Source organism: Vicia villosa, unplaced genomic scaffold, assembly GCF_029867415.1.
Source record: "Vicia villosa cultivar HV-30 ecotype Madison, WI unplaced genomic scaffold, Vvil1.0 ctg.000048F_1_1, whole genome shotgun sequence".
Taxonomy (NCBI): Eukaryota; Viridiplantae; Streptophyta; class Magnoliopsida; order Fabales; family Fabaceae; genus Vicia; species Vicia villosa.
Window position 1 is genome coordinate 1,713,324 of NW_026704980.1, and position 72,089 is coordinate 1,785,412.

The following is a 72,089-nucleotide window of genomic DNA, read 5'->3' on the forward strand; positions in this document are numbered from 1 at the left end:
ACTTGCAAACGATACCCTTTTTCCCCACGGTGGATGCCACTTGTTTTGAATAACGACAAGGTTCAATTCAATCAATAATTTATTATGTGAGGGAAAGAACAGTAGAAACGAAAATAAATGGCCTTCAACAATAATAACCAATAAGCATAAATTATAATAGAATAAAGCGATAAAAGACGAAAGGTTTGTTTATCCAGTTCGACCAAAAGATCTAATATAGGGGAGAAAGCATATCCTCAATTAACTATACTCAGAAAGTTGATACAAGAGATTACATATGAGTTACAAGAAAACAGTCTTCATCTTAAGAGTTCTCAAGAACCACCCTGAAGGCTCCAAAGAACAAACTCTTATTTTCTACCTAAGTGTTTCACAACCTCTCTAACCCTCAATATATGAATCACTCAAACCCAAGGTATCAAGAAGTATAGTCTAACTCTTTAACCCTAAACCTCTTTTCTCCCTTTTGCTCTAAAGCTCTATAGTTATCACCCTTTAAAACACTGAACAAATACATATTTATAATGACTAAAACCCAACATAAAAAGCGCAAAACACAACCCATTAATTATTAGAATAAAATATTAAACATAACATATAATATATTTATATTAATTTATACTATATATATATATATATATATATATATATATATATATATATATATATATATATATATATATATATATATATATATATATATATATATATATATATATATATCCAATATTCTAACACTTAATAATGAATGCGTAAATCGAACCAGTCAAACTCAAAATTTGTTAATCGCCAAATCAAACATTCTTGCTGTTTTTCGACTTTCTGATTTTTGGCAATCTCGAAATATATTTTATTTCTCTTCATCAACAAAGGTTTTAAGACATACTTCAATAATGTAAGAGAGGTGTAATTCATGGTCAACTGATAAATTACAAGATAGCAATTGCCTATTTATAGGCTCAAGTCACCAACCTCTCAATGGTGGTGAATGTTTTTACATTACATTAGTTCTTTCTAGAGTTTTCATGATATGTTATTATCATGATAAATCTAGATTCTTCTTTCTTTGCCATACACTTATATATATATATATATAGATTATTCTACCATATTCATACAACTTATAGTTCTAGGATGTTCTATATTTTCATACATATTATAACCTGGTGTGTCCCTTTTGCTTCCATGAAGAAGAATCAACTTTACATGTCTTTCTGCATTGCATAATTTCAGCTCTTATTTGGTTTGCAACATTGAAGATAGTTGTTAACAATGTTTTGTCTATGGTTAAGTCATTATCGTGGGTCTGCTTTGGAATTAGTTGTTCGAGTAATGTTGAGATTACTTTTGAAGATTAGTATTTAAATCTTATTATTTGTATTCAGCGGGTTGGAGCGGACGAAGTCTAACACTATGTTGTATCTTATTCTCTTTTGTATCGGGTTGAGTATCTCTAGTTTTCTTTTCAATATAATTAGCCAGATACCTGTGTGGTTGAACAAGTAAATTGATTTTATACGGTATACAATGTATTTAGATACGTATCTAAATTTGAAATTAGCTATTAATTTTAAAATGAAGAATGATTATGTAAACTCAAATGTATTAAAATATAAATAGAAAAAAATGAACTTGTGAGATGGAAAAAAAGAATATTTAATATTTGAAAATAAGAATTTTATCTTTAAATTAAAGTAATTATTGAAAATAAAATAAAATATGTATTGGTCTGATAGTGACCCGTGAAATAGAAAATTTATTTGATACTACCTCTGTCCCTAATTATAAGATCCTCTTGAGTTTTTTTTCTTGCCCTTTTTTATAAGATACTCTTCAACTTTCAAAGTGCATTAATTATTTTTTCTAAACACACCCCTAATTATATCACATCTTTTTCTGTAATCAATAATAAACACACATGAATGCAAATCAATTAATTATCTCTTCTAAGGATAAATTTGTAAAATTGTACAAATAGTCAATAAATTTAATACTCTAACCAACTTTCTTAATTAGCGTAATTTTATAAGGTTTTATATTTAAGGACGAAGATAGTACAATATAAAATTGATTAATATACAGATGTAAATTTGAAATGAGTTACTTAATTGTCAAATGAAAAATAATTATATAAACTTAATTGTATTAAATGATCATGCAAAAAAAAAAGACTCATGAGATGAAGAAGAACAAATTGAAATGATATTTTGAAATTAAGATTTTGTCTTTCAAATCAAGGCAAATTGTTGACTAAAATAAAATAAAAATTATGCTGACAAATGACTTGTGAGATAAAAAGTTATTTTATGTGATATACAATGTATTTAAATACAAATATAAAATATAAAATAATTTATTTAATAGTAAAATAAACAATAATCATATAAAAAAAAAACTGTGAAATGGAGAGAGAAAATAATTAATACTTAAAAATAATGATTTTTTTCTCTCAAATTAAGATAATCATTAATTAAAATAAAATAGATATTGTGCTGTTAGTGACACATAAGATAAATAAATTTGTAATTTTATTAAAGTTAAAAAATAAATTATTAGTGATAATAAATAATTAGAGAGGAAAAAATTAAAATGAAAGTAAGAAAGTATGGAAAAAATAAATGTGAGAGAGATTTGAAATTTTAATCGAGAGAGAATGAGTTTATATAATATTTAATTGTGATTTAATTGGTGAAAGTTGAAAAATGAATGCCACATCTCATGTTGGAAGATGAAAATGAAAAAAGTAAACATTATTTGATTACTTAAATACAATTTTCTTAGTGTAAATAATTTGTGGTGTGCAAAATATTCGGTTGTGAGGTACAAATTCATAACCAAATCTAAATCCATTTTAAATATCCGGATATAATTAAATGGTTATTAACCGGTTTAGTTATTACTGATTGATTATCCATCCATATAATTCAGATATAATAAAATGGTTATTAACCATTAAATTATTTTTGGATTTGGTTATAATTCAAAATTAATTCAAATATAAATTTTTAATTTTCAAAATAAAAAATATTTTAAAATTGAATTAAAAAAATCGTTTATATAATCATAACCAAATTTATAATCGGTTTTGTAATAAGTTTTGATTGAAATGTGGTTATGGCTATAAATCCAAACCGTTTAAATGGTTTGAAAATATTTATGAGTTGATTTCTAAAAACAACCAACTATTCACACCCTTAAAATCATAATTTAGGAAATTCATGAAATTGATTTGTAAATAGATAGAATGGTAATTTTTTTTTGTTTATAAGAAAATTATACACTTCAAGAATTAATTATAAGTGTTTAAGTCATAAAAACAAACTTAAAAAAAAATAGTGATTTGTACCTTTTGAGTGTTGCTAAAAATGGATTTAAAAGATATTTTTGAAAATTTATACTTCAAGAATTAGTTATAAGTGTTTAAATCATAAAAACAAACTTAAAAATAAAATAAAATAGTGATTTGTAACTTTTGAGTGTTGCTAAAAATGGATTTAAAAGATATTTTTCAAAATTTAATAAGGATGATAACATATAAGATAACCCAACGCCAATCAAGACTTTCTGAGGCCACAAAGAAGCCAAAACACATAAACACCATAGCATAACAATCACTCATGCATAAACTACACTTCCTCTGTTTCACTCTCCATTCCATTCCCACAACAACCTTCATCTCATATCCATTTTCAAAATCCAAAACCCTATAAACTCCAAAATTCTATCAAAATGCGACTCCTCTCAACACCTTCACTCTCTTCTTTCCCTTCTCTCATCCCTCCAACAAACCACTCCATCTCCTCGCTTCAATTTCCACCTCACAAGATTCAAAACCAATTCTCTTCCCGTCGCTGCTCCGTCCGATGTGCCGCCGGCTCCGATAACGGAGACTCCTTTACGGCGAAGTCAGGTTACTTGTTTGAACTAAGCGCGACGGAAGCTGACTCTTTAGCAGACTATAGTATATCGAAAATTGCGTCGATTTATTTCCGTAAGCCTCTTGTTGTTGCTAGACGATTGTTTCAGACTGGAACTGCTTTTGGCAAGTGGTTTGGTTTGCGCTATCTCGATGCTCGTTTTGATCGTGCCGATGACATGTTTCAGGTATTGCTTTTGTAGTTTCGCGGTGGAATTCCGCGTCGGAGTTTTTGAACTTCTTTTCTTTTCGTAGCATGGTGGCTTATGTAAAACGGTATAAGCTATTATCTTCATATAATCTTTAAATATGTGACACTGTTGCTATACTCACTACTATTACTAGTTTACTATACTTCCTGAATTTATCAAATTTGTAGGAACTTCCTCAAATTTGTATTTTGTTAGTGAGTTTGAACTTTGAAGTTTTTGAACTTGCTTTTCCTTTTAATTAATTTAACCATGGTGTTTTCTTTCGTTTTGGTCAGTTTGGTCCATGGAATTACTCCAACAAGAAAGCTTTGGAATGTTTTTGTAATGTTGATGCATTTAGAGACCAAGAAAACTTAGGACTATAGTGACATAGTATTAGAGTATCACAAATTTAGAGACCAAAATAACTGTTTCTTCTAAGCGCTAGAAACTTATGTTCACACTTCTATCTTTTTACATTAATAACTACAAGACTTTGGTTGATACAGTGAAAAGTGTAATTCAATGTCTCTCGAAGTGTAAATTAGCTTTTTCTTTTTCTTTTTAAACATTTAAACACCAAGAGTAAAAGTGATAGTGAAAAAAATGATTTCACAAGGAAGTGGAATTTTAAAAGGAGATGATTGTTATTTGAAACATTTGAAGGAAATGTTATTGCTGTTAGCATGACGAGTACCTTTAGAACCTATGAATGAAATGATTTGTTAATATTAGAGAGACGGGCCTTTAGACTTTTGATTTGCAGTTTGAATGAAAAGAAAACAAATTTTTTAAAATTATTTTATCGTTCGGTTTTGCAGGTTAGAGCTGCAGAGCTAAGGAAGATATTGGTGGAACTTGGGCCGGTATGTCATGTTGGTTATTTTATAATATTGTCGAAACTCTATTTCTTAACGCACTGTGGCCTTGAACTAGGTGTTTTTATGATTGAGTAATGGTAATTGGTAGGGTCATTGATGTTATTCCATCTTAGATAAGATATGTCACATAATGGATTGATAAATTTTGTGACTACATATTTAAAGTTGTTGCTAGCTTGTTGGGGTTCGTCCTGACTCATGTCATAGTATTTTTGTTCTAATGAATTTCTTGGGTTTGCTTCCAGTACAGATTAGGTTCACATGAGTTGTAATATACTAACATCTAAATGGGAGCCAAAATTTCATTAATGAGTTTAGATTTTAAAGTAGCAAACCAGCTTAAAATTTTTTCACGCGCAGTTTTAAAGAGATAACAAATTGAATCTCACCATAGTTCCTTCCCTTTTACATTCTTCTATCTTTATTTTTTTTTGGTCTCGTTATAGTTGTATCTTCTTTCTAGCTTGTTGAATAGCTGGGGGGAGCATGGATCATTGTTTTAATTTGCTAGATATTGGTCCTCTACACTAGAAGGCCTTTTGGATCATGTCATTTAAACTATGTTTAGTTAAAGCTGATCAATTTGATTTTTTTCTACTCTGGAGCTATCTATTACAAGTCCACATAAGTTACCTTCCTTCCCTGTTCCATTGCCTTCGGTACAAGCCTACAAGTTATTTTCTCTATCCTTGGTTGGATTGGGGGGATTTTGACGTTTCAAATTCAAGAGTCTTAACATTAGGAAGGACATTATAGATACTGGATTGTGTATATATTAGTTTACTTTCTTAGTGGTTTTTGTTAAATCATCATGCCCATCGACTAAAGTATCTTTTTTTTAATTACTGTTGCAAACTACTTTGTTGCAGGCATATATCAAAATTGCTCAGGCTATATCATCTCGTTCAGTAAGTTCAACTTTATCTGTAACAATATTCAATATTATCTCTATCTTCTTTTGTTTTATTATGGTTTTCCTTTCAGCATATGTGAGCCCCTCCGTAGGAATCCCATTATGAGACATCGGCAACCAAATCTAATTCCATTTGATAAGAACCTATTCACATGGGGAACCCTCCCTAAAATATAGCTATGAAGAGGGAAAAACCAACTACTTTTTGAATGACAAATGTTAGTCTAGTTAGTATTATTCTGGGGGCGGCGATCAAACCCTGAACCTCCTTCCTCCTTCAACCCAACCACCGAACCAACCTCATCGAGCGTCACATACTACTCGATGTGGGACTTAGGCTCCCCATAATACACAAGTGCCCAGCATTATCAGTTTTCCTTTAGAACACACCATAAGAAGGATAACAGGATAAAAAAGAAAAGCTGAAAGTTGATTTTGAATATTTAGAGTTAGACTGCAGTATTTCAAACCTTCTATGCCTTGGATCAAATGTCCTTAATACCTAAAAATATTTATACTTATTTGCATCTAATCTGGTTGTTAATTGAGTGAGTTTATTTTTCAATCAGTTTTTCCTTTTTGTCATTTGTTTGGATATGAAATTCCAAATCTTTTCCCAATTGTGGTTTAGATGTTCTATGTTGTTTTTGGCCAGCATATGGTTGGGCATACCTGAATATGTTATGCTCAAATGTAAGTATACTAATACTAATTTTCTGTTAAGGCCATGCAACTTTAATTTTCTGCCACAGTAATTCAGATATACAATTCCAAAAAAAATTTCTTGTAGGATTTGATACCACCATCTTATCTAGATGAGCTCTCACTGCTACAAGATCGAATAAGTCCATTCTCCACTGAAGTTGCTTTCAACATGATTGAACAAGAACTTGGTTTACCCTTGGTTGAAATTTTCTCAGAGATTTCACCTGAGCCTGTTGCTGCTGCTTCCCTTGGGCAGGTTCACGCTTTCAGCCTTATATTGGTGTATTTCTATAGCTGATGTTTGCAGAGTTTTGATATGACATGATTCTATCTTCAATTTAAATTTAATTAATCAAAATTAGAACTTCTGTCTCTGGAGAATAGGTTTATCAAGCTAGGCTTCGCAGAACAGGGCAGGTTGTTGCTGTTAAAGTGCAAAGACCAGGAGTTCAAGCTGCGATTTCCCTTGACATATTAATCTTGCGCTTTATGGCAGGGCTGGCTAGAAGAGCAGGCAAATTGAATACTGATCTTCAGGTGATGCTGCAACTTGCAATGGAATAAGATTGCTTTTAGACTTAAGAACATGTTAACTCTAAAATGGTTAGGGTTTCTGTTGAATTCATGTGTTTTCGGATAAAAAAAGGAGAAGAATAAGAAATAAATTATAGCAAAATATTATTTGATAATTAATTTGAATCAAAAGGCTAAACCCTAACCCCTATTTATAGGTATATAAGACTCCTAATTCTAAATAAATAGGAAAAGCAAGAAACCGATCATGATAATAAAAGTAATTTGGAAGCTAATCCTACAAGATAATCTGAGATAATCTTATATTAGTAACTTATCCTAGGAATTAACTAAGATATTCACATGTAATATCAAAGATACTATATTTTCTTATATTCTAATAGTTACCACCTACTGGAAGACTGGTTGATGTTAATTTTAATCATTAAAGAAATTAGGGGGCATAGTTTATGGATTTAATTTGTATGCATTGTCAATGTATATCTTTTTTACGCATGCATTCAACTGCAACTCATCATGTAGATTATTTTTTGGTCTTAAAAATATCTAATATTATCATATAGATATTGTGAATATGTTTTAGGAACTAAAGTAACAAAGTGACATTATTGTGCGATTTAACTGAATGCATGTATAAAAAAAATTACATTGTTTGTACACAAAATTAATCTCTTATTTATATTGTCTATATCATTAGCACTCTTATCACATCCATAATTATCTTCTTATCTATCTGTATGTATGCATGTGTATTTATATTCTACAGTTTCCTATCACTTCTTTTTGTTGAGTGTAGCGTTGTGTTTATGCAGGCAGTTGTTGATGAGTGGGCATCAAGCCTTTTCCGGGTATGCATTGGTTTTCTTATATTTTCATAAAAATTAAGCTCTAGAATTACGTGAATGCATGGTGCAATTATTGCGCTGTGATGCTTCTGCATCCTACTCTAATTTATCAAAAACAAAGTGATTACATGGTGCGATATTATGCAAACCATGTGTTTGTTTTCTTGGTATGCATTGTTTTTTTTTTTTATCATAACTGTTTCTATATTATGTGTGATTGCATGGCTCAGATGTTATTAAGGGAGTAGATTCATCCTAACTCTCAAAGACTATGCTATACTCCCCACATATGTAACTAACCTCCCTCTCCTCGTAACTAACAAAAAAAATTAATTGGGAATTTCCTCATCCACTAGAAAGTAAGAAACGTAATGTAACAAGGTCAAAATTTGGCTTGAGTAATGGCTACCTGAGAACTTATTTGGCTCGAGTAATTACTTTAGGAAGTTAGATTTGGGGAGGTTACACAAATGCATCGATTTGTGATAATCAAACTACACTACATTTTACCCATTTTGCCTGAGATCTAATATTTCATGAGAGGACTAAGTACGTTGTTTGGTTCACAGTTTGTGATTATCCAATCAAACTCATGGTTTTGGATCAATTAAAATTTCTCCATCCACTTAGAGTTTCTGGGGGAATATTGGAGTAATTGTGTGATACTGCATGGTTCGTTATGAATCTCATGCTGAATCGGCATTATAGTTGCAAAGTTTGTTTGTTATTAGCCTAGCGATTAACATACATGTGATTAACTGATGCAAATTAGTCTGTTAATTGATTCAGAAATAACAGAGTCCATTTTTATTCAGAGAGTGTCCCCTCTCTTATTCTTACTCAATTTCTTACTTCTCCACTACTAAATTCTTTAAAAAATTGTTTACTTATTTTTGAGAAAATAGGATCTTCAACCAATTAGTTTTATACATGATCTTTCAGAATTAAATATCTTAGAAATTCAAATTGAATACAGGCTTGAATGCAGGAGATGGACTACAATAATGAAGCAAGCAATGGTATCAAGTTCAGGTAAGTGCATGCTATCAATGTTTTGAATTTGAGGTTCTGTGCTTGAACAGTTGAACCTATATATAACTATTTACCCTTAATTCATTTAGTGCTAATAAAATTATTTAATGCACGCTTTTGGTTTTTGTAAAGATACAAATGAGAAAGCATGCTTAATTATATCTTCGTTTCCTAAAACATTCATAGTTTGGAGACAAAAATACAAAGCCAAAAAGACTAAGTATTGGGAGGGAGGGAGTAACTAGTAATAGAATTTAGAACATATTTACTACAAGTTTTATTAGTACTGAGACTGACTGGAATTGCCATGGCAGCAACTACTCTTGTATTCCCTCTTTTAATTTCTCTTTCCTATGAAATTAATGAAGGATATTATTGTAAAGTCATACATAATTTGTCTTTCTCATACAAAATTAATTAGGTTTCTTAATTCGTGTGAAATACCCAAAATGTCTTATAATTTGGGACGGAGGGAGTACAATTGAGAATGTGAAAGATGTCTTATAAAAAGAGAGAAAATGCACACGAGTGTTATATTTTAAGACAAAAGTAGTAATTCATAAGAGCCCTTTCCTAGAGATTCATGTTTGGTTTATCATACTTTCATTTAGCATGAAATAACATGTTGTGAATGCATTATTATTTGTTATATGTGGGCAGGAACTTATATGGCTCTATACAAGATGTGGTGGTTCCTTTGATGTACACTGAGTACACAACTCGCAAGGTCCTTGTTATGGAATGGATTGAGGTATTATACCATTTACTGTTTGATTAGTGTATTTTTGGAAGGATGGTTCAATGCATGTATAGAATAGATTCAATACCCTAGATAAGTTTTATGCATATCCCAGTGTCAGTATTGAGATGGACAACTCTGGAATTGTTAGAAAATATCCCAAATATCCTCTTCTGTAATGATCTGAGCTAGAATACTTTTTACTTCCTACATAGGACCATTATATCTTACATTTTTTTTTGTTGCCTGTTAAAAAATTATGACTTCTGCTGACACTAGTTTGCTACTGTTGCTATTGTAGGGGAGAAAATTGTCAGAAGTGAAGGATCTCTACCTGATTGAGGTCATCTACAAATTACTCACTCCTTTTGAAAATGACTGTTATTTAATGTTTTTGCATACAGATTAGGGAATATAATAATATTGTCATAAGACATTGCACTTTTACTAAATTAACCTTATAAATGTATTGGAAGTAGTGTACAACGTAATAATGACAATTGAAAAAATAACAATTATTACTATATTGAAAAGCGGAAATGACATTCATTTTAAAAAAATTTTATTTGCTAAAACGACAGCCATTGTGAAACAGAGGGAGTAGTTGCAAACAAGTTATTCTAAATTTTAATCTGTACAATTCTTAGTTTTTGCATAATGGGGCCTGATCTTATTTTGTATTTCCTGATGCTGACTAGGTGGGGGTTTACTGCTCATTCAATCAACTTCTTGAGTGTGGGTTCTATCATGCAGACCCACACCCTGGAAATCTTCTTCGGACATCTGATGGCAAATTAGCGTATTTAGGTAATTGAAGAGTGAAAATTTGATATTCCAAGTTCTTTATGTTCGCAAACATGTTTTATCCTAGTATCCTTGGCATCTATCCTTTTGGCTTTAATTTGATGTTTTCTCAAATTTGCCTTGTTTTGAGGATTTAATGATTGAGATTAAGTTGAACTCTAGGAATAGCTTGATCATTTCTTGGTATGTGGTGGTACTTGATAGCATTAATACAGATGAACGTTGATAATTTTTTGAAGTCTTCACAATTATTTTTTCTCTTGATTTTTATAATTAATATTATGCGTTGCTCTAGTTTGGACACAAATAAACGTGTGTTTGTACCCTATAGTGCGGCAATTTTCTTATCGAACAACTATTTAGGGGTTTTAATGTGCACTGGGAGGTAATGATATTTGTAAAAATAAATTAAGTGTAATTGAAATGTTTTATGATCCTTTGTCATGTTATTCTATCATATTTTTTAAAATCTTAAATATATACCAACATATAGACTTAGCCCTCCAAAGTCCTCCCCTAAAAAACACACACCCTTAACTAATACCTATTTTAAAAGAGCATTTGATTTGATATGTGGAGAGATTGGGAAGCTATGTTAATGCAGTAGGGAAATGAAAAATGTGCATGCAGGGAAGAATTATGTTACTATCTAGCTTTGATATTGGGTACTCAATATGTTAAAATATATTTGGTAGCCTAATTTATGTCTGATTTGTTTTATTTTAATTTTATTTACTCTGTTTCATTTTAGTTTTATTTACTGATAATATGTATGTCTAGACTCTAGAAGATCTATCTAAGGAGCTAAAAATATATCAATAACATATATATATTTTAAAATTCCTCTTACTTTTGGGCCAGATTTTGGCATGACTGGTGAATTCAAACAAGAATTGCGTGATGGATTCATTGAAGCTTGTCTACATCTTGTTAATCGTGATTTTGATGCATTGGCTACGGACTTTGTTACTCTAGGGTATTTATGTTTATTTTTGTTCAATTTTAAGTTATCAAATTCAAATGTTTTTATAAGATTTGGCTGCTTGTATTTTTATCAGACTACTTCCACCAACTGCAGAGAAAGAAGCTGTTACAAAGGCTTTGACAGGTTTTTATTTTTTGCTGTTTAGGTGAATTCCAAAATACAGTTTTGAAATGCATACTCCCGTTTAGTAGTTAGAATTATATGCTGCAGTTAAGATTCCTTTGTTCTTGAGGTTATTTCTTAATTCTTTGGCCTACAATCCTCCATGTAGGTGTCTTCCAAAATGCTGTTTCCAAAGGAGTTCGTAATATCAGCTTTGGAGACCTTCTGGGAAACTTAGGAATAACAATGTAAGCTCTTCTCTGATGCATTAAATATATAACTGTAGAACCTACAAAATATTTGAAAGTTCTTTCAACAAGGTCAGTTTATCCTACATAGCAGTCCAACCTCTTTGCTCATTAGAGAAACTAATTCTGGAAAAAGCCATAGGCAACACAATCATTTCTTATTTATTATATTTATATTCATACATTGACAACAGATCTCCTGCTATATATCAGATGTTTGTCAGTGAGATAGGGGAAATCACTGTTTGTATGAATAACAGTAAATTCATTGCTAATCTAGAATAATCATGGCCAAACTGCATTTTGGATAACTAAGGTCAAAATTTATATGGGATAACAATACCAAAATTACATTTGGGATAGCCAGATCCATATCTCATACGAGATTATATGAAGCAGTTAAAGGACACAACATTGAGATGAATTGACTCAGCTTGCGGAAGTTGTAAATTAAAAAAAAATTAAACAATGAGAAAACCTGGGAGACAAGATAGGGCATAGAGGATGGTAATACTTTGGTTCCACGTCGAAAAAAGTTTTTAGATGAGGATCAAGGGAACAGAAACTATAAAAACATCAAATTGTGATCTCAGTTTAATATTATATACAAAGGACTAAATGCCAACTCTTATTTATACTAATAATTGATTCATATTAATTAAAATAAGGAAGCTGATCATGAGATATAAAGAAATATGGAACATCCTAAGAGAAATTTTAAGGTGTTCTAAATTACTCTAAGATACAGCACAAGTATTATGAGATATTTTTCATATATTTAACATGCATCAAACTTTGACGATGAACTTGATGATTTCAACAAAATATTCAATGTATCAATTTTTTTTTGACATGCACCAAAAGACCAACAATGTGTTTAATGAAACCGAGTTGTAATTGAGCAGGTTTTTCCACCTGTACCCTTACAAAAACCAAACGCATGCATTGAATGAATTTCAGTTTTATTAAATGAATTACGGTTAAGTAGGTCTATACTTGTCTAAATTTATTTTATTTTAATATGTCCGCCGAAACCTTAAAGGACAAAAGATCAAGGACAGAGGAAGTAGCATATTCTTTATTCTCTGCTTTTTTGTCTTCCAAATGTTAGCCATCTCATTGTTTGTATTTTGCTTTGGCATAATATGTATAATCTTTTTCTTATATTTTTTAGGTACAAATTCAAATTTAGGATACCTTCATACTTCTCACTTGTCATCCGAAGGTAGAGCTTTCCATACAAGGCTTAAATTTGCGTCTTCTATAAAATCCTGAACAAAATATTATGTGTGTAGCCTTGCTGTACTGGAGGGAATTGCAATTGGATTTAACCCAGACTACAAAGTCTTGGGTAGTACTTATCCTTGGATTGCCAGAAAAGTGCTTACTGACAGCTCCCCTCAGCTTAAATCTTCTCTGATGAATCTTCTTTATAAGGTAAACATAGGAGACCCTGGATTTGTAATCTTTACCAGTGCATGCAATCTTGATTCTTGTAGCTATTTTTCTTTTCTATCTACTTTTTTCTTATTGTCACATAATTATGTTGCAACACTTTTTAAATGTTTTTCACTTAATTTTGATGACGTACCTCTTTGTTAGGATGGTGTTTTCGAAATAGATCGACTTGAGTCTTTGCTGACAGAGGTAAAATTTTATGATTTTCTCTTTCTTCATTTACTTCTTTTCAAAATAGACCGACTATACTATTTTCTTCTTTTTACTAAATTTTCTCTCTCTCTTCTTTTTTCTTTTTACTATTTGAAAAAATCAATAATTTATCAACCTACCATGGGTTTCATTCTCTAGCTGGAATTTAATTTATTTACTGGGATATCTAAACAAAATACTCGGTTGGTGCTGTTGGTATTTTGATTGAAATCTGCTAAACTAAACACTATGCCAATTGTAGAATCACTCTTCATGAAAAATATAGGGGGATATTAAGTCCAAAAGAATCATTGAAATGCTTTAAGCTACCTGTGCAATATGGCATGAATTAATCTTTTTAATTTCCTTCCCACTAAATTCAGTTTTTTGCAAAGTTTCTTTAAAATCCTGTCCTAATTAGGTTTCATGATAGTCTCTCCGTGCCAAAACAGATAAGACTCTAGTAAAGCTACCATCTGAAGGCGCCGATTCAAAAATGGTTATGAAGGAAATCCTTTCTTTCACACTAACAGAAAAGGTACATATTGTTTGCCATTACCAATTTACATGTTATTTTGCAACTGTTTTTAACTTTTCCTTCCTAACATGTGATAATCTTTGCAGGGTGAATTTGTGAGGAAAATAATTGTTCAAGAATTTGCCAAGGTATGTATTTTCATAGTTGCTTATTAAATTTACAATAGTAGTGAGGAATATGAAAAATGGATTTTTTGATGTTTTTATTATAAAAATTGATAGGCTATATTTAATTATACTCTCAGCATGACCTTTTCTAGTTCCGAAATCTTGCATTGCATTAGTTATTATAGATACATAATATTAATACACTACTAATAATGTCCCTATCACGGCGGCACTTTGTATGTTCATGAATGGACATGATAAAATTTAGCTACAGCATTGAACTTTTTTTTTTTTTTTGTGACTATTGTCGTATTTCTCTGCAATTGCTTTGCTGTTAGTCTATATCAGTGTTGTCATAAATTTACTACTATCCCAAAAGCTTAAGATTTTAGGCGAAGGCCCATAAATAATTTTAAATTGTTTTTCTAACACATAAGAGCTCTTCGGGCCAGAAAGTATTGAACATTAAACCACCGGTAGTAGAGGCTCTAATACCTTGTCATCAAACAACTATGTCAATAGCTTAAGTTGTTGTATAAAGACACATGAATTATTTTTAATAGTATTCTAAGAGTATCTTTTCTAAATTATAGAAAGGAGAGAATCATAATGACTTGATGCAATGAGGTTTTGCACAAGCACTTCTAGTAAAAGCAAATTTGAAATCATCTTACACTGACTGCAAGTGCTCTTAAATGGTAGTTTCTCATCTAAGTGATTTTCAATTGTATATCTAACCTAAGCCCCCTTACATATGAGCTCTCCGGGCTTTAAGTCTGAACAATGCACAAGTCGACCTGTCACATGCTGAAATTCAGTTTTCTTATTAGAAGAATGGGGCTAGTTAGGATTGAACTCTATACCACTCTAGTCGTAGAGGCTCTAGTGTCAAGAACATCTATGCCCGTAGACAACAACAACCAAGCTTTATTCCACTAAGTGGGATTGACAACATGGATCAACCCACACCATAATATTCAATTAAAAATCATGTTTCTATCCAACTCGTTAATCTCAAGGTCTTTTCTAATAGATTCTCTTATAGTTTTTCTAGATCTTCCTCTACTTCCAGTTGTTTGACTACCCCTCATCTGATATACTCTCCTAACTACAGAATCCACACAGGTCTTCTCTCTACATGCCCAAACCACCTAAGCCCATTTTCTATCATCTTTTCTACAAAGGGTGCTACCCCAACACTCTCTCCAATGTTGTTTCTAATCTTATCATATGTCTAGTCTTACCACACATTCAACACTCCATTCTCATCTATGTCCATAGACACATGAATGATTTTTAATTATATTTCTATCAAGTATCTTGTCTTAGTTATTGATAGAAAACAATAATAATGACCTGGTCAGTAAAAATCAGTATGGATTAACTTTTCAACAAGCACTTTTAGAAAGAAAAACTAAGTTGAAATGATATTTTTAATTGCTTTAGTTTCTTGCATAAGCCAAAATCAGTATCTAAACCTTAATATTTTCCTCAGATCCCTAGCCTAACTTAACTACAAGTATAAACCAATATCAACTTTCTGAAGTTTAGAAAAAAAATATTTTACTCAGTTGAGTAAAGCTAATCCATATTGGGTCTTTGTCTTGTTTTTGACTCCTCGTGCATTCTAGTCCTAAGTAATCTATTAGTTCTATCTTTATTTTATGTTTTAGAAGATATTAGTTCAATCTTTTTCCTTCATTAGATCCTTCTTCATTTCTAGTTTTGCCCCCTCTGTCTGTTAAAATTTTGTTTCAATCCAAATGTAGGGTTTAGATGCATTTGGGCTAGCTACCTTAGAAACAGCTGCTGCAAGAGTTCCTTTCAGTACTTTGTTTTTTCCGTCTTTATTGAGTGAAGAAGATTTAGTCAACTTAAGGACCTTCCAACGTCTTATGCTGTTACTTTCGGGGGCCCGAAGAAAAGAAGACTTCAATACAGTAAGATTTGTAGTTTACTTATATTTTTGTATCATTATGCATTTTTCTTTTTTAAGGCCACTATAAATCGTGATCTGATGTACTTTAACCTATAAAACAAGAACATCAGTGTTTCTCACTGAGCTTCATACAGTATACTGAAGCTAAAGAATAATGTACCCAAACAAAGTACAAAGCCAAAAACTGCTTCAAATTAAAATTTTGAACACACATGTCCACTATACTGTTTCAAGGAGAATTACAGTAAAAAATTCAGGGAAGTCATGTTTATTGTTGATGAATGAGTTCATAGTGACCACTTTCCAGAACTATCTGGAAATCAATAGATTTCACTATATATGTCTTGTGTAGCGTAGAGGTGCTACGCTTAACCCCACTGGACTGTGTTTTCAAGTGGCAGATATAATGGCCAAATAGTGGCTGCTATAGTGCAGCTTCTGAAAAACCTAAATACGCCCTCAACTATAATCACCCCCTTTGTTTTTATGAACTTTTTGGTCATTTTACCTTCAAATTTAGTTGTTTTATATTAGGTTAAAAAATCATTCATTTAACATTCATTAGATCAATTGAAAAGTATGTTCAAAAGACTACTTAGTAAGCATTTCTCATGTTTGAAACTACATGTCACTTCCTTCTTTTAGAATGAAGTAAATCCCCCTATGGCATGAAAAAAAAGAACTTCTAAAATATTGTATATAAAATGTCTTACCTTGTACTCTGTCAAAACACTTGAGAAAAATCTGTTTATGTTATCATATTATGTGGAAGGAGTGTACATATATATACACACGAGTCTCCTAGTCTATCCCAATCGTTAGGGAAAGAATCAACTAAGAAGGAAAACTAAATAGAAATATAACCAAGACATCATAAGCGTTTAACTTATCTTTTTACATGGACAACTGGACTGAGAAGGTTGGGAAAAGGAAACTAATTACACTGCAACAATCCTCCTATTAAGAAACATTATACCCTCTTTCACTACCAATATTCAGAACGCTTAGAAGTGATGCCTATTACACATTTTCTTTTTGGATTCTCCATTGCAGTATGTGGAAAGTTTATACCCTTATATTCAAGTCAGCATTCCAATAATAAATAATAAATATATGAAACTTTGAAATGATAAATGATCAATGATTTTAATTTGCTTATCACTAATTAGAAGTACTTCTTGTCAATGTCATATAGATGGAGAGAAAGGCTAGTCCTGACCAGAATCAAATACTGTACACAGAGGACCTGTCGCTAGTTTTAAACCAATTTGGTTCCATTCAAGACATTCTTCCTGTTCTTTCCATCATTAGTGAGGTAAATATAACCATTTGTATAATATTTACAATATGTAGCCACTGAACCATTATCAGTAACGCAGAGTTCTAACTCAAGCAATTTCACATCTTGATATTCTTTATTACTGCTGATGGATAATATGTAAATTTCAGCTCCCACCAGAATCCCAGCAGCAATTACTTCAATTGCCAGCCAACTTGATTCGACAGTTAATATCCCGCGCTTCTGCAAGAACTATTAGGAAAGTGTTTTTGTGATATGGATTATGGAAGTACAGGAGCAGGTGATATTATTTTTTGCTTCTCACCTAGGTGATTGCAAAAACATTGCGGAATTGTGACATGAATTTGCATGGCATATGCCATAATGATTGATTTATGATTTCCCTTCAATTTCATATTTTCTTAAATTAATTTAGCTGTAAGTTATTGTACCTCTGCTTTTTCAGTTGGTTTCATGTGGTTAGGATTCTATAAAACAGTAAATATAATAAAACTATGCCCCGTTTCTACGAAAAAGTAATAAACATTTAATATAGTTCAGTTTTGTATAATATGTTAATATTAAGATTTTTTGAATAATGCCACACTCTGTTAGGGTTTTACGCAGCCTCTTCCATGACGGGCTTTCCTACCATGGAAACTTGGAGTTTCGTAGCCAACTCCTGACCTTCTCCTTCTTTTGTTGCTTCCCCTTCGCCGACACCTAATCAAACTCTGCAGAGAAAAGTCCTTCAAACAAGCACTGAGTAACGCACTATAGCCAATTACCTCAGCCGTAGCCTTGTATGAAGGGGAATTTCCATCAAGATCCCTGAGGAAGAATACTAGGCATGTCTTGAGACGTGTAAGAACCATCTTCATGGCATTTAAGTCAAAGGGAGATGTTCCCATTAAGGCTGTTGACTACAAGTTTTCTTCTTTATGAAAACTCCTAGGTTAGTGGAGTTTGATCCCTTTAGGGAAGGGTTATTACAATTTTCATTTGTCTCTGTTGATTGAAGGATTGAAAGGCGAATGTGCTATTGGATCTTGGAGTGTCTCAAACCAAATTTATTGCCTCTCTTTGCTAGGTACCACATAAACCAAGACAACATAAACACACGAATGTACAAGTTTGGATATGGTTACATAATCTTCCTTAAGAATGTTGCGGAACAAGAATAATTTTTGCAATTGCAGGAAAGCCTTGGTATTCCTATTAGTATTGATGAAGCCACACCCAACATAACATTTGGCCACTTTGCTCGTGTGTTGATTCACATCAATCTTTTGGGTGTTTTGCAGGATCACCTATTGATTGAAAAATTAAGGTTTAGAATTTATGTGGAATATGGAAAACTGCCTTCATTTTGTTCTTGTCACAATATTGATCATATGACCTCTGAATGTAGGAGAAAACAACCTGATAAAGCAGACGATGAATCTAATGATCTGACGTAGGGGAGAGTGGGGGTTCATAGAAATCATGACGTAGCGTATCATGAGTTCAATTTAACAAAGTTACTTCAAGAAATATCATGAGTTTAATATCATCATGAGTTCAATTAAGTGTCTGTAATATGACATTTCACATTAAAAATATAACATGCAGTTAAAAATATAACATTAGTTGGAGTTAACTGAATGAACAATTATTATAAAAGAAAATTTTAAAAAAAATGATTATTCGAAGATAAATTATTAAAAGATTAAAATTGAAAAATTAAGATATTTAGAGGGATTAATGACATATTTAAGGATTTAAAAAATTATTAGTCAAAATGTCAACGGTCACGGTGCATTAGCAACCATGCACAAGCTTTTTAAATCACACCATATGTAGGATACGCCCTTTACACCATATCATCTCCCTCCTTCTCCTGACAAAGGATCGTCCAGATGGTTGTATCACCACCACCTCACCAACTCCCGGCCACATATGGTTGTGTCACCACCGTCATTTTTCTCCTCTCGTTGAGCATGTTCTCCTACATCCAAAGATTTCCGATGGAGCTTCTAAAAAGGAATAGCGACATAGCGATACCCGTTTGTCTTTTATTTGTATATAAATTTTACTCCGGTATTTGATTGAGTATTAGTACCTTCCTCAAATCATATAATTTATAAAAATATTCAACGCCATATCATTTTTAATATTATTAAATTTTAAATCAATTAATATTAAAGTACCTGCATCTAACTAAACTAATGAGTACCAAAAATTTTCCTAAATTTTATAATATTGAATTTATAATGATTTATGTTTTACAAATCACAAGAAAAAAGACGGACAAAAAAGTCAAAAGATAGAAATACATACAAAAGTGAAAATGAACATGATGACTAAAGAAACACGACTAATTAGGTGACGAGTATGTTCTGAGACCGAGTCATCTTTCTCTTTTGAGAGTGAAGCATGTTTGTTGAAGATTTCATGGCAAACACTTCAATGATGTAGTAGGCTCACAAGAAGTCAAGGTTTTGGTAAGATTTCATGGCATCAATATCCTCATCTTCCTTTACTTATGCATGGAAATATGATGTGTTTCTAAGCTTCAGAGGCCAAGATACTCGGCACGGTTTTACTGGTTATCTGTACAAAGCACTGATTGATAGCGGAATTCACACCTTCATTGATGATGATGAACTTCAAAGAGGGGAACAGATTATGCCATCACTTGTCAAGGCAATTGCAGAGACAAGAATTGCTATTATTGTGTTCTCTAAGAACTATGCTTTTTCGTCCTTTTGTTTAGACGAACTCGTTAACATCCTCGCCTTAATTAAGGACAAGGGTCGGTTGGTTTTGCCGGTTTTCTATGACGTGGATCCTTCCGATGTTCGACATCAGAGAAGGAGTTATAAAGAAGCACTGGCTAAACATGAGGAAAGATTCCAAAATGACAAGGAGAAGGTGCAACAATGGAGGATAGCTTTGTGTCAAGCAGCTGATTTGTCTGGCTATCATTTCAAACATGGGTGATGCTCTAACTTTGTATATTTTATTTCATTGACTTTCATTTGTCTGTCAATTCAATTCTGATTTCAATTTTTTTGTGTGTGATGAAGGAATGAGAATGAATATGAGTTTATAGAGAAGATTATTAAAGGGGTTTCCAGCATTATTAATCGCATTCCTTTACATATCGCGGATTATCCTGTTGGATTGAACTCTCGTGTGCTAAAAGTAACCTCGCTTTTAAATGTCGGATCAGACGAAGTCCACATGGTAGGGATTCACGGTATTGGTGGAATTGGTAAAACAACAATTGCTCGAGCTCTTTATAATATGATTGCCGATCAATTTGAAGGTTTGTGTTTTCTTGATAATGTAAGGGAGAATTCAGTTAAACACGGATTAGTACATCTCCAAGAAACACTTCTTTATGATATTATTGGGAAGAAGTATATGAAGTTGGGAAGTGTCAATGAAGGAATTCCAATAATAAAGCATAGGCTTCACCTAAAGAAGGTTCTTTTGGTTCTTGATGATGTCGACAAACCAGAGCAGTTGAGGGCAATAGTTGGAGAGACTAGTTGGTTTGGTCCTGGCAGCAGAGTAATCATTACCACTCGGGACAAGCATTTGTTAACGAGTCACGGGGTTGAAAAAACATATGAGGTAGATGGGTTGAATATGAAAGAAGCACTTGAATTGATTTGTTGGAATGCTTTTAAAACAGAAAAATTTGATTCAAGTTATAACAACGTTTTAAAACGTGCATTGAGCTATGCTTCTGGTCTTCCATTGGCTTTGGAGGTAATGGGTTCTTACTGTAGCGGGGAAAATCTGATGTCGAAGCCATGAGACTGACTCGAATCAATATTCCGTTTTGAAATCGCCACCGCGCTTTTATTATTTCCAAAGGAAAAGGGAAAAGAACGAAAAAAAACCAAAGTTTGTTTTTAAAACAAAAAGAAGAGATCTTAGGTACGGGTGTTGTTTATACAAGGGGAAGGTTTTAAGCACCCCTCATATCTGTGGTACTCCACAGGAACCTTTTTGAAAATCTGTGTCGTGTGTGCTAAAAAAAGGGTTTGTTTTATTTTTAAAATAAGCTCGGCAAGACATTAAGCCTTGGGCCTACATACCTCCTCGGTGCAATGGAGAAGTCAGAGCTAATGTAGTTCCGCTTTTGGAAAAAACGTTTTAAAACGAATAAACACTTTGTTGTCGTTAGAGAGAAATACTCAGCCATTGATCTTGAGCATGAGAACAAACAAGTTCTTTGCATCGCAAATGAAAGAAGGGCGCCAACTCGGATAAAATCAACGAGTATGCCACTAGCTCTCTCACGCGGAAAAGATCTCGTTATTATCAATCAATTTCAAAATCGTGGGGTATAACCACTCGTTTCGACAATTAACGGTGTCTAAACTTTTGAAGAAAAGCCACTAAGGGCGAAAGATATTTTAAAAGAAAAGATTTTGAAAAGATTGCAAACATAGGAATATTTTGGAAAAAGGGAGAAGATTTTGAAAATTTAAGAATGGGAGGAGATGAAGAGGCTAACCTAATGCATAAAATAAAAGCTAAGGAAAGAAATGGTCTGACCGAAATAAGAAGCCAACACTTGACATTAAAAGTCAATGTAGTTTTCCCATCCTTTGGATTTATCAATACCAATACATTAACACTTGGGGATCCAGATGAACTTATTGTCTTAGCACCACTTTTTATTAAGCACATTAAGATTCTGACGAAAATCGGGCAGAGTAACGGCTGTTTTCGGGTAAAATCCTTATATCAATGCCTTGGAATTAACCATCAAGGGCTTTCAAGGAAGTACCTGCACACATAAACATACAACAAAACAATGCCAGACAAACAGAACAATCACTGGGTAGTAATAGAATGAGTCCAGAGGTACTAGGTCCATAAGTCCGAATCTCCAAAATGCTAGGGATAGTAACCGATAGTCCAAAGAGAGCCTTATGTATTTTTTAGATTTTTCGATTGTTTATTAGTGTTTTAGCCAAAAAGGTAAAGTATGGTCCAAGTGGACAAAAGAAAAATAACGGAAGCATAAACATATGTCCAAGTGGACAAAGAAAAAACGGCGGAAAGTAAATATGATGAAATGATAAAATAAAGCGATAAAGCTAGAAATATAAAGAGCGGTATAGTAAAGGTGCGGAAATTAAAGTTAGTTGTTAAATGTTAAAGATAACCATATTGAAACTTGTCAAGTATGTTATCAAAGTTAGTAGGAGATCGATGGTGAGTGAATGATGTACTCGGATTTAAATTCAATGGGGTTTATCAGAAGCTTGATAAAATCATAGCGACTACACGATAAAAACTTCCACAAGTCTTAAATCAACCGCATACAATTCTCTTCCATATTTGATCTTTTTTATTCGGGACACGAAATATTGCGCTATGTTAAGCAGATCGCCAAGTGATTTATGTAGAAATCACCCTACAACGAGGCCGGTCAAAACTTTATGTGCTAATGCATGCGAGAAGAACGATATGTAGATCGTTTTCCGAAAGCAATACCGCACGAAAAGAAAAATGGTGAGTGATCTAGTCTTTACCAAGAATCCATAAGAATTCTCAAGGTATTAAGACTTTCATCGATCAAAATAAAGAGAAGTAAAAGATGGAACCACATTAAAAGCTCCTTTCATCCATAATTTCAATCACATAATTTTGCGGATTTGGATTCTCATCCTATCGACGCCCTAAGTCCATTGAAATTAGAGAGAAATTAGGCCTCTAACTTGTGATTCAAAGAAAATATCAAAAGAATGGAGTAGAAGATGAGTTAGAACCAAGAACAAGTCAAAAACCACAAAAATCAGCATTCTGCCCAGTGTAAATCGATTTGCACAGAGTGTAAATCGATTTGCATAACTCTGTTTTCAAAATCTGCGCAGTTTTCAGTTATGTAAATCGATTTGCACAAGATGTAAATCGATTTGCACAACACAGTTTTCAAAAAAAACAGCAAATAAAGAGAAGAAACTTGTTTAAACATAAAACCAAACACCTTGTGATCTTGGATCAATTTGTGCACGAAAATGTATCAAGTAAGCAAGCAAATCTCATCAATATAGCACCAAAGGTGCATCAAGCATAAACAACAATGGATCACATCTTGAATTATGGAATGGATCTAGAATTTTACCAAATCTTTCACAAACTTTGAATCTTCTTCAAGAACACACAACCACAAGCCTTGATCTTGTTAGAACAAGATTTGTTCTGATCAATTATCTTAGTTTTGATGATAACAATAATATGAATTTTGCTTAAGATAATATGGTACTCTAATCCAATGCAATTTCCTTTTCAGGAAATATATAAAGAGTATGCATAATTCAGCGCTCAGAAGCTTTGTCTCAAGGGTTCAGCATGCAACATCAGAACATGGTCTGGCAAGACATCAGAAGATGGTCGAAGCAGAATCAGAACATGGGTCTATGGAAGCATCAGAAGAACATGAGATCAGAAGCACTGAAGTTCTGATGGTATCACGCTCAGAAGCACTTCAAGGTCAGAAGATCAGAAGATGCTTTGCACCAAGCTGTTTGACTCTGATGATATTCAAACGTTGTATTCACAAACATCAGATCAGAAGGAAGTACAAGTGGCAAGCTACGCTGACTGACAAAAGGAACGTTAAAAGCTATTAAAGGCAACGTCAGTAGACACAGCGTGAACAAGGCTCGAGGTAGTTGACAAAAGCGTATAACATTAAATGCGATGCTGTACGGAACACGCAAAGCATTAAATGCACTCAACGGTCATCTTCTCCAACGCCTATAAATATGAAGTTCTGATGAGAAGCAAGGAAAACGATTCTGAACAAAACAACTCATATTAACTTGCTGAAACTCTGTTCTATTCAAAGCTCAGAATCTTCATCTTCATCAAAGCTCACTACATTGCTGTTGTAATATATTAGTGAGATTAAGCTTAAACGTTAAGAGAAATATCACAGTTTGTGATTATAGCTTTTAAGAAGCAATTGTAATACTCTTAGAATTGATTACATTAAGTTGTAAGGAACTAGAGTGATCGTGTGGATCAGAATACTCTAGGAAGTCTTAGAGGGTATCTAAGCAGGTTGTAACTAGAGTGATCGTGTGGATCAGAAGACTCTAGAAAAGTCTTAGAGGGTATCTAAGCAGTTGTTCCTGGAGTGATCAGTGTGTGATCAGAAGACTCTGGAAGACTTAGTTGCTGACTAAGTGGAGAACCATTGTAATCCGTGCGATTAGTGGATTAAATCCTCAGTTGAGGTAAATCATCTCTGCGGGGGTGGACTGGAGTAGTTTAGTTAACAACGAACCAGGATAAAAATAACTGTGCAATTTATTTTTTATCTGTCAAGTTTTTAAAGCTACACTTATTCAAACCCCCCCTTTCTAAGTGTTTTTCTATCCTTCAATTGGCATCAGAGCGCCGGTTCTAAGGTGCAAGCACTTAACCGTGTTTAGAAAAGATTCAGGAAGAGAAAAACGCTTCAGTAAAAGATGGCTGATGAAACTGCAAAGTCTACATCTACATCTGGCTCTGCTGAGCAACACAACGGTAACAATGGTTATACTAGACCGCCGGTATTTGATGGTGAAAACTTTGAATACTGGAAAGATAAACTGGAAAGTTACTTTCTTGGTCTAGATGGTGATCTATGGGATCTTCTGATGGATGGTTACAAACATCCAGTAAATGCCAGTGGCGTAAAGCTGACAAGGCAAGAAATGAGTGATGATCAGAAGAAGCTTTTCAGGAATCATCATAAATGCAGAACTGTTTTGCTGAATGTTATCTCTCATGCTGAGTATGAGAAGATATCTAACAGGGAAACGGCCTATGACATATATGAGTCCTTGAAAATGACTCATGAAGGAAATGCTCAAGTCAAGGAGACTAAAGCTCTCGCTTTAATCCAGAAGTATGAAGCCTTCAAGATGGAGGATGATGAAGACATTGAAAAGATGTTTTCAAGATTTCAAACTCTTACTGCTGGATTGAGAGTTCTTGACAAGGGATACACCAAGGCTGATCACGTAAAGAAGATCATCAGAAGCTTACCCAGAAGATGGGGTCCTATGGTAACTGCATTTAAGATTGCGAAGAATCTAAATGAAGTCTCTTTGGAAGAGCTGATCAGTGCCCTGAGGAGTCATGAAATTGAACTGGATGCAAACGAGCCTCAAAAGAAAGGTAAGTCTATTGCATTAAAATCCAATATCATGAAATGCACTAACGCTTTTCAGGCTAGAGAAGAAGATCCTGAAGAATCAGAATCTGAAGAAGAAGATGAACTGTCCTTGATCTCCAGAAGGCTAAATCAACTCTGGAAGAACAAGCAAAGGAAGTTCAGAGGCGTCAGAAGTTCAAAGAAATTTGAACGTGGAGAATCTTCTGATGACAGAAGATTTGACAAGAAGAAGGTCATGTGCTATGAATGCAATGAGCCTGGACACTTCAAGAATGAATGTCCAAAACTTCAGAAGGAAAATCCCAAGAAGAAGTTTCATAAGAAGAAAGGTCTTATGGCAACCTGGGATGAGTCAGAAGATGATTCAGACTCTGAAGATGAGCAGGCTAACTGTGCGCTGATGGCGACAGAAGATGACGGATCAGAATCTACATCAGAATCAGATTCTGAAGAGGTATTCTCTGAACTTACTAGAGATGAGTTAGTTTCCGGTCTAACAGAACTTCTGGAATTCAAGTCTCAGATTAGTCTCAAATACAAAAAGCTGAAAAAGCTATTTGAATCTGAAACAAAGAAGCTTGAGTTGGAGAATTCTGAATTAAAAGAAAAACTTCTAAAATTATCCAATAATGTTGGATCTCCTTCTGATTCAGAAAAATCCACTCCTAGTCTAAACCATATTCTGAAAGAATATGATTTAAGTTTCAGGAAGTTCTTATCTAGAAGTATTTGCAGAAGTCAGCTAGCTTCTATGATATATGCTGTGTCTGGAAACAAAAGAGTTGGCATTGGTTTTAAGGGTGAAACCCCATACAAACTTGAACCTGTTGATGAAATGAAATTCACATACAAGCCATTGTATGATCAGTTCAAGTATGGCCACTCCCATGATATTAGGCACACTTCACATGCTCAAAGTTTTCACATAACACACACCAAAAAGCATGTGACACAACCTAGGAAATATCATGAAACTCACATTAAAAATTATCATGCTGTTCCTCCTATTGCTTACAATGTTAAACCCAAGTTCAATCAGAACTTGAGAAAATCTAACAAAAAAGGACCCAAGAAAATGTGGGTACCTAAGGATAAGATTATTCCTATTGCAGATATCCTTGGCTGCAAAAAGGACAAAGCACAACATGTCGTGGTACCTGGACTCTGGATGCTCACGACACATGACAGGAAGAAGGTCTATGTTCCAAGACCTGGTGCTTAAGTCTGGAGGAGAAGTCAAGTTTGGAGGAGATCAGAAGGGCAAGATAATTGGCTCTGGAACTATAAAGTCTGGTAACTCTCCTTCCATTTCTAATGTACTTCTTGTAGAAGGATTAACACATAACCTCTTATCTATCAGTCAATTGAGTGAAAATGGTTATGATATAATCTTTAATCAAAAGTCTTGCAAGGCTGTAAATCAGAAGGATGGCTCAATCCTATTTACAGGCAAGAGGAAGAACAACATTTATAAGACAGATCTGCAAGATCTTATGAGTCAGAAGGTGACCTGTCTTATGTCTGTTTCTGAAGAGCAGTGGGTCTGGCACAGAAGATTAGGTCATGCTAGTTTGAGAAAGATTTCTCAGATTAACAAACTGGATCTTGTCAGAGGACTCCCTAATCTGAAATTCAAATCAGATGCTCTTTGTGAAGCATGTCAGAAGGGCAAGTTCTCCAAACCTGCATTCAAGTCCAAGAATGTTGTTTCTACCTCAAGGCCATTAGAACTCTTGCACATTGATCTGTTTGGCCCAGTCAAAACAGCATCTGTCAGAGGGAAGAAATATGGATTAGTCATCGTAGATGATTATAGCCGCCGGACGTGGGTAAAATTCTTGAAACACAAGGATGAGTCTCATTCAATGTTCTTTGATTTCTGCATTCAGATTCAATCTGAAAAAGAGTGTAAAATCATAAAGGTCAGAAGTGATCATGGTGGTGAATTTGAGAACAGATTCTTTGAAGAGTTCTTCAAAGAAAATGGTATTGCCCATGATTTCTCTTGTCCTAGAACTCCACAGCAAAATGGAGTTGTAGAACGAAAGAATAGGACTCTGCAAGAAATGGCCAGAACCATGATCAATGAAACCAATATGGCTAAGCATTTCTGGGCAGAAGCAATAAACACTGCATGCTATATTCAGAATAGAATCTCTATCAGACCTATTCTAAATAAGACTCCTTATGAATTGTGGAAGAATAAAAAGCCCAACATTTCATATTTCCATCCTTTTGGATGTGTATGCTTTATTCTGAACACTAAAGATCATCTTGGTAAGTTTGATTCCAAAGCACAAAAATGTTTCCTTCTTGGATATTCTGAACGCTCAAAAGGCTACAGAGTATACAATACTGAAACATTGATTGTGGAAGAATCAATCAATATCAGTTTTGATTAGGGGTGTTCGCGGTGCGGTTTGGTTCGGTTTTGAGCATAAAAGTCATCCTAACCGCGAGATAAAAATGCATGCGGTTCGGTTTGGTTCGGTTGATTTTTAATAAGTCATCCAAACCAAACCAAACCAAACCAATGCGGTTAGGATCGGTTCGGTTGACTGCGGTTTACACTATAAAATAAAAATGTACTGAAATAAAAGGAAAAAGGAAATTAATTCAATGCCAATATAATATATGATATTATACCATACAAAAGAAATTATATTATAAGAACAGTAGAGAACTAAAAATACATTATAAATGAAATACATATTTAGACAATAGACAATTACATATACATGTAGCTCAATAAAATACAAAAACTAAGTTGATTATGCCAAAACTTTAGTTAATAAATTAATTATTAAAATTGAAAATGTGAGGTGTGGCTTTATGCAATTGGATTTGGAAAGATAATAAATTAACTATTAAAATTCAAAACTTAAGTTAAACATGCGGTTTGTTTCGGTTTGGTTCGGTTTTGTGAAATACAAATCGCAAACCAAACCGAACCGCGCGGTTCACTCCAAAAATCATCCAAAATCATCCAAACCAAACGCGGTTTTTTGCGGTTTCGGTTTGGATTGGTTCGATTTGCGGTTTTGCTTTTGGATTGGTTCGGATACGATCACCCCTAGTTTTGATGATAAGCTTGGTTCTGAAAAACCAAAGCAGTCTGATAATTTTGCAGATTGTGATATTGATATATCAGAAGTTGTTGAGCCAAGAAGCAACGCATCAGAAGCAGAGCTTTTCAGAAGCAAAGAATCTGAAGATCAAGTATCAGCTTCTCTGGAGAATCTAAGCATTTCTGAAGAACCATCTGTCAGAAGATCATCCAGACTCATCTCTGGTCATTCAGAAGATGTCATTCTTGGAAAGAAGGATGATCCAATCAGAACAAGAGCATTCCTTAAGAACAATGATAAATCTTTCCTTTTGTCTCTTGCTTTGCATCTGAATCTCTTATGCTTTTTGATGTTATGACAAAAAGGGGGAGAAAATAAATGATAAATGATTTGATTAATCTATCAGTTGCTGGGTAAAGCTCCCACACATTTACTAACAAGAACTGCAAGTTCTATATGGTTTAAGTGTTTTGCAGGTATAAAGAAGTGAAGAGAATCTTCAAAGCAAACACAAGAAGCAAAACCATAAGAAGTGTTATTCTGTAAAAAGAATAAGCTCAAGGAAACTGAAGCAAGCTAAGTGCTGTCAAGCTTCAGAAATCAGAAGCAAGAAAGAAGAATGAATCAGAAGCACTGATAATAGAATTTGATCCATATTTGTCTATTTACTCTGACAAAATTCTATTTGCTCTGATACATTATTTTAGCCTATATGGCTCTGATACATATCATGTGTTCTAATATACATTTTATGTTCTGACTCGTTCATGCTGACTTTTGTCGTTTAGTTTTTGTTCTGTAACATTTCAGGATGTAGAGATGCTCTGATGATGCTCTGGTACATTCAACAATGTTCTGATACAAATCTAGCATGAAGTGATGTTGGTAGAAATTCAAAGCTCTGAAGCTATCCGAGGGAAGCAGAAATCAGAAGCTGTGAATGTTCTAAAGATCCAGAAAACTCAAGTTCTGAAGCTGTCCTAAATGGAAGCAGAAATCAGAAGCTGTGAATGTTCTGAAGATCAAAGAAATTCAAGTTCTGAAGCTGTCCTAGATGGAAGCAGGAATCAGAAGCTGTGAGTGTTCTAGGGATCTAAAGAAATTCTAGTTCTGAAGCTGTCCAATGGAAGCAGAAGTCAGAAGCTATGAATTCTCTGAAGACAGAAGCTTATGTGATCGTCTCTACCGAAATAATCAGGGAAGTCTTTTATTAAAGTTCTTCGAGTATTTATTTCAGGGGGAGATTATTTATCTCAGGGGGAGATTGTTAATCTCAGGGGGAGACATATTCATATGCTTATGCTATAGCTGTGTAATTTGTCTTTTGCCGTCTGCTCTTTCTGATCGCAAATTCATATCATTTATATATGTTTTTGTCATCATCAAAAAGGGGGAGATTGTTAGAACAAGATTTGTTCTGATCAATTATCTTAGTTTTGATGATAACAATAATATGAATTTTGCTTAAGATAATATGGTACTCTAATCCAATGCAATTTCCTTTTCAGGAAATATATAAAGAGTATGCATAATTCAGCGCTCAGAAGCTTTGTCTCAAGGGTTCAGCATGCAACATCAGAACATGGTCTGGAAAGACATCAGAAGATGGTCGAAGCAGAATCAGAACATGGGTCTATGGAAGCATCAGAAGAACATGAGATCAGAAGCACTGAAGTTCTGATGGTATCACGCTCAGAAGCACTTCAAGGTCAGAAGATCAGAAGATGCTTTGCACCAAGCTGTTTGACTCTGATGATATTCAAACGTTGTATTCACAAACATCAGATCAGAAGGAAGTACAAGTGGCAAGCTACGCTGACTGACAAAAGGAACGTTAAAAGCTATTAAAGGCAACGTCAGTAGACACAGCGTGAACAAGGCTCGAGGTAGTTGACAAAAGCGTATAACATTAAATGCGATGCTGTACGGAACACGCAAAGCATTAAATGCACTCAACGGTCATCTTCTCCAACGCCTATAAATATGAAGTTCTGATGAGAAGCAAGGAAAACGATTTTGAACAAAACAACTCATATTAACTTGCTGAAACTCTGTTCTATTCAAAGCTCAGAATCTTCATCTTCATCAAAGCTCACTACATTGCTGTTGTAATATATTAGTGAGATTAAGCTTAAACGTTAAGAGAAATATCACAGTTTGTGATTATAGCTTTTAAGAAGCAATTGTAATACTCTTAGAATTGATTACATTAAGTTGTAAGGAACTAGAGTGATCGTGTGGATCAGAATACTCTAGGAAGTCTTAGAGGGTATCTAAGCAGGTTGTAACTAGAGTGATCGTGTGGATCAGAATACTCTAGAAAGTCTTAGAGGGTATCTAAGCAGTTGTTCCTGGAGTGATCAGTGTGTGATCAGAAGACTCTGGAAGACTTAGTTGCTGACTAAGTGGAGAACCATTGTAATCCGTGCGATTAGTGGATTAAATCCTCAGTTGAGGTAAATCATCTCTGCGGGGGTGGACTGGAGTAGTTTAGTTAACAACGAACCAGGATAAAAATACCTGTGCAATTTATTTTTTATCTGTCAAGTTTTTAAAGCTACACTTATTCAAACCCCCCCCCTTTCTAAGTGTTTTTCTATCCTTCAGATCTCTCACAATTGATGAAGAAACTAGTGTTTATGTTGAGGTTTAGCTCTAAATTAGTGAGGTTCAAGATGTGACTCACTAATTTGTGTGGAAGAGAAAGAGCTTTGAGTGATGGGTTTGGAAGAGGTGAGGAGAGAATTTGCAATAAGTTTCTTGGCTATCAAAGCTTCGAGAAATGAATTTGCAATAAGTTTTTTGGCTATCAAAACTTGAAAAATGAAGAGGGGAATGCCTCAATTTATAGGAGCTAGGCTTGGGAATTTTTGTGGCTTGGAGTTAGGATTGGAAAATAGAATTAGGCTTGGAAAAGTGATTTGGAGCCAAAAATGAAATCCAATGGTCTTGATGCAATCACATGAGGGTACATGATTAGATGATGTAGGAAATCAAATGTAAGAACCAAGTCATGCTTCCCATGCTTGCAAATGATGTCAACACTTCAAAAAGCTGAAATTTGCCTTCATTTTTCCAAATTCGTGCTGGTGCAATCGATTTGCACTTTATGCAAATCTATTTACATTGCTGAAAAAGGCAAAATTTGGGGCAAAAACAGTTATGTAAATCGATTTGCACATTATGCAAATCGATTTGCACTGATGGCAGAAGCAAAATCTGGGCAAAATCAGTTGTGTAAATCGATTTACACCTTATGCAAATCGATTTGCATAGTGAAAATGTTGAAAAATGCTCCTTTTGATGGATGTTTTGACTTGGTACCTACAAAACACAAACATACAAAAGCACAAGGCAATATTTTTGGTATTTTGGTTAGTAAAACAATATATACAAAACTAAAACATTGGTGCTTGATGATCCCTCTTACAGATGAAGTGAGCATAACACCGAGAGCAGAGCTTTAAGATGAAACTCTTGCTTGATGATTGGAATGCAAATGATGTATGACCTTAGGGTCAAAAATTGGGGTATGACACTTACTTGGTTGGAAAAAGTATAAAAGAATGGGAATCGGCAATAGATTAGTTTGAAAGAATTGCGGATGAAAAGATTCACAACATACTTAAAGTAAGTTTCGATAGTTTGGAGGAAGATCAGCAGAAAATATTTCTTGATATTGCTTGTTGCTTCAAAGGATGTAATGTGTCAGACATTAAAAAAACACTTCAGGTCCATCACGGTTTCTGCCCAGAATATGGGATTGGAGTGCTGATGGAAAAATCTCTCATAAAGATAAATTTGAATGGTTGTGTAATATTGCACGATTTGATAGAGGACATGGGTAAAGAAATTGTCCGACAAGAATCGCCTGAGGAGCCTGGGAAACGTAGTAGGTTATGGTTTCCTGATGATATAATTCATGTTTTCGAAGAAAATACTGTAAGTAAGACTGATATAAAAGGTTTTGGTTTTATAAATTTTAACCTTCATGTCTTTTTTGTCAGCGTTCCGATGCTTTGTTGATTGTGTTAAGTTATTGCCGTTTTCCTTATCGATTAAGAGATACTCTCTAAATATGCACGTCGAATTGCAAAAATACATACATTTATTATGGTTGATTTGTGCTTTTGTTTTTGAAGGGAACTAGTAGTATTCAAGTCATAATTCTGGATTTCCCCAATTTTGAAGAAGTGGTAGAATGGGATGGAAAGGCATTCAAGGAGATGAAAAACCTCAAAACTCTTATCATTAGAGTTGGTAGTTTTTCCAAAGGTCCCGAGCATCTTCCAAATAGTTTAAGAGTATTGGAATGGCGGGGATATCCTTCACCATCTTTACCTTCCAACTTTCATCCAAAGAAACTTGCTATACTGAAGTTACCGCAAAGTCACTTAATGTCCCTCAACTTGCTTATACCAAAGAAGGTAAGTACAATAAGCTCTTTTCTATAGTTTACTAATATTTTAACAAATCCGTTTGAACATTATTCATTTGATTTTCATTTTTATAGCAGAAGTTTGTGAACATGAGAGTTTTGAATTTTGATGATTGTGAGCGTATAACAAAGATACCTGATGTGTCTGGTGCTCCAAATTTAGAAGAATTATCATTTGGTGATTGCGCTAATTTAATTAAAATTCATGAATCAGTTGGATTCTTGAATAAGCTTAAAATTTTGAATGCTGATGGCTGTAGCCAGCTCAGGACTTTTCCACCCATCAAGTTGAGCTCCCTTGAAAAACTCAAGCTTTCATCTTGTTACTGTCTGAAGAGTTTTCCAGAAATATTAGGAAAGATGGAAAAGATTACGGTGCTTGATTTACAAGACACTCCGGTAAAAGAACTTCCATTTTCCATTCACAATTGAAAGAGTAGTACTAATTGGCTGTGGAGTTGTTCGGTTACCAAGTAGTATTTTGGTGATGCAGGAACTTCACGAGTTGATTGCTGGGGAATGTACATTGTTATTACCAAAACCGAACGATTTTGAACCTCGAGCTAGCTCAATGGTCTTCAATCTAGGTCTTTCTGGCTGCCACGTTTCGGACGATTTCCTTCGAATTGGTATCCCTTTGTTTTCTAATGTGAAAGAGTTGTACCTGTCGCAGAATAATTTTACAATTCTTCCAGCATGCATCAAAGAATGTTACTTTCTAACTAAAATTCATTTGGATGATTGCAAGAATCTCAAAGAAATTTGCGGGGTTCCACTAAACTTGGAAACATTATCTGCAAAATGGTGCACATCCTTGATAATTTTAGACCTCGAACTTCTTCCTGAATGTGCCAAAGTGTGCCGCTTTTTGAGGACACTTATATTGGATGACTGTAAAAATCTTCAAACTATTAGAGGGGTTCCACCCAACATAAGGACTTTGTCTGCAAAAGACTGCCCTTCCTTGACTTCCGGGTGTAGAATCATGTTACAGAGTGAGGTCTGTATTTTCTTATTATTCATATATTTGATTTGATAAAACTCTACATATACATGTTTCTAAATATATGAAACAATTACTATTATCAGAAACTGCATGCAGAGGGCGGGGACAAGAAGTTTCACTTACCAGGAAGATGTATTCCAGTGTGGTTCGAGCACTACGTCCATGATCATAATGCATCTATTACTTTCTGGTTTCGTAAAAAGATCCCTGCAATATCTCTATGTCTTGTTGTTCGACCCGGTTCATATGAAGAAATTATTCAGCCCAGATTTATCATCAATGGAAAAAGAAAAACAGATGGATTCGAGCTAAGTTTCGACGATGGTGACCATGGGCACAGTGGACTAGCAGATCATATAATAATTTTTGATATAAAACAGATAACATTCAAATTAACAGATGCTGTTCTTGAAAACGAATGGAATTGCGTGGTGTGTATGTCTAAGTAAATGTGAATGATGAATGAATGCCAAGAAACTCCATTGATGGAGAAGAATGAAGCTCTGTGAATGCAGAGAAGAAACAAAGAAGAACGAAAGAGAAAATCAATATTGCATTCATTAGTTTGTTACAAAGTCGTTACATGGTTTATATACAAGTGTAACTAACTAACTGTGCATAACAAACTTTCAGTTAGGGCATAACCAATCTCAGCCAATCAATCCTCCACGTCAGTCATCTCATGCACGTGCTTTGTCACCCCCCCACAAGCTTGAGGTTGATAGATGTTCATCAAACCAAGCTTGGACAGACAAGAATGAAATGGACGTGGTCCAAGAGCCTTAGTAAAGACATCTGCAGCTTGATCTTGAGAGGAAACCGGCAACAAGCGCATCACTCCAGCTTGCAACTTCTCACGGACCAAATGACAGTCGATGTCCAGATGTTTAGTACGCTCATGAAAAACAGGATTTGCAGAAATGTGTAGGGCACTCTGACTATCGCAATAAAGCACTGGTAATCGAGAGGGATGTTGATGCTGTGAGATATTGGATCGAACTCTAGTATTGTCGAAGGGTAGCTTCTTGGTTCGACAGTTCGACAGAGTTAAGCATGAAGTCGAAGGATTGTTCACATGCTGGTGTCGAAGTGTGCATGCTGTAGTCGAAGATGGGTCTAGCATGCAGATGTCGAAGATGCTAGGGTTGTTAGCATGTTAAATTAGGTTTTAGTGTTTAAACCCTAATTTGTTAAGTTAGCTTGTTTATTAAGTTGGCTTGTGTAATGGGCCTTGCTGAAAAAGCCCATTAGTTAGTATGTTAGGTTTTATTATAAATAGCATACTAGTCTCTCATCATTGCTAAGCTGCAAATCCTAATTTAGGGTGAGAGAGGTTATTTGTTATTCTTGTAAACTTGTAATCTTGTTCTAAGAGAAAGTGAAAGAATAGCAGTTATAACCAATTCTTGTGTTCTTATTCTCTTCCATAATTCCCTATTATACTTTGTTATTAGTATCGTTTTTCACAACAAATTGGTGCGGTGAGCGTGGAGAAGATGCCTTCAACAAAGTATGAGATTGAAAAGTTCATCGGAGTGAATGATTTCGGTCTGTGGCGCTTGAAGATGAAAGCTCTACTGGTTCAGCAGGGTTGTTTGGAAGCGTTGAAGGGAGAGGCAGCCATGAATGCAGAATTGACGGCAGCGGAGAAGACGAATATGATCGAGAAAGCACACAGCGCAATTTTGTTGAGCCTTGGTGATAAGGTTCTCCGGCAGGTATCAAAGGAGACGACGGCATCAGGGTTATGGGTGAAACTTGAAAGTTTGTATATGACCAAATCGCTGGTAAATCGACTCTACCTGAAGCAAGCTTTGTATTCATTCAAGATGATTGAAGACAAAGTATTGGCTGAGCAGTTGGATATGTTCAACAAGCTGATTCTTGATCTTGAAAATATTGATGTGAAGATCGATGATGAAGATCAAGCGCTGTTACTATTGTGTTCTTTGCCTCGATCACATGCTCACTTCAAAGAAACACTCTTGTATGGAAGGGAGTCCCTGACGTTTGAAGAAGTTCAATCAGCCTTGTACTCTAAGGACTTGAATGAACGAAAGGAGCATAAACCTTCGACTGTTGGCGAAGGTTTGTCCGTTAAAGGAAAACTCTTACGAAAGGATGGTAAGTTCGACAAGAAGAAAGGCAAAAGCCAGTCGAAGACTTACAGTGGCGAAGCATCTGGAATTCGATGCTACCATTGTAAGAAGGAGGGTCACACAAGAAAGGTGTGCCCTGAACGCTTGAAATATCATGGAGGTAAGGATAATGGCAACGCTGCCATTGTTCAAGATGATTTCGAATCATCTGATGTTCTTGTGGTTTCAAGCAGTGACTCTAAGAAGGAGTGGATTATGGATTCAGGTTGCACTTGGCACATGACTCCAAACAAAGACTTGTTCGAGGAATTATGTGATCAAGATAGTGGATCAGTATTGCTGGGAAACAACAAGGCTTGCAAGATTGCAGGTGTTGGATCTGTGAGATTCAAGCTCCATGATGAGTCAATAAGGTTGTTGACTGAAGTCAGGTATGTTCCTGATTTGAAGAGAAATTTGCTTTGTCTTGGTGAATTCGACAAGAAAGGATATGTTTTCCAAGGAGAGAAAAGTATCCTAAGAGTCATGAAGGGTTCGAAGGAAGTCTTGAGAGGCGTGAAGAAACAAGGCTTGTATACCCTTGAGGCTGAAGTTGTAAGTGGTTCGACAAATGTTGCATCCACGAAACCTTTGTCGAAAACAGAAATCTGGCACATGAGATTGGGCCATGTCAGTGAAAGGGGTCTGGTCGAATTAGGGAAACAAAATCTGCTTGGTGGAGACAAAGTCGAAAAGCTGAAGTTTTGTGAACCCTGTGTACTTGGAAAATCTTGCAGAGTGAAGTTCAACAAAGGCAAACAAAGAACACATGGATCCCTTGATTACATCCATGCTGATCTTTGGGGGCCTGCAAGGTGTCCATCACATTCAGGAGCAAGGTATTTTCTATCCATAGTAGATGATTATTCCAGAAAATTATGGGTATTCATCCAGAAGACTAAGGATGAAACTTTTGAGAATTTCAAAAGTTGGAAGACTCTGGTTGAAAATCAGACTGGCAGAAAGGTCAAGAGGTTGAGAACCGACAATGGCCTTGAATTTTGCAATGAAGCATTCGACAGTTTTTGTGCTGTCTCTGGTATTGCAAGGCATAGAACTACTGCAGGTACTCCACAGCAAAATGGTTTGGCTGAAAGGTTTAATCGAACTATCACTACTAGAAATATGGCCTACGGCCACGCTAAAATTTTCCACAGCTCAGAAACTGTGGCCACATATATGATTTGACCATGGTTTTAAAAGCGTAGAATTATGTTATAAAATATTGGATCCGGAATATGAAACTGTGGCCTTTACTTCAATTGCCACGGTTATACAACTGCGGATATTTTAAGCCACAAAGGAAAACTGCGGTCTTATAATTTTGACTACCCAAGTCCAAAAAATTAGTCCCCGCCATTTTTTCCCTCTTTTCTTTTCGTTTCCCTCTTCTTAATTAATTTCTTTTATAATATTTTTTAATTAAAAAAACAATAAAAATATAAATACGTATTTATATTTTTTAAGTTTCCCACTTCTTAATTAATTTTTTTCTAATTTATTTAAATTTACAAGCTACAAAAATGTAACATAATAATCTCCTAAAACCAAAACCACATCATTCTTATCTTGGTAAAACCAAAACCCTATCTTCCACCTTCACCCTCCCTCTCAAACTCAACCGCCTCCACCCAAAACCCCTCATATTCTCTTCATTCCCAAAAATCTCCGCCGCAGCATAACCGGATCGAGAGACAGCGAGAGATGAGTGAGGATCGAGAGAGAAGAGGATTATGGTTTGTTATTGTTTCACCGAGAGAGAAGAGGATTATGGTTTGTTGTTGTTTCATCGTGAGAGATACAAAGTGTGGTTGAGAGAGAGGCGTGTAGCAGGGAAAGAGAAGGAGATTGGGGGTTAGGTCAAGATGTTACGCTTTGTTGGTAGCTAAACCATGTGCTTGTATATTGAGTCTGAGATTGAGAAAGCTTCAGCCGTTTCAGCCTCTTCGCCGCGCCGTATCGCTCAAAATCTCTAGAAATTGGTAACCATACACAATCAATCTCCTTAATTCTCTTTCTTAAGCATTATTTTTGTCATTTTTGTTAGGGTTTTTATGTGTTTTTCGTTGCAGGTTTCAGAACATGATTGTCCCCATTTACTGTTCTATGGTCCATCAGGTTCTGGCAAGAAAAGCCTAATCATGACTCTTCTCCGTCAAATGTTTGGACCCGGTGCTGAAAAGGTCCTTTTTTTCTACTCTTTTGTGTGTTTGTTTCAATTAGGGAAAAAACATATCTTGCTTAATGTTTGTTCCCTTACTAATAAAGGATTTTAGATAAAATTAGAATAATTTTAGTAATTGTTTTGTTGTCTTTCTCAGTTGTTGTTATAATGTAGCGTCAGTATTTGATTGTTTGTGTTTATAAATATGGTTGAGTTAGTGTTGTTTACTTATCAGTGCTGTAAACTTGTTTCCTTTTTAAATCATTTTTCTCTGTTGTGTTTCAGGTGAAGGTGGAAAATAGAGCATGGAAAGTGGATGTAAGCTTCATTCTTTCTCTAACTGTGCCCCTTTATTTTCTTATTGTCGTTATGAACTTGTGAGTTTTTTGAAACAATATTACATTTGTATGGTTTGGGGGTTATTTTATGTTCAGCTTTATTGGATTTGGTGTGTATAGTTAAACTGAATCATTGCTTTTAATTTGGCTATTTATTTTTATCTTAAAGTGACATGGAATTGGTTTCACTTTTTCAGGTTGGGAGTAGATCTATTGATTTAGAGCTGACAACATTATCAAGTGCCAATCATAATTTGGTTTTCGAAACTTCCATCCACTCTTTTTATTTGTTCCACAATTTATACTTAGTTAAAATGTTTTTTTGTTGACACATTGAGGTGAAGAAGAGATGAGAACAATGAAGAATACAATATGAGTTCCATTATTAGTTGTCATTCTATTTTTATAAGTGTTTATTTTTCTGTTTGTTTTCTAGAGCTTAAATGTTTTTTTCTCCAGCTTCTGTTTGTCCTACTGTTTTTGTTTCAAGCCCCTAATGAACAAGATGAAAAAGTTATATGATAAAAAAACATGTTCACATGATTGGATACATCTATTTGGAGTGCAACTGCTTCATTGCTTTCTTACCAAAACCATCATGGATGGATCTTTATAATCAACTTTTCTGTGTTAGGAGTAAATGCCGATGATGTTCGAGTCTCTGTGGCAGGAGCCCTTTTTTCTGTAGTGCCATGGACACAGTGTGAACAAGTAAGTGGTTGTAACTTTTATAATCATGGTGACAATAAACTACCATTTGTGATATTTGTTATTGGTTGTTGTCATTCATGTGGTACTTGACTTTTCATAACTATGGTTTATTATTCATTGATGCCGAGCAAGTTAAGTCCTAATGGTTTATTATTCATTTACTCATATAGTAGAATCTCCGACTCTTTTGCAGGTTATTCAAATAGCTTTACAGATGTTAGATGAAGGATGAAGGATGAAGGATGAAGGATGAAGAAATAGATTCACTAATTTTAACAGAGTCATGATGGACATTGGCCAGGAGATTATGGAGGTCCCATGTTTCTTATGCCTGGATTGGTAATTTTTTTACACTTTTCTCCTATTCAAAACTTGTGTGTTTTTACTTTTCATTCATAATGATGATTAAACAGGTTATTACTTTGTCTGTCACCGGGGCTTTGAATGCAGTCTTAACCGACGAGCATAGAAAGGAAATGCGCCGTTACCTCTATAATCATTAGGTAACAACTTCACTCTATCTTTCACGCTAATCAGTGGGTTTTTTTTCCATAAGTTCTTGTAATTAATTAGTTAGATGTAACTGCAGAACAAGGATAGTGGGTGGGGTTTGCATATTGAAGGTCCAAGCACAATGTTTGGCTCTGTCTTGTGTTACGTTACTCTAAGGTTGCGAGGGGGGGACTGAATGATGGAGATGGGGATATGGAGAAGGGACGTGACTGGATTCTTGAGCATGTGGGGGAAAATGTGGCTATCAGACAAATCTTACTCCACATTCCTCTTAGTGATTTGTTTCTTCCTGAATATCGATGTTCATTGATTTCTTGACTATATTTTTGGATTTACCTATAACCTGAAAAAGTTGTGGGAATTATACTGACTGTTTCATTTCTTGTTTAAAGGTTGGTTATTTTTTTAGTCTATAACACATGACAATGCCATCTTTTGACAGTAGGTATTTTATAAATGCAGATTGTTCTCCAAAGGAATAAACCTTCACTTGAGCAAATAAGTAAAAGGTATGAGTGCAGCTTTGAAAAACTAAATAAATATAATGCTTTGACCAGGTTTATTTACCTACCTTAGTCTGTATTATTATGCTTTGCACTGAAACACTACTGCACCAGGTTTAAATACAATAATGTGCTTGTGTAAATCTTAACAACCTTTCTGCTATTTCAGAGTGAAGTAAATTATATCAAATGGGATCCTACTGGTTCACTACTGGCCTCGTGTTCAGACGATAAATAGTGTTGCGAATACAATGAACAATATTGTTGATATTTTGAATTGTATATGTTGATATTTTGAATTGTATATTTCAGGGTTGTAATTAGAATGCAATAGATACTCTATATAAACATATCAAATTTATAATGGGTCACATACTAGTACATTATAATTGTGATTATATTTATTTATTGTATATTAATAATGTATTATAGCTAGCTTAGTTGGCAAACTTTTGATTGGTGTGTATATATATATATATATATATATATATATATATATATATATATATATATATATATATATATAATGACATCTTTGTGTAATGATACAGAAATAAACCGTGGCAAGATTAATGGTTTAGAATGCATAACATATAACAACGGTTTTAAATAGGTGGTCATAACCAAACCGTGGCTATATCTTGAACTAATACTGTGTCGTAAACGTCAAAATGAAACCGTGGCTTTACCATATAGCCACAGTTTTTAAGTCATGGCAAGTACAAACCGCGGCCTTAATCAAGCTACCTAAACCGTGGCCTAAAAAAGCCACGGTTGTAAAAAAGGCGTGGTCTATACCAAAAAACCGTGGACTTTACTTTAGGCCACGGCCGTATACTCCACAGTTGGATTTCCGTGGCCAAACCGTGGCCTAAGCGTTACGCCACGGTTATTTTGCATATAGCCTCGGTTTTCTGGGCGTGGCAGGAGGCCTTTTTTCCTGTAGTGTATTTTGGAGAGAGTCAGATGCATGTTGACTAGTGCGGGGTTAACAAAGGTGTTCTGGGCTGAGGCTGTTTCGACAGCAACATATCTGATAAACAGATGTCCTTCGACAGCGTTAGATATGAAGACACCTGAAGAAGTTTGGTCGGGACATCCACCAGATCTCGACAAACTGAGAGTATTTGGCTGCGTAGCCTATGCTCACATTAGGCAAGACAAGGTCGAACCTAGAGCTCTGAAATGCATGTTCATGGGATACCCTGAAGGAGTCAAAGCTTATAGGCTATGGTGCCTAGAGCCAGGTCACAGGAGGTGTATCACCAGTCGAGATGTAGTTTTCAATGAAGCTGAAATGGCTTTTAAGAAAACTAATGATGTTGGTCAAAGTACAGAAACATCTGACGAAGAGCTGGAACAGGTAGAGATTCCTGTTGAGGTGGAGCATGTTGATGCTGAATTGCATATCCCAGATGAAGTCGAAGAAGAAGCAGAAGATGCTGAAGTTGAGGAAACTGACGATGACTACCTATTGTCGAGAGATAGGTCGAGAAGAGTCATCAAGCCACCTCAGAGACTTGGATATGCAGATCTTATAGCTTATGCCTTAATCTCTGCAAGTGAGGTTCTAGACAAAGAACCTAGAGACTATAAGGAAGTTATGAGGAGTCGAAATAAGACTGAATGGCTGAAGGCCATGGATGATGAGATGAAATCTCTTCATGATAATCATACTTGGGAACTGATCAAGAAACCTGTTGGGGCAAGGTTAGTCAGCTGTAAATGGATTTTCAAAGTTAAGGAAGGAATTAAAGGAGTGACGTCGAAAAGATACAAGGCAAGGTTAGTTGCAAGGGGTTTCACTCAGAAAGAAGGTGTCGACTTCAATGATGTGTTTTCTCCTGTTGTGAAGCATAGGTCCATTCGAATGTTGCTTGCCATGGTGGCACAGTTCGATCTTGAACTGGAACAGATGGATGTGAAGGCTGCGTTCTTGTATGGTGATCTAGATGAAATGATCCTGATGAGGCAACCTGAAGGGTATGTCGAAAAGGGGAAGGAAGATTATGTGTGCAAGTTAAAGAGATCTTTGTATGGGCTGAAACAATCTCCTCGACAGTGGAATAGGAGATTCGACAAGTTCATGGCACGCATAAGTTTCATTAGAAGTCAGTTCGACCACTGCGTTTACTTCAGATTTCGACCTGGTAATTCATTTGTTATTTTGTTGCTTTATGTGGATGATATTCTCATAGCAAGCAACAATGTTGAAGATGTGATGAGGGTGAAGGCTGAACTCAATAAGGAGTTCGATATGAAGGATCTGGGAGCTGCTTCCAGGATTCTTGGAATTGACATTCGAAGAGATAGAAAGAAGTCGAAGTTATGTCTATCTCAAGAGGCATATCTACGGAAGATTCTTGAAAAGTTTGGTATGTCGAATTCGAAGTCAGTTGTGACTCCAACAAACCCTCAATTCAAGTTGAGTATTGATCAGTGTCCCAGTACTGATGTCGAAAGAGCCTATATGAATAGCATCCCATATGCTAATATAGTTGGTTCTTTGATGTATGCTATGGTCTGTACTAGACCCGACATAGCATACGCAGTAAGTCTTGTAAGCAGGTACATGGCGAATCCTGGAAAGGCTCACTGGCAAGCATTGAAGTGGATTCTAAGGTACATAAATGGATCTCTAAACAGAGTCTTAATTTATGGTGGAGCCTTGGGTGAAGATAGTAAAGCAGCAATAGAAGGATATGTCGACTCTGATTATGCAGGTTGTATGGATTCTAGAAAGTCTATTTCTGGATATGTTTTCACTATGTTTGGCACAACAATTAGTTGGAAAGCAACTCTTCAGAAGGTTGTTGCTCTATCAACCACTGAAGCGGAATATATTGCTCTCACTGAAGCTATGAAAGAAGCATTGTGGCTTGAAGGTTTTGCGAAAGAGCTGAAACTTCAAGGTCGAGGTATCACTGTTAAATGTGATAGTCAAAGTGCAATACACCTGTCAAAGAATTCAGCCTATCATGAGCGAACTAAGCACATTGATGTGAGGTTGCATTTCGTCAGAGGAGTAATCGAGCGTGGAGAAGTCCAAGTGCTGAAGGTTTCGACTGAAGACAATGTTGCTGATATGATCACCAAGACATTGCCGAGTTGCAAGTTTTTCCACTGTATGCAGTTGATAAAGCTGCATGAAGAAAGCTAATCTGTTCCTTGACGTTGTAGAGTTAGGTCCAAGGTGGAGATTTGTGAGATATTGGATCGAACTCTAGTATTGTCGAAGGGTAGCTTCTTGGTTCGACAGTTCGACAGAGTTAAGCATGAAGTCGAAGGATTGTTCACATGCTGGTGTCGAAGTGTGCATGCTGTAGTCGAAGATGGGTCTAGCATGCAGATGTCGAAGATGCTAGGGTTGTTAGCATGTTAAATTAGGTTTTAGTGTTTAAACCCTAATTTGTTAAGTTAGCTTGTTTATTAAGTTGGCTTGTGTAATGGGCCTTGCTGAAAAAGCCCATTAGTTAGTATGTTAGGTTTTATTATAAATAGCATACTAGTCTCTCATCATTGCTAAGCTGCAAATCCTAATTTAGGGTGAGAGAGGTTATTTGTTATTCTTGTAAACTTGTAATCTTGTTCTAAGAGAAAGTGAAAGAATAGCAGTTATAACCAATTCTTGTGTTCTTATTCTCTTCCATAATTCCCTATTATACTTTGTTATTGGTATCGTTTTTCACAACAGATGCAAATCATGCAACAAGAAGCATAGCCATTGAAGCTCACGAGTAGCAGATGCGAGGGCACGATATTCTGCCTCAGCAGATGAACAACTGACCGTGAGCTGCTTCTTAGCCTTCCACGACACAAGTGATTGCCCAATGAAAAAGCAATATCCAGAGATGGAACGACGCGTGTCAACACAGCCGCCCCAGTCAGCATCACTAAACCCTGATAACTGCAAATCAGAGGCTTGAGACAAGAATATACCACGAGCTGGAGATTGCTTAAGATAACGAAGAACTCTTAAAGCAGCCTTGTAGTGAGACTCGGTAGGTGCACTCATGAATTGGCTCAATTGTTGAGTAGCAAAAGCAATGTCTGGTCGCGTGGTAGTGAGATAGAGGAGTCTTCCCACTAATCTTCTATAGGCAGTGACATCAGCAAAGGCAGATCCATCATTTTGATGAAGGCGCGAAGAAGCATCCAAAGGAGTGGAAACTGGTTTGCAACCAGCTAAGCCAGCATCATGAAGCAATTCAAGGCAATATTTTCTTTGACAAAGGAAGATACCTTTAGGTGATCGTGCAACCTCAAAACCTAAAAAAAACTTCAACTGGCCCAGGTCTTTGATGTGAAAGGTATCATCCAGTGATTTCTTCAAGGTGTTGATCATAAAAATAGATGTCCCTGCTAAGATGATGTCATCAACATACACAAGGATGGCTGTGAATGAAGAAGAATCAGTCTTAGTAAAGAGTGTATGATCAGCATGTGCATGGAGGAAACCTTGAGCTTGAAGAAAAGTGGTTAATTTTTCAAACCATTGCCTACTTGCTTGTTTTAAACCATACAGTGATTTGTTCAACTTACATACTTGGCCAACTTTTGAAGAGAGTACACCCTGTGGAAGTTTCATGTAGACAGCTTCATGTAAATCCCCATGCAAAAATGCATTATTCACGTCTAGCTGATGAAGATGCCAGCCATGAATAGCTGCAAGAGCCAATAGCACACGAATAATAGACAGTTTAGCCACAGGTGAAAACTGTGAATACAAGATTACACTCAAAGATGTTTTTGATTCATGGCAAACTCAAATAAGCATTCAAACAACAAGACGGAAGCAGAAAACTTAAAGAAAAGCAAGCATTGATGACTCATAGGTCAAACCCATTATGTTTATATGTTTAAAGGTTGACTCAACACAAGCAAAACAAGAAGAATGCAGAAAAGCAGCAGTTAGGTCGACCTACCATCAACCCAGGTCGACCTAAAATGGAGAAAAATTCATATACTCCTGCTAGGTCGACTCACACATCATTTAGGTCGACCTAAATTGATGAATTTTACAAACCAGCCTGTTAGGTCGACCTACACAACAACTAGGTCGACCTAATCTGTGAAAATGTCCCCAGAACGCATCAGAAGAGGATTCTGGTCGACCTACTCCTTCAACAGGTCGACCTAACTGGGAGCAAAATTCTGCAAGCTCTGTTAGGTCGACCTAAGCACTACAAGAGGTCGACCTAACTGATCAAGAATGGCAAAAATTCTGTTTCTCTCATCTCCAACTGTTAAGCTATCTTATATATTGTCCAAGGGTAATTATTCAAGCAACATCAACGACTGAAAGATACACAAACGCTTCTCATCTTCGTTCTTCATCATCTCCAACACAATTACACATAATCATTCTTGCGTTGCGGGTTAGTGATGAGTTCGATAACGTCCATGGAACGGAATTGAAGATTCCTAGTGGGTGAAGGTTTGTGGGGTTTGTTGGTGAATAAAATCTGCGGGTTTTGTCCTCCACGACGGGTGGTTCTTGGGGGTTTTTATCAAGAGGCGTTCATTGAGGATTCGGCTGAGTGTAACGATTGAGGAACGGGGAGTTCAAGGAATCAAGACACTGCAGAAGGGAATCAAAGTGAAGCTCTTGGATAACCTTGATCTTGCTCAAGATTAAGGGGGAAGAAGATTCAAAGGATCGACATAATTGGTTTATCGTTTATCGCTTTGTTATCTTCTTTGTATATACTACTTTCAACATTAATGAAAGATTACCCAATTTCAATTTGGAATTGGGGGCAGACGTAGTCGTAGCGAGGACGATCGACGAACTGCCTAAACAAATATCGTGTTCTTGTCGCTTTTACCTTTTCATTTACATTCTGTTCATATTTGGTTATAATAGCAAATTGATCAACGATTCGAGTGTTAAGATTGTGAATTAAGTTCGTTCATAAACATCACAATCCATCACACATTGAATTACCTTCAATTTGATCATTATCACCAAGTGTTTGTATATTTGTTTCTATCACTCTTACTGCATTGCAAACATTGTCCATCATACAAAAAGTTAATCTGATTTTCATAAGAGAAACGTCTTGATTCTGCAACATATACTCTTATCATTTACTTCAAGTCTTTGACTGGTTTTTTAAACACATATATAATCGTTTCGATAGTGGTTCGGAATAGACGCGAGTCGATTCAGAATTACTTCCGCTGAAAAGTCGTTTAAATCCGTAAAACTGTGAACGATCTATTCACCCCCCTCTAGATCCTAAGGCCAGCGTCTAACAAGTGGCATCAAGAGCTCTGGTTTATTCCGTGCTACGTGAAACACTTATTGGAAAGATGGCTTCCGGACCTAAAGGGGCTCATAATAGAGCTCCAGTTTTCAACGGCGAAAACTACGGCTATTGGAAGGATTGTATGTGTGTCCATATCAATGCAATTGATAGGAACATCTGGACAGCTATTGTCAATGGTCCATTTCAGATCACCATGACAAATGCAGCTGGTGCAGTTGTTCCAAAACCAGAAGATACTTGGAATGCTGAAGATGAAAAGAGATATGCATACGATTGGAAAGCGAGAAACATTCTAATCTCAGCTCTAGGAGTTGATGAATACTATCGCGTTTCCCATTGTAGATCAGCTAAAGCTATGTGGGACACATTGCAAGTTGCCCACGAGGGAACGGATGATGTCAAACTAGCTAGGATCAATACGTTAACTCAAGAGTTCGAACTCTTCCACATGGAAGATGGTGAATCCATCGAAAACATGCAGAAGAGATTCGTTCATCTGAAAAATCGATTAAATTCTCTTGATAGACCTGTTTCCAATGCAGTTGCTACTAACAAAATCTTAAGATGTTTGAACAGGGAATGGCAACCCAAAGTTACAGCAATTAAGGAAGCAAATGATCTCAACACTTTAGACATTACCACTCTTTTTGGTAAACTAGAGGAACATGAACAGCATCTTAAATGCCTTGACATGCATGAGAAGAGGACAAAGAAAGAAAAGAACATGGAGAAAGAGGTAGAGAAGAAGTCAATAGCTCTAAAAGCTTCGAGCTCCAAGACCTCAAAACGAGAGCCAAAGGATAGTGACACAAGTGATGACGAAGACTCCGATGATGAGGAAATGGGACTGTTTGTGCGAAGATACAACAAATATCTAAAGAAAAATGGAGCAAAACATTCCGACAAAGGCTTGATCAACTATAGAAAGCAATCAAACATGTTCAAACAAGATGACGACAACAAAGGAAAGATCAAAGGTCTTTGCTTCAATTGTGGGAAAGCCGGTCACTACAAACCGGATTGTCCATACCTTAAGAAAGAAAAGGAGAAGAACCAAAGCAAAGGTCATAACAAATCTAAAAGAGCTTACATAGCATGGGAAAGTGATTCATCTAGTGAAAGCTCATCAAGCGATGAAGAAGAATCAGCAAACCTATGTTTCATGGCTCATCAAAACAAGAAAAAGAAAGCTGTAAGTCATCTTAAACCTGAACTCGTAGATAAGGTATCTCATTCTCAACTAAAACTTGCTTTTGAAGAATTACATAGAGATGCAATTAAAGCTTTCAAACTTTTGGCCTCAAATAAGAAAATATTTTCATATCTTGAATCAAAAGTTGAGAAAACCGAAAAGGATATGGAAGCTTTAAAACAATCTATGCTAGACATTCAAAAGGATAAAGTTGAAAGAGATCCTACATCATGGTTTGGTTGTGAGACATGTCACATTTGGCAAAAAGAAGTAAGAGATCTAAAAGCCAAGTTAGACAAGGCTCTACAACCAAAAGTGACTTTTGCGGTTGATCCAAACAAGTTCAAAAGATCGTATACTCCTTTATATAGTAAATACACTTTTGTACCAAAAGTATCAACTAGCAAAACTCCATATTCTCATCATATTACCTGTCATTATTGTTGCAAAAAGGGACATACCATTGAAAAATGCAAATTTAGGAGAATTTTAGTTCCTAAAGGAGTATTTCAATGGTTGCCTAAGTGCAACAAAATGTGTACTCACTACCAAGGACCCAATGAAAATTGGGGACCTCCCTCCTTAAATTAATCTTGCAGGAAAAGTGTCTTGACATTGCCGAAAGGTTGTGGTTCCTTGATAGTGGATGTTCAAGACACATGACTGGAGACCTATCTCTTTTCGTTGAGTTTCAAGCAAAGAAAAAGGGGTATGTCACCTACGGAGATAACAATCGGGGAGCCATACTTGGTAAAGGAAGTGTAGGTAACCCTTCTACCACTACTATAACTGATGTGCTGCTAGTAGAAGGTCTTAAACATAATCTTTTAAGTATAAGTCAATTGTGCGACAAAGATTTTAAAGTAATGTTTACAAATTCTGGATGCACAATAGAACATACTAAGAAAAGAGACATTATGTTTAAGGGCTTAAGAGTAAACAACATCTACATGCTAAACTTGGATGAGGTATCTAAGTCTAGTACCAAGTGTCTAGTTGCTCTAGGCGATGACTCATGGCTTTGGCATAGACGTCTCGCCCACATAAATTTTGACTTACTAAATAAAGTTGTCTCAAAAGATTTAGTAATCGGCTTACCCAAAATGAAGTTTTCAAAAGATCATCTATGTGATGCTTGTCAAAAGGGAAAGCAAACAAAAATCTCTTTTAAATCAAAGAACGTGGTTTCAACATCACGCCCTCTTGAACTACTTCACATGGATCTCTTTGGCCCTTCAAGGACTAAAAGCATAGGTGGAAACACCTATGGTTTTGTCATTGTCGATGATTACTCGAGATTTTGTTGGACAATCTTTCTACCTAGTAAGGATCAAACTTTTCCAGCTTTCACACAATTTGCAAGATTATGTCAAAACAAAATGAACAACAAAATAGTTGCAATTCGAAGTGATCACGGTGGAGAGTTTGAAAACATTCTTTTTGAAAAATACTGTGATAAACATGGAATTGAGCATAACTTTTCAGCTCCTAGAACACCTCAACAAAACGGAGTAGTTGAACGTAAAAATCGGGTTCTAGAGGAGCTGGCAAGAACAATGCTAAATGAGAGTAATTTACCAAAGTATTTCTGGGCTGACGCGATTAGTACAGCATGTTATGTTTTGAATAGGATAATAATACGTCCTATACTGAACAAAACTCCCTATGAATTACTAAAAGGTAGAAAACCAAATGTATCTCATCTCCATGTATTCGGTTGCAAGTGTTTTGTTTTGAACAATGGTAAGGATAATCTTGGCAAATTCGATGCTAAAGCTGATGAGGGCATATTCCTAGGTTACTCACAATCCAGCAAAGCATATCGGATATATAATAAGAGATTACTTATAGTAGAAGAGTCAGTACACGTTTCTTTTGATGAATCTTATGCAAAATATGTCGAGAAAGGTCTTTCATTTAATGGTGCAGGTCCATCCACTGAAGACATTGTCAAGGATAAGGAAGATGAGAATGAAAGTATTGTAAAGAAAGATGCTGAGAGAGAGAAAGATGAGTCTCACAATGAAAATGAAAAAGAAAGCATCTCAAACAATGAAGAACTTCCCAAGGCCTGGACAAATGTGAAAGACCATCCAATAGACAATATAATAGGAGACATCTCAAGGGGCGTTACAACACGCTCAAAGATAAGTAACTTCTGTCATCATTTTGCCTTTGTTTCACAAGTTGAGCCGAAAAACGCTAAGGATGCATTACTTGATGAGCATTGGCTAATGGCCATGCAAGAAGAATTAAACCAATTTAAACGGAATGATGTTTGGGACTTAGTCCCTCATCCGGGAGATCATCAAGTAATAGGCACTAGATGGGTTTTTCGTAACAAACTTGATGAAAACGGTGTTATTACTAGAAACAAAGCTAGATTAGTTGCCCAAGGTTATAATCAAGAGGAAGGTATTGACTATGAAGAGACATACGCTCCTGTAGCACGTCTCGAAGCTATTAGCCTCTTACTTGCTTATGCTTGTTCTAAAGACTTCAAACTATTCCAAATGGATGTTAAGAGTGCCTTTCTAAATGGCTATATAAATGAAGAAGTCTATGTTGCTCAGCCACCCGGCTTTGAGAATTACATGTATCCAACTCATGTCTATAAGCTGAAACGTGCTCTATACTGTCGCACCCCAATTTTTGACCTAGTCTTTTTACATATAGTTTGTCACATTCATACTTCGCATGCATTTTTGTCGTTCAAGTGTTACATCTTCGCATATTTAACAAAATTTGACCTTTTATTTAAAAAATAGCTTTGCATCCACATAGTTGCTTATTTATCCAAGTTTCATTTTATTCTTAGACATTAAATAATTGTTTGTTTTTATTATTATTATTATTATATTTTAAATATAAAAAATGGTGTTTTAATTTCTAGTTTAAATTTATTTAATTTTTATTTTGTTCATTTATTAGAATTTATAGTTATTTTTATTTTAGTTTTAATCATACAAATTGAATAAAGTTAGAGTTTTTTATGTACAAAGCCCAATTACATGTTTGATTTTAAGCCCATTACATTAAACAAAAAAAAATGATACAATTATAACAAAAAAAAAAGAATTTTGTCCCACGTTTCTGCTACTATTCCATGCCAAATACAACAGTCCAAATGCCCAGCCTGCCCCTGCATTTTGCTGCTGCACCAGTCCACATCTCTGCTCCAAAACCCTGCATAATACTCCAAGAATTACACTAATTTGGCAACACAAAAACCTGCATGACAAAAAGATCATAAACCAGTATACAAAATTGTTCAAAAACCTCTCCCATATTTCCCCCTAAAACCTATTGATTTCCATCTATAAAGAGGGAACCAAAACACACTGCTGAGGGAGGATTTTTCGGCCCAGAAAAAAAGAGAAAAAAAGACAGAACAAGAGAGCCACAAAAACTCTTCTCAGACCTGTGAAACACCATCACCCTTTGAAACCAACCTTTCACTCTTCAACTCACCAATACCCTCCAAACAGAAATAAACCAAAAGCTCACAACCATCCCTCAAACTCCAAACCCCACTCTAAACCGATTCAGAGCCAGCAAACTCTCATATCCGATATTCCATAACCACACATATACAACCAGCCTCGTAACCTGCAACAAATCAACACCACCACACAAAATCATCTTCATAAACTCCTCATTCATATTCACACCTGCAAAACTGGCAATACAAACTTGCAAAATAACAACAGAACTTCATTTCGATAAACCACAATACTTTCGTACACGTTCACAGAACAACAGCAACATCACAATCGCCATGACAGATGAAGATGGAAGCAAGGAGTAAGAGACTCGGAAACTTACTCGAAAACCGCTGTTGAAGCTCAAGCTTGACGAATCTCCATCGCTTTTGACTCATACTTGTTTAGGTTATCCTCTATCTTGATTCAAATTTCTGAATAATGCTTTATTTTGTTGTAATCTATAATTGATCTGATTGAAATTATTGGGGGTATTGGGTTGCAAGGGTCAAGGGTTTGTTGCTTGAACTCATTATTACTTGATGGTTATTGTGTTTATTCTTGATGCGAAACCGAGCGAGATCGAGTCGAGAGATGAGAGACTCGTTAGAATCGAGAGAGAACCGCGAGCAGAGCGAACGAGAGGCCATCGATTTTGTTCCTGTTGTTGTTTGTTTATCGTGAGAGCCATAAAAACAGATCGCGAGAGATGTGAGAAACAGAGTGAGAAAGAGAAGCAGAGCGTGAACCGAGAGAATGAAATCGAGGGAGGCGGACTTTGATTAGGTTTTTTTTTGTTTAAAGTTAGTGACTCGGGCCTGAATCTTCAAGGCCCACCGAATTCCTTTTTATACACCTATTTTGATCCTTACACCCCCTCTGGTTTGGTTTTAAAGTGATTTGAGCCTGACTTTTTGGGCCAGCAAATTTCCTTATTAACACCCCATTTAACTTTTCTTTAAACCCATTTTCTTTTATATGTTACTAATTGTTTTTTTTTACTTTTTTATATATATTGAAAAATACAAAAAAATGTGTTTTAATTAGACTTTTATTTCTCTTTTATTATTAAAAAAATACCAAAAAATATTTTATTTTAATATTTCACAAATAAATAAATCTTGGTCCAACGCCAAGTCGTCAAATAATTTCTCGATCCAACGTCGAGTTCCTTCTTTTAAACTTTCTTTAAACCAAACCGAAAGATCGAGTGACAAGAAGTGCACACCTCTTGAATACCTTGATCTTTTGAATCAAAACGTATTAATAAAATCGAAAGATCTTGTGACAAGGGGTGAACACCTCTTGAATACCCTGATCTTTTGAAACTAAAATATATTAATTAAATCAAAGTGATTAAGTGACAAGGGGTGAACACCTCTTGAATACCTTCGATCCTTTGAATCAAACAATAAAATCCTTTCATTAATTAAATCGAGAAATCAAGTGACAAGAAGTGCACACCTCTTGAATACCTTGATTTTCTTGGACCAAAACTCTTTAATTAATCAAAGTGATCCTGTGACAAGAAGTGCACACCTCTTGAATACCTTGATCCTTTGAATCAAAATACATCAATCAAACCAAGAGATTGAGTGACAAGGGGTGAACACCTCTTGAATACCTTGATCTTTCGAATCAAAACACATTAATCAAACCGAAAGATCCTGTGACAAGGGGTGAACACCTCTTGAATACCTTGATCTTTTGAATTAAAATACATTAATCAAACCGAAAGATCTTGTGACAAGAAGTGCACACCTCTTGAATACCTTGATCTTTTGAATTAAAATACATTAATCAAACCGAAAGATCTTGTGACAAGAAGTGCACACCTCTTGAATACCTTGATCTTTTGAAACAAATTAATTAACAAGGACAACAAGTGACAATGGGGCTCGCTCCTGTTCAATACCTTGGGTAAAGACGCGCTAGGTGAACACCTATGCTCAATCCTTTGCTAAATGTCCATTTAAAACACAATTTCAATTTCATTCAACCCTTTTTGCCTTATGGCTTTTAAAACTCTTTTCATAAACGAGACACTTATCCAATTTCAATACGAACATACTTCCACATGTGAAGATCGAACATCTTCCACTCGAATGCGATGATGGCCAAAATCATGTCTTATCTTGATTTAGTCATCCATTCTTGTAGTGATATCATATCCTTGTGCGCGTAGTATTTCCATTTGAAAGCGATCGAGTACCTCTCGCTAAAATCAACCAACAAACATTTCGTGGTTCTTAGCCCGAACTACGATTGCTCTGACTTTCCCATTGCACTAGGGAATACGTAGGCACAAGATACAAACGTCTTGGCGAGCATAATAATAAAAAAATCATTTCTTTTTCTTCATAATAATAAAAAATCTTTTCCTTTTCTTCATAATAATAAAAACCCTAAAAAACTTTTCTTTCATATTTTCTCGATTAATAAGCTAAAGAACACAAACATTACGCTAACACTCAAACACGAAACTAACTAAATGGGTCCCATCGAGTACGATGGAGGTGAGGGGTGCTAATACCTTCCCCTTGCTTAACCGACTCCCGAACCCTAATTTGGTTGCGATGACCATCTTATCCATTTTTCTTTATCTCGTGGGTTTTATCGATATTTTCCATTTCCTTCTTGGAACAAATAAAGTTCGGTGGCGACTCTGTTGTACTTCGAGCGCGCGATTACGCTCGAGTCACATTTTTACCGCTACATATACGGTCTTAAACAAGCCCCTCGGGCTTGGTACGAACGTTTGAGCAAATTTCTCCTTAGTCAAGGGTACTCTAGAGGTAAAGTTGACACTACTCTCTTTATTAAAAGAAAAGATGAGGATATTCTCTTAGTCCAAATTTATGTAGATGATATTATATTTGGGTCGACTAATGCAAAACTTGTCAAAGACTTTTCTAAGCTTATGCAGAGTGAATTTGAGATGAGTCTCATGGGTGAGCTAAATTTCTTCCTTGGCCTACAAATCAAGCAACTCAGTCATGGAACGTTTGTGAATCAAACTAAATATTGTACGGAGCTGCTCAAAAGATTTGGAATGAGTGAAGCAAAGGAAATTGACACACCTATGGCAACAAATACAAATCTAGACAAAGATGAGAAAGGTAAAGAGGTTGACGTGAAATTATACCGAGGTATGATAGGTTCACTATTGTATCTTACTGCCTCAAGACCAGACATTATGTTTAGTGTGTGTATGTGTGCAAGATATCAATCTTGTCCAAAAGAATCTCACTTGAAAGCTGTCAAAAGAATTCTGCGATACTTACGTGGAACTACTACATATGGCCTATGGTATCCAAAAGGAAATGAGTGTCATTTGGTAGGATTCTCCGATTCAGATTTTGCTGGCTGCAAATCCGATAGAAAAAGCACTAGTGGAACGTGTCATCTATTCTCAAACTCATTGATAAGTTGGCATAGTAAGAAACAAGTATCGGTTGCATTATCCACTGCTGAGGCAGAATATGTAGCTGCTGGAAGCTGCTGTGCACAAATATTATGGCTCAAGCAACAACTTCTTGACTTTGGTATTAAGCTTGATCGCATACCTATCATGTGCGACAACACAAGCGCCATAAACTTGAGTAAAAATCCTGTCTTACACTCACGTACCAAACATATTGAAATAAGGCATCACTTTCTACGAGATCATGTAGAGAAAGGAGACGTTACTTTTGAACATGTAGAAAGCAAGAAGCAACTAGCTGACATCTTCACCAAACCTCTAGCAACGGAGCAATACTTCAACATTCGTAGGGAATTAGGGATACTCGATATCTCTAATTTGGGCTAATTACGTTTGTTTTCTCTTAATATTATTTCTTTACTTTATGTATATATATATTTTTCTTGCTAACATTTTTCTTAGCGTAAAGGTAGTTCATCATCAAGCCAGGCGTCATATTGAAAAAGCGGTAACGTAATTGTTGTTCACTTCCAAAAATATTATTGATACTATAATATGCTATCAATTAACATGCTTATAGTGACTTCATGCATAAAAACTGCTCCTGCTCACATATGTGTCTCATGCTATCATTAACTACCTTTTATCTACTATACTGTACATGCTAGCATTGTTATCTATGGTTCTCTTGTTACTCTCCTATTCTCTTGTTTTCTCTTTTTGATGTTGACAAAGGGGGAGATAGATGCTGGATGTACGGGGGAGCTTTGTTGAGAGATTGCCTTGTTGAGAGATAGATGCTGGATGTACGGGGGAGCTCTGTTGAGTCTTTATTACTTACTACCAAAGCTTAGACGAATGGTTTGCCATCATCAAAAAGGGGGAGTATGTGAATACAAGATTACACTCAAAGATGTTTTTGATTCATGGCAAACTCAAATAAGCATTCAAACAACAAGACGGAAGCAGAAAACTTAAAGAAAAGCAAGCATTGATGACTCATAGGTCAAACCCATTATGTTTATATGTTTAAAGGTTGACTCAACACAAGCAAAACAAGAAGAATGCAGAAAAGCAGCAGTTAGGTCGACCTACCATCAACCCAGGTCGACCTAAAATGGAGAAAAATTCATATACTCCTGCTAGGTCGACTCACACATCATTTAGGTCGACCTAAATTGATGAATTTTACAAACCAGCCTGTTAGGTCGACCTACACAACAACTAGGTCGACCTAATCTGTGAAAATGTCCCCAGAACGCATCAGAAGAGGATTCTGGTCGACCTACTCCTTCAACAGGTCGACCTAACTGGGAGCAAAATTCTGCAAGCTCTGTTAGGTCGACCTAAGCACTACAAGAGGTCGACCTAACTGATCAAGAATGGCAAAAATTCTGTTTCTCTCATCTCCAACTGTTAAGCTATCTTATATATTGTCCAAGGGTAATTATTCAAGCAACATCAACGACTGAAAGATACACAAACGCTTCTCATCTTCGTTCTTCATCATCTCCAACACAATTACACATAATCATTCTTGCGTTGCGGGTTAGTGATGAGTTCGATAACGTCCATGGAACGGAATTGAAGATTCCTAGTGGGTGAAGGTTTGTGGGGTTTGTTGGTGAATAAAATCTGCGGGTTTTGTCCTCCACGACGGGTGGTTCTTGGGGGTTTTTATCAAGAGGCGTTCATTGAGGATTCGGCTGAGTGTAACGATTGAGGAACGGGGAGTTCAAGGAATCAAGACACTGCAGAAGGGAATCAAAGTGAAGCTCTTGGATAACCTTGATCTTGCTCAAGATTAAGGGGGAAGAAGATTCAAAGGATCGACATAATTGGTTTATCGTTTATCGCTTTGTTATCTTCTTTGTATATACTACTTTCAACATTAATGAAAGATTACCCAATTTCAATTTGGAATTGGGGGCAGACGTAGTCGTAGCGAGGACGATCGACGAACTGCCTAAACAAATATCGTGTTCTTGTCGCTTTTACCTTTTCATTTACATTCTGTTCATATTTGGTTATAATAGCAAATTGATCAACGATTCGAGTGTTAAGATTGTGAATTAAGTTCGTTCATAAACATCACAATCCATCACACATTGAATTACCTTCAATTTGATCATTATCACCAAGTGTTTGTATATTTGTTTCTATCACTCTTACTGCATTGCAAACATTGTCCATCATACAAAAAGTTAATCTGATTTTCATAAGAGAAACGTCTTGATTCTGCAACATATACTCTTATCATTTACTTCAAGTCTTTGACTGGTTTTTTAAACACATATATAATCGTTTCGATAGTGGTTCGGAATAGACGCGAGTCGATTCAGAATTACTTCCGCTGAAAAGTCGTTTAAATCCGTAAAACTGTGAACGATCTATTCACCCCCCCTCTAGATCCTAAGGCCAGCGTCTAACAAAAACGTCTCAAAGTAATCGAGCCCTTCTGTTTGTGTGAAACCTTGAGCCACAAGTCTTGCTTTGAAACGTTCAACAGAACCATCAGCATGGCGTTTGATTTTCTATACCCATTTGCTTCCAATGGGAGAGGCATTAGGTGGTAAATCAACCAGGTCCCATGTGTGATTTCGTTTTAAAGCATCCAACTCAAGTTGCATGGCCTGAACCCATCGAGGATCCTTGCTAGCAACCTTGTAATTGGAAGGTTCAGTGTCAGAAGACAAAGCCATGACATAAGCTTGATGAGAAGGAGATAGTTGAGAATAAGATAGATATTTGGAAATAGGATATTGACTAGTGGAGGAAGTAATAGAATTACAAACATAGTCCTTTAAGTGAGAAGGAGGTTTAGAGACACGAGTAGACCTCCTATGTTCATTAGATGAAGAGTTTGATGATCCACGTATGAACAAGATTGTTGCATCTTTGCCACGCAACATAATTCAGATCGTCTTCATTAGGTATCTCTATTGATCCATCTACAAATCTGAACTTCTTCTTCATAGCAAGTGCACGCCTCATCTTCATCGACCAAGCATATCACCACTCAACGCCGGTGATACACATACCGTCGATGGATTCTCCGATGGATGAATGTAGTAAGGATCAAGCTGATCCTGATTTTTGTTGTTATTGTTTCTCGTCATTTAACAATTGCGATAACGCAACAACGAACGAACGAAGAAAGAATAGCAAAGAAAAAGGAAATACAACGAACGAACAAAACACCTTTCAAGAATGAGATATGCGCAACGAAAGCAGAGCAGGAAGAACCTGCTCTGATACCATCTAAGTAAATGTGAATGATGAATGAATGCCAAGAAACTCCATTGATGGAGAAGAATGAAGCTCTGTGAATGCAGAGAAGAAACAAAGAAGAACGAAAGAGAAAATCAATATTGCATTCATTAGTTTGTTACAAAGTCGTTACATGGTTTATATACAAGTGTAACTAACTAACTGTGCATAACAAACTTTCAGTTAGGGCATAACCAATCTCAGCCAATCAATCCTCCACGTCAGTCATCTCATGCACGTGCTTTGTCAGTACGCTATCTGGCCTTCGAAACAAACTTTTCATCGATAGAATTGGAATCAGTATATTCAAACAAGGAATCAACATGGAGGATATCCGATTCACCAATCCACATTTGCTGAACGATAAGAATAGATCAGTGAACAATAGAGGTTTTCACCACTATTCTTGTAAGAAAAATAGATGTTATGATTAAGTGGTGTAGAAGAGCAGAATAGAAAGGACAAAATAATAAAGTTTTTGTGGGAGGATTAGGTTATGTGTTTTATTACATAAGGTTGAAAACTACTACAAAATATATAGAGCCAAGCAATAAGCTTGCTTCTTGGTGTGGAGATAAAATCCGATGCAACTATTGACAAGCAAGAATCTAATTATTATAATAAGGACAACAAGCAAAGCAAAGTAGCAACAAGCAGAAAGTGATAGCAACAAGTAAAATAATTATTATGTTAGAAAAAATATCAATTTCTATCACTCCTTGAAATTTTTCTTGAATACTCCAAGCATTGATCTCATTTCTTCAAACTTTCTCTTGGAAAGAGCTTTGGTCATTACATCTGCAATTTGATTTTCTGAATTGCAATGCTCCAAACTGATTTTTTTTTTGACTTTTCAACTTCTCTAATAGCATGATATTTAACCTTGATGTGTTTGGTTCTTCCATGCTGGACTGGATTCTTAGCTATGGCTATAGCAAATTTGTTATCCACCCACATGACAGTAGCTTTGTTTTGAAATTGTTCCACATCTGTTAAAATCTTCCTTAGCCAAATAGTTTGATTTGCTGCTGCAACAGCAGAAATATACTCCGATTCAGCTGACGATTGGGCGACAACTTCTTGTTTCTTTGAATTCCATGAGAACACAACACTACCAAATGAGAAAACATAACCAGAGGTACTTTTTGCATCATCTACACTTTCAGCCCAGTCACTATCAGCATATCCTTGGAGGTCTCCACTCTCATTTTTCCAAAAACACAAACCATAATCAGTTGTACCTTTTATGTACCTAAAAACTCTCTTAGCTGCACCAAGATGAACTTGACTTGGAGAATGCATGAACCTGGAAAGTAAGCTAGCAGCAAACATTATATCAGGCATGGTCGCTGAAAGATACAACAAACTTCCAATTATACTTCTATAAATAGAAGCATCTGCACTATTATCACCATCATCCTTTGATAATTTTTCATTCACAACCAGAGGTGTGGGAACAGGCTTGCATTTATCCATATTAAACTTCTTTAATACCTCCAAAGCATATTTCTTTTGAGAAATGAAGATTCCAGCACTTGACTGAAAGATCTCCATTCCAAGAAAATATTTCATTTCACCCAAATCTGTCACCACAAATTCATTCTCCATATCTTGCTTGAATTGACTTAGAGAATTTGATTTATTCCCTATAACCAACAGATCATCGACATACAATGACACTATTAGTTGCAGTTCATTCTTTGACCTTTTCACATACAAAGTAGCCTCATTTTCACTTCTTTTAAAACCTTTTTGCAAAATATAACCATCAATTCTGCTATACCATGCTCTTGGTGCATGTTTTAAGCCATAGAGGATTTTGTGAAGCTTGTAAACTTTATTTTCACTTCATGCAACCATAAAACCTTCAGGATGGTCAACATAAATGTCTTCATCAAGCAATCCATTTAAAAAAGTTGATTTAACATCAAAATGATAAATTTTCCATCCCAATTTTGCTGCTAAGGCAACCAACAACCTAATTGTATCATGTCTTGCAACAGGTGCAAAAGTGTATGAAAAATCAACACCATGTTGTTGAAAATAACCTTTTACCACCAATCTGGCCTTAAGCTTATTTATAGAACCATCAGGATTGAGTTTGGTTCTATAAACCCAATTAACACCAATAATCTTTTGGTTTTTTGGTTTGTCTACAAGCTTTCATGTTTGATTTTTTCTCTATCATCTTCATCTCCTCCTGAATGGCAGCCTTCCATCCTTCAATATTAGCAGCTTCAGCATATCGGGTAGGCTCTAATGTAGCTATATTGCACCTGGCTCAGGTTGGAAAGTTTGCATCAATATCATAATTTTCTTCTTCATCTTCTGAATTTTGATCCTCCAAACTATCTTCCACAAACAATACCTTACTTGAACCTTCAGCTTGACTTTTCTCCCAATTCCATTTAGAGAACTCATCAAATTTTACATCTCTACTAACCATAATTTTGTTGGTCTCCAAATTATAAATTCGATACGTTTTGGAGCTACTACTGTACCCCAAAAATATACCGATCACAGACTTTGTTTCCAATTTATCTCTTTTCACATTTGGAACATGGACGTAGCATACACATCCAAATATCTTTAAATATTGAACAGACGACTTTCTTTTATACCATGCTTCAAAGGGTATTTTTCCCTTCAAGGCTTTGGTAGGCAACAAATTAAGCAAGTACACTGAGGTGTTGACAGCCTCAGCCCAAAAGGTTTTAGGAGTATCTTTCTCAAAAAGAAAACATCAAGCCATCTACATGATTGTCCTGTTCTTCCTTTCACTCACTCCATTTTGTTGAGGAGTGTAAGAAACAGTAAATTGATGTTGGATTCCAGCTTGCTCACAAAATTTCTTAAATTCTCCTGCTGTATACTCAGTACCATTATCAGATCTAATCTTTTTAATTTGAAAATCAACCTCTTTTTCAACCATAAGTTTGAAACTCTGAAATGCAACAAACACATCTGACTTCTGCCTTAGAAAATAATACCCAACTCATCCTTGTAAAATCATCAATAAATATCATAAAATACTTGTTGACATTTAGAGATGTCGATGGCATCAGACCACACACATAAGTGTGTATGAGCTGTAACTTTTCAGAAGTCCTCCAGGTTGACGCAACAGGGAATGATAATCTACTTTGTTTTCCAAATTGACATACATCGCAAATGTCAACAACATCATCAATGACTGGTAAATTTTCAACCAAATCATGATAACTCATTTGTTTGAAGGTTAAGTAACTAAAGTGACCCAACCTTTTATGCCACAAGGAGGAATCACGAACAGTACTTGGAAATGCATGCATGGCTGTTTGCTTCCATTCTACTGGAAAACTTTTACCTCTCATTTCAACCGTCATTAACATAGATCCAGAAGGATCTATAATAGTGCATCTCATGTCTTTGAAATGCAATAAATAGTTATTTTCCATCATTTGTCCCACACTTAAAAGACTTTGATTTATTTCAGGTACAAATAAAACATTTGATATGCATTTGATACCCGAGGGAGTTTCAACAACTACAACACCTTTTCCTTTGACATCAAACAAGAATCAGCCTACAACAAACAATAACAACAACAACATCAAAATTCATGCAATATAAGTTCTACAACACATATACAACATATATCAACAAGAATCATCACTAACATACATCAATTTCATAGAATTCTTCGTTTTACGGTCAAAATATGAATTTTTACGAAACACAACAACAACATCAAAATTCATGCAATATAGGTTCTACAACACATATACAACATATATCAACAAGAATCATCACTAACATACATCAATTTCATCAATCTTGAAGAATTCTTCGTTTTACGGTCAAAATACAACTTTTAACGAAACACAACAACAACATCAAAATTCATGCAATATAAGTTCTACAACACATATACTACATATATCAACAAGAATCATCACTAACATACATCAATTTCATTAATTTCATAGAATTCTTCGTTTTACGGTCAAAATACGCATTTTTACGAAACACAATAACAACATCAAAATTCATGCAATATAAGTTCTACAAAACATATACAACATATATCAACAAGAATCATCACTAACACGTATTAATTTCATAGAATTCTTCGTTTTATGGTCAAAATACACATTTTTACGAAACACAACAACAACATCAAAATTCATGCAATATAAGTTCTACAACACATATACAACATATATCAACAAGAATCATCACTAACACACATTAATTTCATAGAATTCTTCGTTTTACGGTCAAAATACGAATTTTTATGAAACACAACAACAAAGCCATAATCCATACAATATCCATAGAACACATAGCAACAAGAATCGTTATCAACATGCATTGATTTTATTAATTTCATATAATTCTCCTTCAAAACCTAAGTTATCAATAAAACCCCAAAACTCATTCCTACATAGAAATCATCATACTCAATCTTATTGAGTTAGAACACCACCCTTACCTTGAATTGAAGGTTCTCTACTCTTTCAATGGAATACTTGCCCTACCCTCTTTGTGCCTCTTATCCTCTTCCACAAAAACCTTATTTTTTTCACGTTCTCTCCAAATTCTCTATTTTCCATTCTATTTTCTTTCTTATTTTTATTTGACTCCTTACTAACTTTTAACTTCACTAATGAGCTTAATAAATACACCCCACTATTCCTTATGCTAACACAACATAGGCCAACTAACTATTTACTTTCTTATTATTATTATTATTATTATTATTATTATTATTATTATTATTATTATTATTATTATTATTATTATTATTATTATTATTATTAAACCTTAATAATAATTCTTATTCCAATCATATTAAATTATCTAATTTTTTAATAAATTAAATCAAATGAATAATTAGAACTAATTATATTTATTTAATTCCGCAGCTTATGATTCAAAGGCACTACCCTCTATTATAAGGATACATACCCTCCGATACCACAATCATCATATAACATCGAAGAAAATTCATCCAATAAATAAAAAAAATCAAAATAACACTAAATTATTGAATAGCAAAAACCGGGGTGTTACAACTCTCCCCCACTTAGAATATTTCCGTCCTCGAAAATTCATTCGATGTCAACAAATCTAGACACCCCTATCACATTCTACTTTTCGTCCCCAAAGTTATGTTTAGCAATACCTCGTATACTACTTCCCACCTATAATGATAACACAACAACAATCCAACCAAATGTACATGCTAATCATTCAACATCTTCGCGACATAATAGTTAACAAACATAGCAACCACTTAACAACATTTCAACGTAGCGACAACAACAACACATATAAATTCGTCATCGACAAGTCATGTGTGTTTTCCACCACATAATAATCATCAACATAGCACATTTATACTCGGATATGCCACATCATTGATAAATCATCACATTATCATTACAACAACATCACTCACAACGTCACATCATCCTCATAGTGACATCAACATAATCAACATAATCAAACTTCGTCATAATATATATATATATATATATATATATATAGTATTACTCATTGTTCCTAATAATAGACAACCAACCGATACAACGTCACAACAGTTGCAACAAGGTCATTATAACATCACACAACACCAATTCGATATTAACATATATTATGATATCACAACAATTCACAACGAACACCTTTAAGTTAGATATCACACCACACAACTACTATGCCACATCATGCTTCGACTGCGCCACTCTAAGCATCTACCTCAAAATCAAAGCCCTCATTTGATTTCTGTCAACTACCAAATCTACAAGTTTCGCATCTAGCTTCTTGGTTCTCTTTAATATCCTCTAGAAATCATTGTTCACCTTTGATATTCCCAATTTTTCACCCTGCGGCGTTAGCTTGCATAAAACTCAATCTCTGAACTATTCAATAAGTCATAATTCCTTCTTAGCCACTTCTCCATTAGGTTCACACGAAATGATGAATGACCATCCTCACGATAGAACGTCAATCACCTTAGACACTATCAAGCTAGCAAAACAAATCTATCCCATCCAATTTGATCCCTCTACTATCAACAAGAGATTAAGGGTGATCAGTTTCTAATTTGTCAATAGATAATCGTCAACCATAATGGATCATAAACCATCATTACCAAACTATAATAGCGTTCTCTTAGAACTTGTACTCAAGTCACCTAAAGCACCATAATCCAATAATCTCCTTTGAGGTTTACAATTCCTTCCACAATTTCCTTCTCAATTGATCTTGTCAATGAGACACCATCGTCTAAACATATTACACGGTCTACTTCATACTCACTTAGCATCACGCAAACGTTAAAGTCCTTCTAACAAGAAATAATAATATACCCAATACATTACAATTCATTGTGCTCCAATTGAAGTTTGTATCCATGTAGAAAAGACTTTAACAACATTCCTAAATCCTTGGTTTCCTCCTAAATCTCCCAACATCGAGGATCCATACATTTTCACATTCGTATCTCATTCCAATCATATTCTCAATAATACCATTACCTCTCTTTTCCTCAAAAGCTACTTTCACTCTAATCATCCTTAGTTGACATAAGCCGCATCTCCAATATTGTAACTTCCTTCCTAATACCAAACTCTCCTTCCTTCAATCCATTCATCAACAACATATCGTACTTGACCTTGTCTCAAACAAACCGCAACAATAATTAATTAAGGTAAAAAATTTCTCGTCTTCTCAATCCATAATCTAAGTCTCTCGGCAATCATCACCACATACCATTTAAATAGATTCCAGGTACCGAAACCATTATTATTGAAAATAACATTGTTCTAGCTTCCTAACGCTTCGAACGGCGACCCAAACAGAGTTACGATCCAAAAGTTATGAATTTCCAAAGTTTATCAAAAATTGCAAACACCGACATCATACACCGACACCGCAAAGTCTCATTACACACCAATTTAAATTCATTTCCTGAAAAAGAAACCATTTTTCCAATAAAATACATTGTATAAGCTTTTCCCAGATTCAAACGGTGCGTCAAACGTACACCCGAGTCATAAGTTATGAATTTTTGAAGTTTCCTTAAAAACCAGAAAAATTCCTGCAAATAGCCCTCAGATCCAACCAATTCAGCCATCTTTCACGAAATAAACACTTATTTATTCATACCTAACTTATGGTAATGATTTGGAACCATAAAACATGAGTTCTAACACATTTCTAAAACCTCATTCTCCTTATAACTCAAGAGACACAATAATCGCCAAAAATTCCCTCTTCGAAACACCAAGACCCCATTCCTAGAGATGCGAACAACACAGGTACCTAATTATTCCCTTTCAAGGAAACTTCGACTTGAACGCCAGACATAAATCTTGAATCTGTACTTCCTACGAATTCGGGAATTAACACGGTCTCACCAACATTTTAACTTCTTCACTTCAGACCACACTAAACCATCTGTTCATACCTTGCAACTAATACAACCCCGAGAGGCAACAACCTCTCCATCACTTGTTCCGATCTCCCTCCTGAAAACAAGTGATTAGAAGAACAAGAAAGCACCGACAATGTTTCACACACATGTCACATACTAAGGAATAATACGTCAACAATATTCCACTGTTAAACCACACTACTGACTCAACAACTTGGCCGGACGGACCGACATGCTCTGATACAACTAATGTAACACTCTAATTCCCCAACGATAATTTTATAAAATAAATAGAAGGAATTAAAACTATTAGACAATTAGGATGTCACCTTCATTCATCACATATGCTCATATAACAAGATACGCAACACATACTTATATATTCATCATATCTAAACTTCATTGAATTTACTCGCAGCGGAAAAACATCAATAATATTTACTCTTAACTCTTCAACATAAGTTATAATCATCATAATTCAATATTCAACAAACATCATCAAATAAATACAATAAAATGGAGTTTTACAAGGGTTTTACTCCCAACATAACAAAAAAACGCAATGGACCCCAATGTTACATATCAGAGCTGACACCGACTCATTCTACTCACTATGAGACAATCTCCTCGGCTAACCCCAATCTCAAGCTACTTCATATTACCTGCGCGTTACCAACATAGGGGTAACATTCAAACAGAAGGGGTGAGATATCATAACAATATAAGAAAGCGTATGATACCAAGTATATGAGAATAAAGTCATACACGATTCACCACTTCACAACACATCCACGTCATTTATTAACAAGTAGTATACAATTATTTTATAACATCTAATCCATCATCACATCATCGATTATACAAGTATTCATCACCAAACAACTCATCATCATTCATCATTATGTAAAATGCAACTAGATCAATGACTATGCAAATGCATGTGGTACCAATAGGGCATAAGCCCCCAACTTATTATCGTCAATTAATAGAGGCATCAACAAGCATAAGCCTTCAAATTTAAACCTTTGCCAACACAGGCCAACTTACAGAACATAAGCTCCAAACTTTTATGCTATGTATGCGACAACATTATGAATGCAGCAATAACAACAACAACAATTCAACACTGTCATAAGCCTACAACAAACAACAACAGCAACAACAATTCGACGTTGAAATAAGCCTACAACAAACAACAACAACAATTCGACATTGGCATCAGCCTACAACAAACAATAACAACAACAACATCAAAATTCATGCAATATAAGTTCTACAACACATATACAACATATATCAACAAGAATCATCACTAAAATACATCAATTTCATAGAATTCTTCGTTTTACGGTCAAAATATGAATTTTTACGAAACACAACAACAACATCATAATTCATGCAATATAAGTTCTACAACACATATCAACAAGAATCATCACTAGCATACATCAATTTCATCAATCTCAAAGAATTCTTCATTTTACGGTCAAAATATAAATTTTTACGAAACACAACAACAACATCAAAATTCATACAATATAAGTTCTACAACACATATACAACATATATCAACAAGAATCGTCATTAACATACATCAATTTCATTAATTTCATAGAATTCTTTGTTTTACGGTCAAAATACGCATTTTTACGAAACACAACAACAACATCAAAATTCATGCAATATAAGTTCTACAATACATGTACAACATATATCAACAAGAATCATCACTAACACATATTAATTCCATAGAATTCTTCGTTTTATGGTCAAAATACACATTTTTACGAAACACAACAACAACATCAAAATTCATGCAATATATGTTCTACAACACATATACAACATATATCTACAAGAATCATCACTAACACATATTAATTTCATAGTATTCTTCGTTTTACGGTCAAAATACAAATTTTTACGAAACACAACAACAAATCCAGAATCCATACAATATTAGCCATACAATATTCATACAACACACAACAAGAATCGTTATCAACATGCGTTGATTTTATTAATTTCATATAATTCCCCTTCAAAACCTTAGTTATCAATAAAACCCTAACACTAATTCTTACACAGAAATCATCATACTCAATCTTATAAAGTTAGAATCCAACTCTTACCTTAGATTGAAGAATCTCTACTCTTTAAATGAAATCCTTGCCCTAGCCTCTTAGTACCTCTTCTCCTCTTTCACAAAACCTTCTCTTTTCACGTTCTCTCCAAATTCTCTATTTTCCATTCTATTTTCTTTCTTATTTTCTTTCTTTCTTATTTTCCATTCTATTATTATTATTATATTATTATTATTATTATTATTATTATTATTATTATTATTATTATTAGGGATAATAGACATTTATCCCCTGCCATATAGGTGAGATTTGAGTTACCCCTATTAATTTTTTTTTTGGATTATCCCCCTGTATTTTTAGGGTACCTCCCTAAGCGTGTAAAAAACAGTGAAAAACCAGGGGGATAAATCAAAAAAACAAGATTATAGGGGGGGTCCTAGGGGGGGGGGGGGGGGGGGGGGGGTAAATCATAGAACTTTTCATATTTCAAGGGGGTAATCCAAAAAAGAAAATTAATAGAGGGGTAACCCGAATCTCGCCTATATGGCAGGGGGTAAATGTCTATTATCCCATATTATTATTATTATTATTATTATTATTATTATTATTATTATTATTATTATTATTATTATTATTATTATTATTATTAAACCTTAATAATAATTCTTATTCCAATCATATTAAATTATCTAATTTTCTGATAAATTAAATCAAATGAATAATTAGAATTAATTATATTTATTTAATTCCGCAATTTTTAATTTAAAGGCACTACCCTCTCTTCTAAGGATACATACCCTCCGATACCACAATCATCATATAACATTGAAGAAAATTCATCAAATAAATAAAAAAAATCAAAATAACACTAAATTATTGAATAGCGAAAATCGGGGTGTTACAAAGATGGTTTACGCGCTCAACATTTATTAGATGAAATGCATGGAGAAGGTTCAGCTTTGTCTAGATATCTCTTATGTGCAATCACTCTAGTTGTTAGCCTATGGTTTGGAGCAAGATGCTCAATGATTTTGACAGAGTTTGTTGCCTTAACACCTTTGACAACGTTATTGAAGTATGATGGTGGGATACGACCAATTTTCGTGGGTTCTATTTGGACATGGTCGGTGTCCAAGGTTACAATGAAAAAGGGTTGGTAAGGAAGTGACACCATATATCAATGACTTTCAATTTGGGGTCGGGGTAATGGGTGGTGCTGAGACCATTTTGCTCAATGTCAACAGGGTATTGAGCAAGCAATATATAGATGGCTTTTTGACCACGTTCATAGTAGATTTCAAGAATGCTTCTAACCTGGTAGATTGATCGACCATTTTATGAGAGTTAAGGGTGAGATGCCTATCTATTTCCTTATAGGTTGAGTTTCTCTATGATCAGGAAACAAGGTTATACCTCGGGGATAAACATATCATGTCAGCCACTAAAGTGCAACAAGGTGACCCGTTATGGCCACTCCATTTTCCCCTTGTGTTACACCCACTTATTCATAATATCAGTGACAATTGTAAGCTTCTTCTTCATGTCTGGTACCTCGATAATGAGACCATCATAAGAGATTCAGAAGAGGTGGCTAAAGCTCTTAACATCATTCGAGAGACTGGTCCAGGATCATGTCTTGTATTGAATGTTCATAAAATTAGGATATTTTGACCTTCATGTGATGATAGTAAACTTCTTAGGAGAGACGCTTCTTTTAGACATTGGAAGGGCAATGTTAAGGGTGAAGTTGCTTGTAGGTGATTAGTTGAGATGAAGGCTTTATCAAAGGGTTGTCCATGAAGAGAGCGACCAAGGATGTTGAGCTCATGCATCTTCTGTCGCAACTAAGGGATCCTTGAAGTGAGCTTCTTCTGCTTCATTCTTGCATGGGTATCTCCAAGCTCTTTTTTGGCCTTAGAACGTGTCAACCTAATCATACAGGGAAAAACTATTTGGTTTAATAATGAGTTGCGAAGGGCGGTTGAAGATATCGCGATTGGTTGATGTCCTTTTTTGGAGACCTTCAATGGAAAGTGCCTTTTTTTACCTATTATAGTCGGGGGATTGAGTTTGTAATCGGCAGTAGAGGCTGCCACATACGCGTTTATGGCTTCTAAGGCCCAGTATTGGATGTTACATGATCATATATTGATAGGCAGTGCATTATATTGTACGAAACTTAATTTCAACATAGCTTTGGATCGTCTTAGTTACGTGATTCCATATTTTGACCTTATCAATTTTACTAGAAAGGATAACGTCCCTTATAAAGCACAACATGTTTTGGCGAGTTCCCTTTTTAGTAAAAATGTTCAGGATATAGAAGTAAAGTTTGAAATGGCCACGAGACAAAAAGCAATTTTTAGTTGTTTGCAAGCAGCACATGCTCAAGATTTTCTCCTTGCTATCCCTATTGACGGTCTACGCTAACATATGTCCCTTGTAGAGTATCGTACCATCTTTAAATACCCGCTTATGATTCTCTTACTTCCCGTTGAAGAGGTTTGTCCTATTTTCCGCAAGGCTTGCTTGGATACCTTTAGGGAACACACTATTCAATGCAAGGAGTTTCTAAAATTGAAATACCGAGATGACTTTGTTAGTGATGTCCTATTTGATATATTAGGCATTTAGAGGTATCTCTGAAAAAAGATGCTTCTGTGAATTTATTGACTGACCCATAGGAGGGGAGATCAACTCATATGCCAACAGATGTTTTGGTGTATGGATGAATAGAAGGGAAACATGCTTTTGTAGACTTAACTGTGATTTCCTACTAGTTGGACTGAGGACCGTAGGTTTTACTGTGGGACATACATCTCTCAAAGTCACTTCAAGTAACACTGTTAAGCATGAAAAAGCGTGTTCCGACAATCAACATGCTTTCATACCATTTGTCTTTGACACTTTTGGATTTCTAGCATCAAGAGCGGTGAATCTTTTACAAATAATGCAAAAGTTTATACATAACAAGATTGTGTCACCTAAGACAATGACTATAATTTTAAAAGGATTAATTTTACCATAAAAAAAGTAGCGGCAAAATTTATTGACCGCTTGCATGATATTTATGTATAATCTTCATTATAAGAAGGGAATCTCTTAACACACTCATATAGGGTGAAAAATACTTATGAAAACCTCAAAATACCCTTTGCATGTGCATATCCGAACACACTTTTTTCAAATTTTCAAGATGTTTCGAATATGCACATCCGAACTGACCCTTTTCCCCAAATGTTTTATTATTTAAATGTTGAAATTAAAATATCATAGGTATTTTCGCATATGCATATCCGAAACCACCTAAAACAAATATTTCGGATATGCACATGCGAATTTTGCTCTAAATCTGTCATTTTTGTAAAAAACTTCATCATTACATTGATATAATTGGAGAAACAGACTAACTAAACTTGATACCATTTATCCGATAAAATGAATTGAAAATAACAATTACATAAAATATTCTAAAATACCATAATACAGTACAAGGGTTGTTCTGAAAGTGCGAAATGTATAAATATTACAGCACAAAGTATAAAATATAAAACATAAAACATAAAACATAGGCTAATGCTACTAAGTATGCATAATTCTAACCCCTTGTGACCTCCTCTACATCCTATAGCCCACGGTACTGAACTTCTCCCTGACCATCCTCTCAACTACGACACCGCCTCTGCACCGTCCCCCTGAATGATCCTTCTGTCCAATGCCTCTAGCCCAATCAAGTGTATCCGCTGACATATCGGCAAGACATCAGTGGCATGGTCATCCTCGACCTGCTGATTCTCCAAGAGTTCCTCATGAGATGGCCTAGGTGGACGCCCAAGAGCATCCGGTGTCATGGTAGGATGTGACATTTTAAAAAACCATGTCACATATCCCTCTACATAGTGCCAGTTCTGGGATGCCCTCATCCCCTGATACTCCTCTGGCACCAAATGATGCTCCCAATCCTGAAATATGTCAGTGAGAGTCCGACGTATATGGGTGTTCATGGGTGCAGGTCGACCCACGAACCCGCTGACCCAAACCGAACCAACCCATAAATTACCCGAACCCGTTCATTTACGGATATACCCAACCCAAACTGCAACAACGCATGTAGTTTTGGTTCGGGTATCTGGTTTGAGTTTTGCAACCCGCACACGCGTTGACCCAACCCATTGATGTTACATTAGTAATTTTTTATTTTTTACTATTATTTTAAAATAAAATAAAATTATTATCTCAGTATTAATCATAATTTTTCCCAAAATGCTTTATTCTCCACCAATAATACTACTAAATCAATGAGTTTACGTAATTCAAAGAATAAACGTTGTTTCTTTTTTTTTTTGGTATCATTTCCAACTTACGTAGTTTATAAAAATAATGTGTCTTGTGAAATTTTATACTATTATCTATTTTTATGTCACGTTGATGAATATTATTATACATTATATGATGTGCTTCATCCATTTTGTGTGTTAG

The 72,089-nt window shown here is 35.3% G+C and overlaps 3 protein-coding genes and 1 long non-coding RNA gene across 9 annotated transcripts; all 4 read left to right on the forward strand.

Annotated features, from left to right (window-relative positions):
- The first annotated feature begins 3,551 nt into the window (after nucleotides 1-3,551).
- Nucleotides 3,552-17,821, forward strand: LOC131623057 (uncharacterized aarF domain-containing protein kinase At1g71810, chloroplastic-like). Its single transcript, XM_058894083.1, has 21 exons — nucleotides 3,552-4,104; nucleotides 4,929-4,973; nucleotides 5,858-5,896; nucleotides 6,692-6,862; nucleotides 6,991-7,143; nucleotides 7,953-7,988; nucleotides 8,974-9,017; nucleotides 9,678-9,768; nucleotides 10,058-10,099; nucleotides 10,455-10,563; nucleotides 11,422-11,536; nucleotides 11,619-11,668; nucleotides 11,817-11,895; nucleotides 13,070-13,120; nucleotides 13,191-13,332; nucleotides 13,498-13,542; nucleotides 13,979-14,083; nucleotides 14,170-14,211; nucleotides 15,960-16,130; nucleotides 17,325-17,444; nucleotides 17,579-17,821. Exons 1-21 carry the CDS (start codon nucleotides 3,730-3,732, stop codon nucleotides 17,681-17,683), a joined length of 2,130 nt encoding a protein of 709 aa, XP_058750066.1. The 5' UTR covers nucleotides 3,552-3,729; the 3' UTR covers nucleotides 17,684-17,821.
- Nucleotides 17,822-17,961: 140 nt separating this feature from the next.
- Nucleotides 17,962-21,715, forward strand: LOC131623058 (disease resistance protein Roq1-like). The gene is made up of 2 exons (XM_058894084.1): nucleotides 17,962-20,386; nucleotides 20,477-21,715. The coding sequence occupies exons 1-2, from the start codon at nucleotides 19,902-19,904 to the stop codon at nucleotides 21,213-21,215; spliced, it is 1,224 nt and encodes a 407-aa protein (XP_058750067.1). The 5' UTR covers nucleotides 17,962-19,901; the 3' UTR covers nucleotides 21,216-21,715.
- Nucleotides 21,716-32,218: 10,503 nt separating this feature from the next.
- On the forward strand, nucleotides 32,219-35,000 carry LOC131623061 (TMV resistance protein N-like). Of its 4 annotated transcripts, none has more exons than XM_058894086.1 (4): nucleotides 32,219-32,594; nucleotides 32,795-33,079; nucleotides 33,169-34,090; nucleotides 34,180-35,000. In XM_058894086.1, the coding sequence occupies exons 3-4, from the start codon at nucleotides 33,578-33,580 to the stop codon at nucleotides 34,543-34,545; spliced, it is 879 nt and encodes a 292-aa protein (XP_058750069.1). In that variant the 5' UTR covers nucleotides 32,219-32,594; nucleotides 32,795-33,079; nucleotides 33,169-33,577; the 3' UTR covers nucleotides 34,546-35,000. The 4 variants fall into 3 exon arrangements, 3 of the variants coding, with proteins under 3 accessions (XP_058750069.1, XP_058750071.1, XP_058750070.1); XM_058894088.1 differs by having other exon boundaries at nucleotides 33,169-35,000; XM_058894087.1 differs by lacking the exons at nucleotides 32,219-32,594; nucleotides 32,795-33,079 and having other exon boundaries at nucleotides 33,130-34,090.
- A 2,790-nt stretch (nucleotides 35,001-37,790) lies between these two features.
- On the forward strand, nucleotides 37,791-40,864 carry LOC131623062 (uncharacterized). 3 transcript variants are annotated; one of them, XR_009290125.1, is made up of 8 exons: nucleotides 37,791-38,216; nucleotides 38,307-38,417; nucleotides 38,684-38,716; nucleotides 39,371-39,447; nucleotides 39,641-39,786; nucleotides 39,861-39,950; nucleotides 40,037-40,469; nucleotides 40,633-40,863. It is a non-coding gene; the product is annotated as an uncharacterized LOC131623062 (long non-coding RNA). The 3 variants fall into 3 exon arrangements; XR_009290126.1 differs by having other exon boundaries at nucleotides 40,423-40,469; nucleotides 40,633-40,860; XR_009290124.1 differs by having other exon boundaries at nucleotides 39,861-40,469; nucleotides 40,633-40,864.
- Nucleotides 40,865-72,089: the final 31,225 nt, after the last annotated feature.

Excerpts from the sequence above, each read along its gene's own strand:
- LOC131623057 (XM_058894083.1), top strand. The coding sequence starts at position 3,730 with ATGCGACTCCTCTCAACACCTTCACTCTCTTCTTTCCCTTCTCTCATC. Across the intron at positions 7,989-8,973 it reads GGGCATCAAGCCTTTTCCGG|GAGATGGACTACAATAATGA; the intron begins GTATGCATTGGT and ends GCTTGAATGCAG. Across the intron at positions 11,537-11,618 it reads ACGGACTTTGTTACTCTAGG|ACTACTTCCACCAACTGCAG; the intron begins GTATTTATGTTT and ends TATTTTTATCAG.
- LOC131623058 (XM_058894084.1), top strand. The coding sequence starts at position 19,902 with ATGGCATCAATATCCTCATCTTCCTTTACTTATGCATGGAAATATGAT. Across the intron at positions 20,387-20,476 it reads GGCTATCATTTCAAACATGG|GAATGAGAATGAATATGAGT; the intron begins GTGATGCTCTAA and ends TGTGTGATGAAG.
- LOC131623061 (XM_058894086.1), top strand. The coding sequence starts at position 33,578 with ATGCAGGAACTTCACGAGTTGATTGCTGGGGAATGTACATTGTTATTA. Across the intron at positions 34,091-34,179 it reads GAATCATGTTACAGAGTGAG|AAACTGCATGCAGAGGGCGG; the intron begins GTCTGTATTTTC and ends TACTATTATCAG.